Below are 72,089 nucleotides of genomic sequence, written 5' to 3' on the forward strand. Positions count from 1 at the left end.
CTTTTGTCTAGGTTCTCTACCGTCAAGGTCTCGGCTTTGAATCGGCGAAGATAATCCCTTACTGATTCCGCAGATCTTTGCCTAACATTGAACAAGGCAGCGATATCCACCACTCACCTTTTTTGGTGTATGAAATGGTCTATAAACGCCTGCTCCAACTCCTGAAAACTATTTATGCTCCTCGACGGCAGTCGATAATACCAGTCCGACGCTCCCCCTTTAAGGCTAGCTGGGAACATCATACATCGTAGCCCATCATACTGAGCCTTTTGCCAGAGAGGCATCTGTTGTTGTTTCGGCACCTCTGAGGCCCATATAACATCCACCAATGAGTTACGGTTCAGGCCAACCACCACCTGGCTATCCGCTCCCATTTGAGCTTTCGCCTGTTGAAGGTTCACCTCTCGGTCGTTGTTTATCATCTTCTGAACTTGCTCCATCGTGAGGCTGGTCACCGGGTTCTCAACGAGGTCCGGACCCTCTTCTTCATTATAAAATTCCTCACTTGCTTCTCCTATTGCATCAGCCGTGTCTCTTCTGAAGTTGAACCAGCGGCTGTCTCTTCTCCTTGATCTTCCTCTTCATCGCTTACTACCTCCGCCTTAGGCTCCTGCACCACCACCTCGGTTTGCCTACCCATCTCTTCTCTACTATTGCCATCTTTGTGTTGCTTTGATCTCTCGGTCCCCACAGACGACGCTAAATGTGGTATCACTTACTACAACCCTCTCTACTCTCTCTATTTCTCTAGGTCTAGCCCTCCCCCTCCTCTCTCTCTCTTTATCTTTCCTCTTTATACCACACTCCACTCTTCTCCTAGCCGTCCACCTAGCACTCCATCTTTCAGTCTTATTCTCTCCACGTGTAGGGTTTTCCTGCCGTACCTACGAGTCCGTAGTACGATCCTGTACACCACACTTTCATATCGTATGTGACTTCGGGCTTATCCCACCACTGATCTCCCATGCTGCGGATCCTACCACTACACATTTCATCATCCATAAAACCACACAGTTACCTAGAAAACCCAATGAACTTAATGACCATCATCATCCTCACCCTTCTTCACATTTGTCTCTCAAAAAGTAATTACCTTTTGCATTTCATTCTTGCCTAGTGAATCTCCAATCATAACACAAGATCGGCAAGCGCGTGATGCCAGCATAGCACGGACTCTTGACGGGCAGATTGAATCTAGACTGTCCATTTTGCAACTACTCATCATTGTGCACTCCCCTTGGCTGTCAGAAAGGTTGGAAATAAGCTCCTTGACGTCTATTCAAAGTGAAGCAAATTATTCCTCAAAAATTCATCTATTTCATTGCATCTTTACTCGAGAATGAAAATATATAAATGACCATATCTGGAGGTTATGACCAAGTTCCTGTCACAGCCCGAATTTCTAAACAATAACAAAGTGAATATTTGAAATATAAATATCTTTAAAAACCCAGACTATGACGGAGGATACTACACATACAAAACCCTAACAGCCATGTCATAAAAGAAACAACTTAAATTAAAATAATCCCAATAATTATCCGCCATCACTTTATTAAAATATCATCCGTCCAAATAAAACATCAACCAAACTCTCAAAATAAAATTCCTCACTACCAAGTTCTCATGCCATGCAAAAGGTAAACTATGTTATTACATCCTTCCAATAAGAATCAGACCTAAAAGAAAACTAACGGACTGCTCCAGGCACGAATCCCAATCACACGCCGCGGTTCCACTGCCTTCCACCTATGTTCCCAAGAACACACCCACGTTGCCAAAACAAAGCAAACATGGGTCAGCAAAATGGAATTTGTTGGTATGAGTAGACTAACCACATATAAACATTTAAATCTTTTCTTATCCAACTAACACTTTAACTCTATCATAACCTAATCATTCTCAGCTGGGAAGAAAGGTAGTTCCGTCATCTCAACCGGCATAGTTTCTTCCCAAGCAAAACTTCCATTATATTAACTCATTTTAATAACTCATTTTAATATCTAAATACTTGAATTAATACTTACCAATATCCATTGCTGTATAAGGGTAGGACCGCGTCCCTGCACAAAATATTATTAAGTCCTACCCTCCTGCAAAAGAAAGTTAGAACTTGTATATAACATATGTAGATATCCTATATGTATTAGCAAAACTTCCATTATATTAACTCATTTTAATAACTCGTTTTAATATCTAAATACTTGAATTAATACTTACCAATATCTATTGCTGTATAAGGGTAGGACCGCGTCCCTGCACAAAATATTATTAAGTCCTACCCTCCTGCAAAAGAAAGTTAGAACTTGTATATAACATATGTAGATATCCTATATGTATTCAAAAGTAAACCCAACCACGCTCGCATAATCAAATCAATTTTTCTTATCAATTAATCAATTACTTTTCTTATACACCCACCCTTTAGTACCTACTCCACGATTTGCACTCCACACATTTGCCAAATCACACATTCCTGTGTGTCTCTCTCCCACCAAATACCACAATATCATAGCCACCTCTGGGCTTTCATACACATATTTCACAGCCTCTTTGGGCACAAAACTCAGGTCATTCATGGCACATTCAATGAATACCTTAGGTCATTCCCGCCACATTCAATGAATACCTATCATATCACCAACGGGCCATTCATGGCACATTCAATGAATGCCCTGGGTCATTCCCGCCACATTCAAGGAATACCCAGCCCTACATTCCCGTACACTCAAGGAATACAACTAACCCGCAAGGTGAATACCTTAGTTCCTCTTTAGGGCAGTCCAAACAATTTGGTCATTCATGGCACATTCAATGAATACCCTTATATAACGCTAACGGGCCATTTATGGCACATTCAATAAATGCCCACCTAACATATGACATCATCAGTCATAAAACTAAATTCCAAAACTTGAGGCTTGGAGAGTTCAAAAAGGGTGCGGTAAGTTTTGTTTACGCATTATTGAACTTTATTGTATATATTATTTCAGAGAACGAAGTAAAATCTTGATTCAATTATTTTTGGTTTACGCGTTATTAATTTCATGGATGTATAAGTGTCATAACGTGGTGTATCGTAAAAGACTTAAAAAATCACAACACAATAATTACACGTACACAAGTATATTTAGAAAGGTCTTAGCCTAAGTCAAACATGCTAATAGTCCTAGACTCATCCTAATAGACCGAATCATAATTTTAGGAAAAAGTCAAATTTTGGGTCAACTAGTCAAAGTCAACCCTGGTCAAAAGTCAACAGTCAACTCGGTCAACAGTCAACATTGGTCAACCCACCCTAAACTCCTCTAACCCAAAAGCCCAAAGCCTAAGGCCCATAGTCTAAACTTAAGCCAAAAATAAAATCCAAAAGTTAAAACATATGAGCCCACCACGATTTGGCCCAAGCCCAAATCGAAAATGCACTGTTCATCTCCTTCCTCACTAAACTTCCACCAGCGCCTCCACCACCGATGCAGCCACCACCGGCCATCTATGACTAAAAAGAACCCAGTGGTTTTCATCCCCACAAAAACCCCCACCTACCTATACCATCAAATCATGATTCTATTATACTGAAAAAAATCGCGACCTACGCCATTAACACTTTGTAAAGCTCCAATTGTCCCCTCTCCATCACCCAATCCACCACCAACACATCCACCTCAACCCAACAACAATTTCTCAACAAAAAATCATACACAACCAACATTCAAACAATATAAAAAATCAGGACGGTTTGGGGTCTTGGTTGAACGCCATTAATGGCTGTTTCAAAGCTTCCCCTCACCCAATCAACCCAAACACCAATTCAATACCCAACTCTTCACTACCACAACCAAACATCATCAATAAAAATTCAAATTTAACAGTTCAACATCACCACAAATCAAATAAAAACATACTTCAAACACACAAAAAAAAAAAACGGTTTGGTGCTGATGGCGACGCCATTGACCACCGGTGTCCAGAGTTCAACAGCTCAAATGCTAAAATTCGTCCTAGTTTTATTTACTGTAGTGTTTCAAAACTTTGTGTATCTAACAGCCGACAGAGTTGACAATCTCGCAAAAATGGAAAACGGCATTACTGATATGATTAATAGAAACAAATAAAAGAAATATAAACATATTATGACTACTCACTATTTATAAACCGAACAGCGAGAAAAACCCGAAAGCCTGAAGTCGACTGTTGCGCGAAACGACAATCTTTCTCGTTCAAAACCTTTTCTTCTTTTAGTAACTCTTTTTTTCTAAAACTCTCGCTGTGTTTTTCCCCCAGAAACTCTCGTGAGAAAACTCTATTTTCTAGTTTTTAAAAAAACTTCACCGAAAAATTAAGGATAACTCTTATCTAGTTACTTACGGGCTTTTATCCGTAACTACTGGATATCCTATCTCTATTTTATCTATTACATTATTATTATTATTATTTGGAAAAAAAATAAAATAAAAGACGGGGTGTTATAGTTCCACTACTCTATTAGCAGTGCACATGTTCGTCAGTTAAACAGTACTTTCAACATGCTATTCCAAATGATCTTTACCCATGAACTGCAAACAAGGTCAACATTATATCCCCACCTTTCTGAACTTCTAAGTTCTAACTACTTTGTAATTCTTATAGAGCAAGTTGCAGTACCACATGTACGTGTTTATTTCCGTCCAACGGTTTTTTTTAAGAAGAAAGTACCAAATGTGTGTTTAAATGAAATCTGAGCCGTACAACACTAACCATTGAATGATCTACGGCTAATATTTCACCAACCAACCCCGATGACAGAATGGTACGAACAAATCAAAGTCAATGGAGAGGTAAATACTAACAAAGTTATTAGATGATGAAAGAAATAAGCATATGCATCATAGGTGCTTTATGGAGTGATTCTAGTTGAAGTGAGCACAAATATTGAAAGAGACGTGGAGGCTCTATAAGGATATGAGTACCTTCTTCTCCAAAAGCAATGCTCTTACTAAAGGGGACGACTTTTAATTTAAAACGTTGGCCAGGAGTAAGGGTGGAATTCGAGCTAAACAAGCCGAGCTTTATCGTGCTCAAGCTCGAGCCGAGTTTAAACGAGCCAAGCCCAAGCCGAGCCCGAGCCTCTCGGTGTTTTTACACTATAAATATGCTATTTGAGCTAAACGAGCCGAGCTTCATCAAGCTCATTTGTTACACGAGCTTTAATTTAAGCTCGAGCTCAGCTCATAGTTAAATGAGCGAGCTCGAGCCGAACTTAAATGAGCCAAGCCCAAGCCGAGCTCCGAGCCCTCGGCTCAAATTCCACCCTTAGCCAGGAGGAGCATCCAACTCATCAACCAAAGTAAAATCATTTTTTCTAGTTACAAGCCTGAAGAATAAATATTAGGGTTAACTAGTATTACCCTCCTACTAGATGAGTCAATTAGGATTTCTCCCAACTAGATGGAGAAGTTATGGAGACCCTAATTTCTCCATCTAGTTAGGAGAAATCCTAATTAGCTCATCTAGTAGGGGGTAATACTAAAAGATCCTAAATATTATCAACAAAAAGGGTTAAATAGTCCACTCTAAAATTCAAATAACAATAACTAAAGCATATATCCGGCAAAACCAATAATAAACAATCGTCGGGGATTGGATGTATGTGGAGATAGAACGTACGGTCTCATTATATATAACAATATAACTTTTTTTTTTGGTTGGTAAACTAAGTTTTTAGAGAAGTCCTCTACCCCTTTTCATTAATAATAAAAAGATTTGTCATTACATTCATATTGCATCTTCATATGCAATTTTTTTTACATCCTCAGCAAATTAACCAGGTATAATATCTAGGAAAGTCACAGTAGGTTAATTTCCTGCCAGTGCCTATGCTCTTTTTTTTATTTTCCTTATACACATGTGCTAAGGAGAAACAAACATTCTCATTTAATGGGCCTGTTTCTGGCCCAATACTCCTAAGACTGATTTCCTCCGCCACTGTGCCTCCTACAGAATCTATCACTGATGAGATTGATGGTATTTAACAACCTTCAGTGTTGTCTGGGTCACCTAGTGAACCTGAGCAAACATCGCCACTTGACCCTCTTCCTTTGTTCCTTCTTGTATTAGGACTCGAGTCCCTTCCAGTAATTCCCCTTGGACTAGTGTTTCGGTCCTTGCCATAAGTTGAGTTTCTCTGTTCCTTTCCAGCAGAAGGTACTCTCATGTCCTCTCTAGGTATCGGGCCCTCTTTAGCATAGTCTCTCAGATCAACTACTAACCTTGTAGGTGCGCCCCCATCAGATGAAATAGGGGGCGCACACCCTTTGTGTTGTGTGTGGCCGCACTCCCCTCCTTCACAGTACTTTCCATATCAGGAGTTCCAGTTTCCTTTCACTCGGGAAAGTCCACCTTTGAGTTTAGTACATTCTGGCTTTGTCTTGGCCTACACCTGTGTTTCTTGCTTGGTGACTGCCACCCATCCTCTTCTTGGACAGTATGCACTTCTTGTACTTCGCTTGCGAGCTCTTTATTCGGCACTGACTGCACATTTGTTTCCCCCTCCATTCTCGCACTTTTCATGTCTTTTTTAACCCATACTTTTTCCTTACCTACTTTCGTCTCTAGTGCACCCTTAAGACATGTTTGATCAGAGTGCCCAAATACCTCACATATTGCACACATCGAAGGCTTCCAGTTGTATTCAAAAGACATTGTACATTCTCTCTGCTGATCTAGCACAACTGGAATGCTCTCTGGATAATGGCATTCAGTGTTAACTTCCACGCATACTCGTGCATATGAAGTTCTAGTCATATTCTCGGTTAATTGATCCGTGAACATAGGAATTCCCACTGCACTTGCTACTTGGCTAAAGCCAGCCTTGTTCCACATCTCCATTGGCATTCCCTTGATAATAATCCAAAGGGGTAGCGTCTTTAGCTCACGAGTCTCATCTTCAAAAAACAGCTTCCATGGTCGCACAACAAATAACTTGCTGGATATATGAAAAGAACCCATGTCCAGTACTACCCTTCATCTTCTTTTTCGAACTGGAAAGTGTACATTGTGTCTCCGTATGGTTTCATAATAAACCTCTTTGGTTCCCCATGTTCTTGCCACACTATCCTTAACAAAATTATAATTCAATCTCTTCCCAACAACGATCCCACCAATAGGTTCTCAAATTTCTTATTAAATTTAGAGAATTGTGAACTCTGAACATGGATGATCTGCTTACCATTCTCCACTGTTGGGGCAATATAAGAGAGTTCTTCTTTGCCCAATGACTTCTTGCCAATGATGTCTGCCCACGACCTCTTGCACGATGGATGTTCTGTTTCCTTTGCAGCAACCGGTGTTGTTGAGCTCCATGTGTTCTTCTCTGTTTGAGAACAAGTTATTTTATTTGCTGCATTTGCACATATCTCTGTTTCATTCCCCACTCGAGTTTGCACCACTCAATATTCAAATTCTTCATCTTTCCTTGATTACTTAACCAAGCTTGTGCCTGCTGATGTGTTCGTAGTGGCTAATGGCAGATTTGGCTATTTCAAGTTCTGGTCGTCCCCGATTGGGGTCGTCTGATTCACTATAGAACAACTTTGTTGCACATCTTGTTGAACAAATAAATCTTCTTCCACTTCTGATGGATATACTGCCTTCAAAGCTTCGTCCACTTCTAATGCTTTCTTTTCACCCTCTCTACCTTCATAATACCTCAAAATAATTTGTTGAACAGTTAAAGCTTCTTCCTTTTTTGAATCTACTTCCTTCAAAGCATCTTCCTTTTCTGACGAATCTACTTCCTTTTTCTCACCCACCTTATCCTCATAATTTGATAGAAGATCCAAGGCCTCCTCTTTGATCTCGCGACCTTCGTGATTTTCCCAATTCGCATTAGATCCACTTTCAATAAGATCAAGCCTTCTCCTAAATTTCTCCAGCGAACCCACTCCATACTTCTTATAAGAACAGACTTAACAAACTCCACATCATCATCCTCACTTGTTGGTGTTTTACTCGCACTCTCACCACCCTCATCGCACCCACTTACTGGTGTTCTAGGGCTGGCGGCTTCAAGATCCCTAAATTCACTTAAATTTGGCATGTTTTTCTAATTTTTTTGGTAAATGACTGAAATACCTCTAAAGCTTAAAATCGCCCCTTAAAGTTCCCCATTGATTATATAAAAAAACACTTAACATCACATACAATGTGCTTGGGGCATCAACATCGTGTTTTAGAAAACACGAAATTCAAAACCATCTCCCTAAAGCAAGGATCACCAAGGAAAAAGTGCTTCATAATCTTTAATGGAAATTTACAACAACCTTGGCCTCTCCACTGTTGCAAAAGGATCCTCCGAAAATAACAAATAGATCCACAGGTGTAACATACTAAATGGGAGGACCGCGTGAAAAGCTCACATATGTCTTCAGAAGTGCAAATATGATTTTCACAATTCACAGGTGGATCAGCGACCAGAATTTGGGAGCTGGTCCTCCACTACCTTATACATTTTTTGTTAGAAAGACCAAGATAAGTAGAATATAATAGGCAATCAGTGGATATCTGCCTCTTTGAAAAATTAGTAAGTGTCATATTAGTACAATACCAGGAAACCGATGGATCTTGTAAAGTAGGATACGTTAATCAGAACAAAAAATATACATAAGCATGCCAACCTTTATAAGTATATTATAAAACAATCTGGTTCTTATAGCTAAGAAAGAGTGTGGTACAAGTGAAACCGGAAATAGCAGGCACAGATTTATTTGGAAAACTTTTTCTTCACAAACATTTTTTCTCCTAAACTCTTCAGAAAAGACATGACATAGTCCCGACACTTCCTAAGACATGATCTTGTTATCTTATTAGCTACTATTACCTTCATTTGAATATAATCATTTGAATATAAACTTGGTTATGCTCTTGTTTTAAACTTTACCAGTAAGGTGCTAAACATACTATATTTTTACGTTACAATATCTTGGTATAACTATTATATTAATGCACAACCAAATACATACTTACTACACTTTTTTTTTGGTGTTGTTCAATTATGGTTTAACCTTGAACCATTAGCCAATGGTGTTTTCCTCTTTTATCGTGTTGTTTTTGTAAACTCCACAGACGATTCCCTTCTCAACTATATTTTCTGGAATGTAAATCATTTCAAGTGTTTTCAGTTTTACTGGCTTCGTTTAGCATAATTGGCAATTTTCAGAAGCAATAGACGTGACATTAAGTTCCATTCATATATTGCAAGTACTTTGGCCAGAGTTTCTTTAACATTTGTTCCTCTCATAACCAAAAAACAAATTTTGGCATACATTGCTTAGAATTCTATAAGTTGGTACTTTACTAATTTTGTATATTTTGTGTAGGTGCTGGAATTACTCATAGCTGGAAGGAAGAGTGCACACGTACATGTGCTTGTTGATGAGTTCATGCCCGTTAAAGAAGATTTGCTTGATGCTATTGTGGCCCAAAAACTTCTTGTTCTTAAAAGTTGGCTAAAGGTATCTAACACCCACATACACGCTGTGCAGTTAAATCATTACTCGCTTAAAGAGCGAGTAGCGAGTAGGTGTAATCGGTCGGGGATTAATCGGACAATTTTTCATAACACTATATTTCTTTACAAATAATTATTAAATATATTTAATTTTGAAATACCAACATAATGAAGCCAATTAAAAACCCAGTCAATCAATAAACAATTAAAACACTCAATCAACTAAAATAAATATGATTAAAGTATAGAACTTTACAGAATCGAGGGTTGGTCAAATCGGCGAAATGTCGAGTTCAATGTTTAACATTGAAATAGTTGAAATAGTGAACACAATTATTCGGATAATCGGCCGAGTGGGGAGTTTTTGAGCCCGATTGTGATTGGGGATTAAATTGTTAGTCGGGTCGGCTAAGCAGCAGAGTAGCGAGTACTCAACGATTTAATAGCCCAACATACACATATTTTCTTGTATCTTTCATATACATTCCTATACTAGGGATTAGAAGAAGTTGCTTCCTTTTCTTCAGTTGGTAATAAGTTAATTCATATTTAATGGTTCATTAGTTTAGGGTGTTGTTTTTCTCGTGTTTAACGAAATTCTTTCAATTATTGAACCACAATTTTTTTTTTAAAGTTTTTAATAGAAATCTTCCACTACTAAACTCAAATCTCTCAAAGGATTCAATTCCAGAGAAAAAGAAAGAAAATGACATTTAATTGGAAATTGGTCCCTTTCCAACCAGAGACTTTTTTTTTTTTTTTTTTTTTTTTTTTAGGTTGTTAACGGGGACCCCTACCCCTATTATTAATCATAAAAAATTGTGTTTACAATCACTTCCTCACATACTCTCTTCCTATAGCATCATCATGTGCTATTTTGATTACATTTTCTGCTAATGTGCTAATTACAATTTCATGATAACTAACATTTGGGCAATTTGCCGCTATTGCATCTGCTAACATGTTTGTTTCCCTGTAGATATGTTCTATAACGAAATATTCCACTCCTGCTAGCATATCATGGATATTCTTTATCTGCCTTCTCGCTCTCCATGGGTATTTCCTGGTCTTTATAAATGCAACCACATTTTCTGAATCCGTTTGGGCTTCTATTCTTCCTATATTCTGGCCCATAGCTAACCTGATTCCATGTTCTAATCCTTGTAATTCCACCAAAGCTATATTCTGGAATTCCGATACACCATCTTGGCCGCTTTCACCACTACGCCCTCTTCATCTCAGATATCGCTTCCCCATTGTCCTCTCAAACCTTTCACACTTCCATCCGTGTTTAAGGTGTAATTCCCTCGCCACCGCCTTCTTCCATTTGCATTTCAAGCTTGTATGCTCCACCACCTCTACCCCCTGCTGTTCGGTCCTCTTCAAACTTCTGCCTCTCGGGTCCTTCCTCCATTGTTATCTTCATCGGCGTGTACCTTCACTTTCACCTCTCTCATTATCGCTTCCACCACCTGCTGCTCACTACTACTCGCTTTGTGTTCAAAAATCCTCGAGTTTCTTTCCCCCGCCAAACCCAATATATGAATCCTATAAATATCGGTTTGAGCATCTTGCTTTCCCCTTCCCCTTACTGCTCAGAATCCAATTCAATTCTTCCCGCCAAGTTTGCTCTCTTGTCTTGTGATAGCCTTTGCTCTCATCAAGAATCCCTCCCATACCACTTTCGCATATCTGCACGGGAAGAAGAGGTGCTCTTCTGTTTCGACTCGATATTACACAATACACACGACTTCGGATTTGACTACATCCCATTCTTTTTAACCTCTGAATGTCTTTAGCCCATTTTTCAATTACCGACCAACTTATAAATGAGTACCTTGGTATTCGATTAGTGAACCACACCAACCCGACCGGTTTACTCTTTGCTTTTTGTGTCGAGTCCCTCATATGTGTCTTTCATGGTGTAATTTCCTTCCACCTTCCGCAATCAAACTATCTCATCATTCCCCTTATGCACCTTGACTTCTCTCTCTATGTCTTGTACTAATTACGTACCTTTGCACCCTCGAACCTTTGTGAATCTCGCCGCTTAACCCATCTTCTATTAGACATGCAACCTTACTATTCTTGTGGCATTCTCGTGTATAGCGAGCATTAGGAAACTTATCTTTCAATATGCCCTGAGGATGCCATGGATCACTCCATAGCCTTGTTTCTTCCCCATCCCCAATCAAATGCAGTACCATCCCTTTCGCTCTCGACCTTTCCTTTAAGATGTTTCTCCAACTCCATGAACAGTCGTTTGGAATTTTAATATCCCATATATTCCTCCCTTTAATCTTATTCCTCTGTATCCATCTCACCCACAGTGTATTCTTCTTACTTATTACATTCCAGAGATGTCGTATGTTTGCTGCATGATTCGTAGTTTCCAAACATCTTATCCCAATCCCTCCCTCACTATATGGTAAACATGAGTCCTTCCAGCTGATCAAAGCATGAGATGTGTCCCCATCAGTCCCTGTCCATAGAAAGTTCCTACATAATCTATTGATTTCATCTATTGCCCTTTGAGGCAAGACAAACGATGATAACCAATACACGCTCAAGTTATTGAGCACTGCTTTCAACAATTGCAATCTCCCTGCATAAGACAAGAATTTACTCCTCCATCCTTGAATTCTATTTGTTACCTTTGTGATGAGAGGCATACAATCTGTAAATGTGAGTCTTGTGGTGATGAGCGGCATTCCCAAGTACTTCATTGGCAGCACCCCTTCAGAGAATTGTAATGTCTGTGTTGCTTCCTCAATGTTTCTTTCATCCATTCCTGTAAAGAATACTTGGCTTTTCTGTACATTTACTTCTAATCCCGAGCACCTTTTAAAAACCTCAAGTGTGGCCTTGAGTGTGTTTGCTGTTCCCAAATCTCCATGCATGAATGCTATCAAGCCATCTGCGAAGGATAAATGGGTTATCATAGGATCATGACATTTATAATGAAGTTTGTAATCTCCCCTAACCACACTTTGCATCATAAGTTCTGAGAACAACTCCATGACCATAACAAATAAATATGGTGACATTGGATCCCCTTGCCTTATTCCTCTCTTGCCTAAAAAATATCCATAAGGCGCTCCATTCAGCATAATAGAGAAGTACGGTGTCTGAATACATGCCATAACCCATCCAATGAATCTAGCTGGGAATCCAAACCTTGTCAATGCAAACTCGACTGTTTCCCATCTCACTGAATCATATGCCTTTTTCAGATCAATCTTTGCTGCCATTCTCGAAGGTTCCTCATCTCTATGATAATTATGTAATAACTCATGAGACAATAAAATATTATCTTGGATGCTCCTTCCTGAGATGAACGCTGATTGATTTGGAGATACTACATTATGCATAATATTCCTCATTCTGCTAGTGGATTGGTCATCTTTCTGATAGCTTAGTTTTATTTCGCAACCTAGTCCCTCAAAATTGAGGGTACTACCTTTCTATAAATGAGCTATAAAATGAATAGAAATGTATCTTAAGTCTTTATTTAGCCACTTTTTTATATTTTTCTTTGCTTCTCTAGTGCAACTACACTTTATGTATAATTACTTCTGTAACCATAATTTATGACACTCGGGTGATTGTAGAGAAAAAAATTCTGACTGAAATTTCAGGATGTGACACTAGCAGTAAAACACTGAACAATGTGCCAACGCTCTGTTGTCGTAAAAGGCATCCATCAAAGTTTTCCATTGGCCATGTTTACTGCAACTTGCCACATATATTTTTCTTTTTAATGCCCTTGCATGTTCTTAACATGCATAACGATTGGACTTGTAGGTTTATAAGATGTTGGGATGCTAGGCTTGCACAAGAGAAATACAGGATAACGATTAGACTTGGAGGGTAGGGTAGTGTGCCTGAACTTTGTGTATGGTCACTGCTTTTCTTAAGGTAAAACCATTAGTTTCTGGTTTGCCTTTACTAATTTTAATAGCCTATGCCCAAAGCTTTTTCCAGAAAGTAGTACTTTTTTTTCCAGGATAATAGAATCCAGTTATTTATACCCAAGCAAAAGGGATTGTGACCAATGCACAATTGTTGAGTGGGATGAACACATGGAGAGGGCCTCATAAGTTCATGGAGTCCTAGGTTAACCAAGATATGTCGTTGGTGCAGAACGGGTCAGGACTATGCCTTCGGTTAACCAAGCTATAAGTAGTTGATATGGTACCTTAAGTCACTATCATGCCATTTTTTTTTCGTTGTTGGCATCTTCTTATAATAACTTATTGGGTTAGTTAGACTTACCCCCCATTAATAGTTGCAATTAATATTATCCCCCCATTTTTAAAAATATTAGTGATACCCCCCCAATTGCAAGATTCAACGGCTACGAGATGATTTTTTTTTTCAGATGAAAAAATCTGACCGTTGGATCTTACAAATGGGGGTATCACTAATATTTTTGAAAAATGGGGTAAGTCTATGTAACCCTAACTTATTACTTGCATGTTTTGATATTTGAAGCATATAGCTGAGCGAAAATATACCTTCTGGTTACTTGTGTAACAATGTGGAGTGACTTTGTTGTTTACTCAATTTGAGCTAATTTGATTCATAACTATTCATATATTGCATTTTGGAGGTAGTTAGAGTGAACCCACTTTTGTTGTATTTTCTATGTATATATCTTTCTTCTAATACATTTCACTGAGGTCATGGGTGACATCCTTTGCTAACGTGATAAGATATGGTAGAACCAGAGTTATTTACTGCTAACCTATACTGTTCTTATCGAATTTTTTTTTCTTACTTGTGTAATATACTGTACCTTTCTTGATTCACTTGCTCTTTAATTTTGTATAGTCATAGTGGAATGAGCACTTCGTGATGCGGATGCAGATGAATAGATGGCAGCTAGGTTTTTTGGTGTTGGAAGTGCACACAACAAGCTAAGATATAGCTGGGATAACATTAGCATCATATAATTATTTTTTTATTGTTTTATTGTGATTCTTTTGGTATTGGAATGACTTATTTTGTTGGGAGTCAAAATAGACGATAAATACTTGGTTTGATTGATGAAATCAATAAAAGTTAATTCTTTTGAATGTTTTCTCTTTTTTCCCGAGTGGATGTTTCCATCATAAAGCAGGTTAATGTGATTTTGGTTGTGATGTTTTGATAATGTGGATGTTGTTTATGTCATAAAGCAAGTTAATGAGATTTTGGTTACGATGTACAAGATGCAGGTTGAGAAATGAATTTATATAATCGAATACAAAAATGAAATTTAAAAAAAAAAATGTACATTAGTGTCGTTTTTGGGAAAAGTGACATAGTATTTGTTAAAAGTAACACAACTGACCACTCTTATGTGTCACTTTCTTTTTCATACGAGTTACATGTAGTTGATTCCCAAAAGTGACACAAGAAGTGGGGGGCTTTTGTGTCGCTTTTGACATACTTATGTCACGCTCTGGTCCAAAAGTGACACAACTAGTGTGTCGCTTTTGACGTACTTATGTCTCGCTCTTGTTCAAAAGTGACACAACTAGTATACTTAATATGTCGCTTTTGACGTATTTATGTCTCGCTATGGTCCAAAAGTGACACAATTAGTATACTTAATGTGTCACTTTGAATGAAATTATGTTCCATTCTGGTCCAAAAGGGATACAACTAGTGTCACTTTTGACCATAGTTATCAGACCCAGCTCGAACACTGACCCCGCAAAGGAACTGGGTCACTGGTTCGACCAGTGGGTCAATATTTAAGTTGAAAATATTATATAATTCACTTACTACATACATTTTCACAATTTCATTAGTGGCCCAGGTGGCCTTAGAGCCATTTCATTTTCCAATAAACTAAAGTTCGAGTCTATACAGGTTATGTTTTTAAAAATTAAAATATTTCTTTACTAAGTTTACTATTAGATGTTATTTATATTTCTTATATAGTTAATAACTAGGAAGAAAAGCTGTTGTGGTGTAATTGTAGAGATCCTAGCTTGTTTAATAGTCACCTAAGGTTTGAGTCTTAGTACTCGGGTTTGGCCTGGGTCAACTGCTTAAACGATTTACTATGTGACCCAATCCGGTTTGGTGACCGGGTGGCCGGTTCACCGAGTCAAACCGCAGTGTCGGGCCGGGTCTAATAACACTGCTTTTGACAAGCCATGTGGCACTCGTTCTTAAAAGTGACACAAGAGGCTATTCTTAAGTGTCATTTTATTAACAAAAAGTGACACATTTAGTAAGATTTTTGTGTCATTTTTGGTTGAACTTTATGTGTCGGGAGCTGTTAGGTCACTTCAGAATTAATTTCAAAAGTAACACAAGTGACTTATTGTATCACTTTTTAAGTGACACAAAAAGCCCTTACTTTAGTAGTGCAATAAGTGTTTACTTTTTAAAAACAGACAAGAAAACAAGTTTCTTGTGCACTAATATATTCAATAATTAAACCTCGTAAACATTAGGAAGTCCACTTTAAGAATTGTTGCCTTCAAAAACAAGAGTTCAAGTTTCGGGATTTAAGAGATTTGGTAAACCATGCTAAACAATAATAAAAAAGACTTGCTTAAAAAATAAGATAAAAAAGGAATAGTTTGCTCATAAATATCTACCATTGAACATGCTACCATACACCACGTGATAATAACTACCCTCCCAAAACTCTTGTAAACCTAGCACTCTAAAAGTTTCAGTCTTTTTTTTTTTTTTTTTTTGAATACCATATATATTACTAATACCATCAAACCAGAACAGGGATTAACTTGTCTTGTAGGATACAAAGAGGAAGCTGGTCCATTTGCTGCTTATGGAAAGCCCATTGTGCAAGCAAATGTGCCTTTCCATTAGACCTCCTAGTGATCCACTTAAACTTACAGAAAGCAAAATTAGAGCTTAACTTTACTACATAGTCTCTCAAACTCTCAAACTTCCAAGAACATGTTTGGCCATTAAGAGCCTTAGTGACCTCTAAGCAGTCCCCTTCTATATACACAACAGTCCACCCATGAAGCAACGCAAGTCCTAGTGCCACCTCAGCAGCCACCATCTCTGCTTCCTCTACAGACTTTGCTCGGAATCTCCTAGTACCTGCCCCTACTACTTTGCCTTCTGAATCCCAAGCTATAGTACCAGCAGCTGCTTCCCCTGACATAACCTGAAAGGCAGCATCATATCTTATATTAATACACTCATTAGGAATAACAGGGAACAAAGAATCTAACTCAAAAAAGTTTTGGTTAAAGTAATTTTCAGAGGGGATAGAGTTCTCATTCTGCATTCTGGTAGTAGCAAAACCCTTGTAGCAGTTGCATGCCTCCATCTCACTTCTTCTGAGAATTCTTTCCCTATTAGGGAGCCTCTGTTCAAACCTGGCTTCATTCCTAGCTTTCCAGATGTTGTATAGGAGATAACAAGCCTGAACTCCTACCTGAGCTATATGTTGGCTCTTATTATTGCTCCAACTTATGAATTTGGAGATCCAATCCTTAGTGTTGTTTCTACCCTGAATCTCCATTCTTAATCCCAAACTTGAACTGAACCACAATTTTCTGGTCCAATCACATTCAAAAAAACAGATGGTTTTCTGGTTCCAAACTGGTATTACATAAGGGGCAAAAAAAGTCCCCCTCCATCTTCCAAGAAGCCAACCTATCTCCCATAGGTAAGGCATTCATATAGGCTTTCCATATGAACATTTGAATGTTGGCTGGTATTTTGGTTTTCCAAAGGAGCTTTACTGTTTTGGTATTGAAACTAGAGCTCTGTCCTTCACCACTATCTTTGGCTAGGTACTTGTGGACAGATTTCACAGTCAATCTCCCAGCCTTCTCTCCACTCCATTTCAGCCTATCCTTGCCAAGACCCAGAGGTATGATCATAATATCTTTGATTCTTGCCACAAGGAAAGGCTGAAAGAAGCCTTGCAGCTTGGCCTCATCCCATCCAGTTCTATCCTCCAGAAAAAAGTCAGCCACATGAAGGCCTTCTAGTCTGGGATCCTCCACCCCTAACTCTCTCAGAGTTTGAGGTTTTCCATTGCAGATCACCCAAGGGTCATCTAAAACTGAGTTGGAGTTACCACTGTGAATACCCCAGACTATCCCTCCACTTATGATATTGAAAGTGTTATGGATACCTTTCAAAAAGTAAGAGGCATACCCAGGAGGTTTCCAGACATCCCCTATCCAGTTTTTACTATATATACTAGCAAGAGTTTTTGTCCAAACAGATTCAGTATCTGTAGCAGCTTTCCAAGGGAGCTTGGCTAACATTGCTACATTTATATCCCTCATCTTTCTAAACCCCAACCCTCCTTCAGGTTTGGTTTTACACAACTTGTCCCACCCAATGGTATGGACACTGTTAGAATTTTCAGCACCATGCCAAAAAAAATCTCTGCATGCTTTGTCTATCTTGTTGCAAGTAGACATGGGGAGCATATAGGTAGACATAGCATAGAGAGGAGTAGCTTGTACCACAAATTGGATCAGGGTAGCCCTTCCAGCCTGTGAAAGGACTTTAGCCTTCCAACCTTTTATTTTCTTATGGATCTTATCAACTAAATAGTCAAAATCCTCAGCCTTTTTTTTGGATAGCATGATAGGTATACCCAAGTATTTGTCTTTTGGATCAAAAACCTCATTTTCCAAAACTTCTTTAGCTTTATTTTATTGCGAAACTTGATGTTTCTGCTAAAAAACATGCTAGATTTATCAAAATTTATCAACCCACCGAAGCAACCTGATAGTCTTGGAGGATATCTTTAAGATGACCCCCATCCTCAAGATTTCCCTCCGGTGAATGGGATCAGTCATCTGCATCTGAAGATGGGAGATGGGAGGAGAAGCCCTCCCATCTTAATCCCATGGACTTTCTCCTCAAATTTCGGCTTTTTGCAATCATCCTAGAAAGGGCCTCAGACATGATGATAAAGAGATATGGTGATAGGGGATCCCCCTGTCTGAGGCCTCTTTCGGGGATTATCTTATTTAGAGGATTCCCATTAAGAAGCACTTGAAAAGATACAGTGGATATACACTGCTTTATTAGAGTCCTCCACTTCTGGCTAAAATCCAGTCTATCAAAGATGTTGTCCACCAGGGACCACTCAACTCTATCATAGGCTTTTGCCATATCCATCTTCAAAGCTACCCAGCCATGGTTTTTATCTTTCATGTTTTTCATGTGATGGAAGAGCTCACAAGCTAACCCAGTGTTATCTCCTATATTTCTACCTTTGATGAAAGCCCCTTGGAAGGGAGAAATGATTTTATTCAGATGCTGCTTGAGCCTATTGGCAAGGATTTTAGAGATGACTTTATAACAAAAATTGCAGAGACTTATAGGCCTAAATTGTGCCACAATCTCTGGATTATTTATCTTAGGAATGAGAGCAATATAAATTTCATTAAAAACAGGGTTCAGCTCCCCCTTATGGAAAAAATCCTTCACAAAAGCCACAATACTGCTCCCCACAACCTCCCAAGTGTTTTGGTAGAAGCACCCTTGGAACCCATCAGGCCCAGGAGCCTTCAAGCTTCCCATCTTATTAACAACTCTCCAAATATCCTCAGAAGATGGGATGACAGTAAGCATCTCATTTTCCTTATCCGTGATACAAGGAGTGAACAGATTGAGAATGCTATCATTTTGATAGGGTTGATCAGATTTGAAGAGAGCTTGGAAGTAGGAGTTAATGTTATCTCCCACTTCAGCTCTTCCCCCCCACCCTCTGCAGCCTCTCAATGCTGTTTTTTCTTCTTCTAAAAATGGTGGAGAGATGGAAAAACCTAGTATTTTTTCCCCCATCCTTCAACCAGTGAATAGTGGATTTCTGTTTCCAGAAACTTTCCTCCTTAACCAACCATTCAAGCAACTCAGATTTAAGTCCTTTTGCTCTCTCATAGTTGGCTAGGGAGAAAGGTTTAGTGAGGACAGCTTCTAGCTCCTTGTTAACTTTTTTCAGATTTGTAAAGATGTTGCCAAACACCTTCTTATTCCATATAGTAAGATGTTGTTGTGTTAACTTGTGTTTTAGGATCACATTAATGTCAGGCAAATCATGAAATATAGAGTTCCAGGCAGTTTTAATAACAGACATGCATGCATTATCAGAGAGCCACATATTGTAAAACCGAAAGGGTTTTTCATGCGTGGTTCTATTCTCCTCCTTTTCTTTGAGATTTATCATAATAGACAGATGATCAGAGCTAGCATTAACAACATTGTACACATGCATGTTAGGAAAAAGGACAACCCAGGCATCAGTAGCCAGAGCTCTATCAAGTCTCTCTAAGATATGACTGTTGGGGGCTCTGTTATTACTCCAGGTATACATAGGTCCTTTAAATCCTAGGTCAATCAGCCCAAGGTTATTTATCAACCCATTGAAATCAATCATACTGTTATTAAACATACTTCTTCCCCCTATTTTTTCATTTAGCGAGGTAATGACATTGAAGTCCCCAAACAGACACCAAGGTCCTGGGATCAGGGTAGCCACATCCCTGAGCTCAGCCCAGACCCGATGTCTATTACAAGCAACAGGTTCACCATATACAAAAGAGAAAAACCAGGTTTCAGTGCAAAAAAAATTATTTAGTTTACCTGTCACTTGGTTCCTAGTAGCTCCCAAGATTTCCAGGTCCACCCCTTCTTTCCATAGAATTGCTAACCCCCCACTCCGACCAACTGCTGGAACACAAAAGCAACCCCTATACTTGACCATTCTACTAATACCTTTCATCCTATCTACACCAACCTTTGTTTCAGACAGACATATAATATCAGGATCGAACTTCCCTATTAAGTCCTTTAGATTTTGAATTGCCGCGGAGGAACCTATTCCTCGGCAATTCCAGGCTTGTATCATGGCTGGCGAGGCGACTGTTGTGGGATAGCTGCCGCGAACCCTGGAGGAGAGAACAAACCCCCACTGTTTCCAGACTCAGCCCTACCACTACTATATCCACCACCTGTGCTACAACCCCCCCTCCTTACCATGTGGCTGCCTTGAACTTTCCCCTTTATACTGTTGTTTAATCTTAACAGATCTCTTGTGCACCACTGAGGAGTCATCAACCGCTAAAGGCTTTGGTTGTGGAATCATCGCCTTCGAGATGCTCTCCTCTGATACATACCCATCTCCTTCCAAGCTGCCTTGAGCAAGATCCCCAGGCACATTTCCAATAGACACTTCCTCTGGCCTCTCCTCATGCTGAAAACCTATCTCATTTCCAACCTCTATATCTTGATAATCTTCCCCCCATTATGTAAACGCATCTGAAGGAATCTGATCTTCTGGGAATGAGTGTCCCGAGAAATCAGATGGGTTGGTATAATCTAGAGATCTACCCGAGTTAGATGGCTCAGTTGAGACGATAGAATCACTTGAGATGCTAATCACTGGAGCTTCTTCTGGGATGAGCAAGTGTCCTAGGCCTCTGGCCCGTAAAGCATCTGCCTCTCTTTTGGCTCGTTTTGATTCTCTTGCTACCTTCCTCAGACAATACTCTGTCCATTCTTTATCATCCATGGTTTCTGCCTTACTTCCAGATCTTGAGCTACTCTTCCTTTTTTTACCCACTTCAGCCCCTCTTACTAACTCTACTCTTTGTTTGGCTGATCCTTGACGCCTTCCTTGAGAAACCACCGTCTTAAAACCCCTTCCACGTGTAGGTAACCCAGAGAATTTGAAAAAAGGTGGAGCTTTTCCAGCTGTTAGAGTGGATTGATAGAACTCATCTCTGTTGGTCTTCTCAGTGTTTGGTATGATTGTGTTGGAGAGTGGTAAGATAGATAGTGGCAAAGTCTGCTCATCTCCAGCTCTATTCCCTGTTTCCAAGGAGTTCTCTCTCAGAGCTAGAGGATCTAGGTCTCTCGTGGAGGCTTCCAGGTATGCCAATCCAACCCCTTGGGCCTTATCCAATCCATCCTCCTTAGACCTCTTCATATTATCCAGGTCCATCTCCATAGAGGCCAAACCCCAGACAATTAAGGCTTGTTCCTTATGGTCCAGCCCTTGTCCTGATCCCCAACTGCTTTCTTGGGCTTCTATCCTCTCGAACTGTTGGGCTTGGGCTTCTGTCATATCGATCTTTTGGGCTTGGTCCGATTCTTCCATCATCTGGATTTCTCCAGCTTGGCCTGCCATGTCTGCATCCCCAACGACTACTGACTCTGCCTTCCCCATTTCTGATTCAACCGTTCTGACTTCTGTCAATTCAGACCGTTGCTCCTCTGCCTCCTTAGTCCTAGTCAGCACCCCAGCCCCCTCCTTCGCTGCTCTTGGCGGTGTAGCAAGGATCCCCGCCCCTTGCCATGAGCGTCTACCCAGTGAGCCCCTATCCTTAGCTGGTATCTGATCAGCTCGAGGCTTTTTTGGCGTCCCCGAAATGGTAATAATTGCCGGAAAAGAGGCAGCTAAGCCATTAAAGAACATATTGGCCCTTTGGAGGAAGGAGAAATTATTTTTGATATCCCTAGGGGATCCCCCCAAACTTCTCATCTCTACACAGAGTTTCTCTCTTAAATTGCAATAGTACAAATCATGCCCTATACATCCGTAGAAATAACAAAAAATGTCCAATTTTTCATACTTGAACGTCACTGGAATAATTTCCCCCAGCTCCGTGCATAAATCTATTCCCTTAAGTAAGCGTTCCTTGATATCCATACTCACTCTTACCCTGGCCACTGGATTTTTAAACTCAGGTGAACAGCCAGTATCAACTCCTTTCACTTTGCCTAGATGCATCCCAATGGTGTTGATATTCTCCTCGTTTATCCGATCTCTTGGAAGTCCATATATCTGGATCCAGAAGTCCACTTTGTCAAACTTCCGATCATCTTCCAGGAGGTCTACATATTTTCCTTTTTTGATAGACAGAATGAAACCTTGTATCAACCAAGGCCCATTCTGTCTAACATAGTTGTATTCATCTCCGTTTTCAAACACCATCTTGTACATACCTTTTGCAATCATCTCTATACTCGTATGACCTTTTGTTTACCAGTTTCTATGTACCTCATCCGCAAACACTTGCAAAGGAATGTGTTTACCCCCAAACAGCTTCCCTATCAGGGTTGTGTGCTCTTTTAAGTCTACCTCTAAATTCTTACATCCTATCGCAACCACTTTTTTTTTCTTTTGAACAGGTTTTTCATATCAGCTTGGAGTTTTTCTATTTTTTGTTTTGTTTTTTCCTGATTTTCTTCTTCATTCTCCTTCAGCCCATCACCTTGTATCACTTCCATCTCCTACCAAACCTAGACTCCCAGAAATCCCAGAGATGTATGAGTGATAGGGAGAGCAGTATACAAGAAGGTGAAGGAAAGAGCAGGAAAAGAAAGAATGACAAGAAAGAAAGTAGGAAGGAGATGCACCAAGGGAAACTAAAAATACTAACTGTAGGATTTTCTACCTAGCAACTTTGTCTTATCATTCAAAATTCAAAAAGAAAAGAGGGGGAAAAGAGAGTAGGTCATTCAGATAGAGAGAAAACTGCTTTCAGCCGCAGGAGAGCTTTCTTAAAAATTAAAAAAAGTTTCAGTCGATACTTTAAAATTAAAAAAATTGGTGAATTCCTTGGGGCAGACCCGGGCATCAAATATATATATTCCAGAGACTCTGACTACTGAAAACAAGGCCTCGTCTAAGACAGATTTCTAGCCAAGGGACATGCATATAATCGTCTAAGATAGGAGGTTTAGTCCATAAATATAGCATGTCAAAAGAAACCCAGCAGCCCGTAACAGAAAAAGTTGTTCAGCATCAAGGAGTCACATATTACAATCATAAAATGTAATTTAAACAAAGAATAGAACTGTAAAGATGTTTTCCATCAAGTCACAGAGAAAAATGTTGATGCGTCGCCCTCCTCACCATCAGCAATAGTGATATTCAATGCATGCCTTAAGAGCAGAAGTGCCATTAACTACAACGGAACAAGTAAGATGAACCCCCAATTATTTTCGAAGACCAGACCACGAGACAAGAACAACAAACACAAATGAAATAGCATTATTTTGAACTCATATAATTCCTAAATGGTTATGTAAAACAAAATGATAAACTTTCCTTAGGCATCAATTCAATGAACTAGTTCCGCTGCCAAGCAATTCATTCTCGGGGCATTTTATAAACCGATAAACTGATGATGTCTAAAATCTTTATATAATTTACTGAGTATAACTGTCACTTTACCAGCATGCTTTTCCGCATCACAATATTTTTAATATTCTATATTCTTTCTAATTAAAATACCTAACTAAAGTCAAGATTCAGCTCGTAAAACCTTTTATTCTTTTTACTAGTGTCTGAAATATTATAACATAGTAATACTTACAATTAGGGTAGTGGAGCGACAAAAAGCAGCTCCACTGGCATTCGTAGCTTCATACTCATCATAGTCGGCCTCCATAAAATGGCGCTCCGCTGCTGCCACTGCCAAGAGTCAGGGCCGGCTCAAGGCTGGATGTGGCCTTAGGCGACGATCCAAAGTGAGGCCTTTTTTCTCAATCACAAAGGAACAATAACAATTAGCAAATTGATGTACTAATTTTCATCTATAGTACTTGAAACCTCTTAGATGCATATTGATCCTCTAAAGTCTGCACCTGTAAAGAATTCATTAGCAGCAAAGAAAATGGACAAATACATAAGCAAGGTGGATATGGAATCAAAGAGTAGTAGGCTCACTTAGTACATAACCCTTGATGCTTTGTAACAAGTATAATGTTTCTACTTCAACTAATAAATTCACCTTTTGGGAGTTTTGATTTTCAATTAATATCTGATTTAGTATAGTCATTCACTCATTCATGATCTATTTAGTATCAGGATCCATCTGGAGGTTCAGTCGCAAGAGGGACCTCAGTGAATAGGAGATTGAGATAGCTTAAACTTTTTAAGAAAGATTGCCTATTTCCTACACAATAGAAATTTACATAATGCAATTTGATGCTATGCTTCGTAGAGATGTGTAAGAATCATAGCATCAACTAGTGTAAGAATCATAGCATCTACATGTCTACATTCTGTTTTCAAAGATATATTACACACTTAACACGAATCGACAACATGAAGAACCAATCAATACCTCATGCCCCGACACCCCACTCGCGCAAATCCAATAAAAAACCATCATTCCCTTTAGTACCTCATAGCTAGTTTCAAATAACATATCTTCAATAAACTAATGCATAGTTACACATACGTAGCATCCAAAATTGTGTAAAGATCATCTTTTAACTATACTTTTCTATAAAAAACAAACGAAATATATTGAAAACACATAATTGAATCAAACCAACTTAGATCTAACTTAAAATTTTAACTTGGACATTTAAGAAAATCAATAAACAATCAAAATTTATTTATATTACCTCAGGAGAGAGTTTTTGACAGTGACCACACCAAGGAGCATAGAAATAAACGAATATGAAATCAAAAGTTGAGATTTATTAATACGTACTACTTGTTGGCGTTATCGCTCACATGAAGAGAGAAAATGAATTGATTTTTGCTTGGAGAAGTTTGAGCATGACCCGCGCTCAGATTGGTCTGGACGCAAGCGCACCCCGTGCCCAAGCGCTTGGACATCGTCCAAGGCAAAAGCACGCCACGCGCCCATTCCAGCACAATTCCGAGCGCGACCTGCGCCATTCATATTTTGGCAGGATTCTATTTTTCCGGAACCGCGAGTTTTGGTTATATATTTGGGTTTTTGGCAAAACCAAGTACACGAGAGGCAGCATAAAAGTCAGAGAAAACTCAATCTTAGAAGCTATCAAGATTGAGAGATAACCTTTACAGATAGATAACTCTATAAAGAGATAAGAGTGATCTAGTAAGGTGAGAGATTGAAAAGAGAGATTGTAATATTCCTTCCCACTTTATAAAGAACTAGCTCTTGTGGAAGTAGGCACCATTGGCCGAACCACGATATATCTTTGTGTTGTGGTATGCGTTTAATTCTGCTTTACATTATTATATGTTGTTAATAGTTGTTTAGCCAGTTGGGCATGCTAGTATAGGTTATAGTTGATATTTAGAATTTGTCTGGAGTTGGATCGTGTTCAAATACAAATTATCTATGTAATGGGGGAATCAATTGGTATTGGTATAAACCGCAACACTATTTGGTATAAGAAGTAAAGTACTAATTATAGAACCTCATTTCACTCACAATTGAAGTGAAAATCTAAATTTATAGAACCTCATTTCACCACAATTGAAATGAAAATCTAAATTTGAAGAAGTTTATGTTTTCCTTCATTATATTGTAAATGGGGTACACATGCATGATATACCAAACTATCTTAAAAGATGATGGACCAAGGATCAAGTTGACGAGGCCTTTTAGAATCTCTTAAATTATTAGCTGAACTCAAAATGGTCTAGTGATGCGTTTATAAAACAGAAGGTAATGTTTATCTGATTAAAATCAAGTTCAGTTTGGCACAAAGGAAATGGCATTCTTAGGTGGAATCCATTTAACCGATCTAATTAAGAATAAATAATAATAATAATAAAAAAAAGAAAAAGAAAAAGAGATGCATGTGCATCACGTACGTTTGATAGTCAATTAATAGTTTAGTACCGTACTTATTAAAAGGGCTAAATGTTTCCTCGTATGAAAAATATTTAACTGGTAGGTTAAGAAAACAGAAATGAAAGGAAACGATAACAGAACAGGAAACCCCCTCCATATTTCAATATTTTAGCGCGCTGCAACAGAAACCAAAGATCTTGTGAGAAACTAAGATTGTGAGTTGTGATTACAATTGTTTGTAAACGAGTTACTCAAATTATCTAGTTGGTACTTGGTTTCAATTTTTGATGACTTGGAAGCATTGTTTACAATACGAAGTTACCAAATTTACACATAACTTGGTAACATTGTTTACGCTACGAAAATACCAAATTTACACAACTTCAATTCTACTATCTATTACCACCACAAAACTAGTCTACTCCTCAAAAACACTCCACATTCCACCACCATGTCAACTACTTTTCATCTTTCCTTCCTACTTTTACTAGTCTCATTTGCTACTGCTCTTACTACTAACCAAACTGAAACTGAGATTCAAGCCTTACTCTCGTTCAAACAAAACCTCCATGACCCACTTGATTCACTAGATGGTTGGGACTCAACCACACCTTTTGCACCATGTGACTTTCGTGGTATTTCATGTTACAATACTCAAGTCCATGAACTTCGTTTACCTCATCTTCAACTTTCAGCCCCCTCACTCCTCACCTCTCCAAACTCACAAACTTACGTAAACTTTCTCTCTGTTCAAATTTACTCAACGGTACTATCCCATACTCCTTGTCAAAATGCCGTCATCTTCGCGCAATCTTTTTACAATATAACTCATTCTCTAGGAACTTCCCACAAGAGATACTCACTAATTTGACAGATATTCAGGTTGTGAACATAGCCAATAATATGTTTTCCGGTACCATTTCCACAAACATTCCATCCAGTTTAATATATCTACTTGCATTTATTAAATTTCATGAATTCTAAGCAAGAAAATCTGGAAAAAACAAATAGCAAGAAAACACTCACCCAACATAACATGCACAAAAAAATTAAGCACAAAATGCATGTGACTCTTAGAATACTAATTACAACATATAATTTGCAACAAAATCTACTGAACACACTTATACATACAATCTATAACTGCCCAAACACCTAATGAAAAAACCCATTTCTTCCATGGACGATGGAGTTCCATCCAATCTTCCATGCTCCTCCACATTCAAAACCATGAAGACAAAAATGGAATTGAAAGTTTAAACTTTAGTGCGGAACCATATAGCCTTCCATATGCAAATATCATATTATGGTCTTCTATATAGTCTAATGTCTTTTTTTAATTATATTATTGTTATTCTTCCAATGACATTAAGCTAATCCTCTCATTAGAGGAAGTGATTATAAAGCCTAATGAGGAATAAATTGTTGAGTAAAATTATTTAATTGTGTATATGTTTCAATGAGTTTAATTTAATGTGTGATTTACAAAATAAACATATACTAAATTAAACTAGGGATTCTTATGATTAAATCGAGAGATTTAGTTGTAATAATCCTACATGCTAGTAATAATGACTATACAAATGTAGGTTGTTGCTAGGAATGTGTACTTTGTGGCTCATTAAGCCCACAAATCCAGCCCAATACTAGGCCTAGTCCAGCAGTTAAGCTCACGTGCTTAACCCTAGCTCATCTAATAACTGATCTATTTATGAATATGTCTAGGTTCATTATGGTAGAAGATAAAGATAGAAGTTCAATAAGATAACCATTCTGGTGACACAAACAAGACAAGTCCTCAAAAGACTCTACTTTCTCTACCAATTCATAGAAAAAATCATTCTCTCTCATAACAAGGAATTACATGGAAACTTAATCCCTGGAAAATCAAATCTTGGGTACGTAGGCAACCATTCTTGGTTTAGTCTCATCTCTCCCAACCTTCAATTTCCCTCTATGTTCTACAATTTTTTCATCAAATTGCTCTCGTTGTGTTGAAGCAGATTATTGATGAAACATAATTGGCACTGTCTGTGGGGATTTTAGAATCCATTATCACGTGAATCAATCAAGATGGTAAGCACAAGATGTAGACCGAACAATCAACATATTCCTTCTGCCAATAGGAATTGCAACCCTCGAAATTCAAGTCGGCTAATGCAAGAACCGTTGAATAATCGAGTTGCGCCTAGTGGTAGGATTAATTCTCAACATCCAACTGTAGCACCACCGCCGCCACCGTCACTACAAAAGTTAGTACAAACGCCACTGCCACCACCCTTAACAGTCTTGTAACAAGAAAACCTACAAGTTAATAATCCTCCACGTGGTCCGCCGTCCATCCATGTCGATCCTTCAGTTGACATGGATATGGACGTGGACATTACTCTCACACCAACTAACGGAAAAAGTGATTGTATCAACCAATACACCCTAATATGGTTGAGCGTGAGTTATGACGAGTCAAAAATTTAAATAGGAACTTGAGAAGGAAGTTGGCAAAGAGACAGAGGCCGGTGGACGATGTTGCTAATTCCACTATGTCAAGGCGACCACGTAGGGAAGCAGGTTGTTCCAGTGTATGGGACCGTCTTGAAAATCCACTTCATCGTTCTCAACAATGAACTACTTCTCAAGCATAGTCAAACAGTGCACGCTCTAAAAGTCCTATTACCCAAAATTATGGGGAGAATCGGATTGGTCGAAATAATTACTATCCTAGACATGTCCGATCTCACAGGGAAGATTTATCTCCGAGAAGAAATTTCAGGGAAGACCGCCATTCGAGATATATAAGACATGACGAGGAAGGCAGACATCATATAAAGGAGCGACACAACATGGAGGAGCGGTATATTAATACCGGCCATCATGCCAAAGGTGACTACCGGCTTAGACATGCTGGTTACAGGGAAAGAGAAAGACAATCACTGATAAGACCTAATCGTGCTTATCGCCAAAGATCTCTACCTCCAATAAGAGACAATGGAAGGTATCCTTTTCCATATGGGCGTGATCAAGGAAATCCAAATTGCTCGAGCAAATACTTCAAGTCCGTCCGAAACAAACAACAAATAAAGAGTTGATTGCAAAATAACTTAACGATAGAGTCAAGGGATGCTAGAATGAAAAACTTGACGGTAAAGGAAGGGTACTTGATAAGTTAAAAAAAAATGTCATCATATCCTAGACAGGTTTGACCGGACAGGGAAGATCAAGATCCTAGATAGGTCCAACCTAACAAGGAAGGCTGACCTCGCTGATTTGAAGAAAATCGCCATCCCAGACAGGTCCGACCTGACAAGAAAAAAAAAACATTATAGAAGAAACTATATACTATATAGAAAGCCCCCATCCCAGACAAAGCTGTCCTAATAGGAAAGGCCGACCTCGTAGATTTGAGAAAAACTACCATCCCAGATAGGGAAAGAAAGTGTCACATAAGAAACTATAAAGGAGATTGTCATCCCAGATCGGACCGATTTGACAGGGAAGGGCAACCTTGTTAATCTGAGGAAAATTGCCATCCCAGATAGGTCTGATCCGATAGGGAAGGAAGGTGTCACAGAAGCAACTAGAGGGAAGACCATAATCTCAGACAACCTACCGGCCTGGATAAGCTGGTTACTCGCAAAGACAAAGACAATCTCCAGTCGGACCCAAACGTGTGTACTACCTAAAATCTCCAACTCTTGTAAGAGATAATGGCAGGTGTCATCCTCCACATATGCTCAATTGGGGCATCTATCTGTTTAAATCTTCTGGATGAAATAGATTTCACCCCGCTTAACACAAAATCCCTTTGATGTATGATAACATGCAATTAATGGATTGATGAACAGTAATGTGAAGATGCTTGAACAGTAGATTTAGATGTGAAAACAGTGATTTAGATACTCTAAAATATCATGAGATAAATAGGAGTAGTTGTGTTCGATCCACTCTTGATTGCATGTACTTGAATACCTATCTAGACTAACTAAACTACTTCACTAATGAGAGTAATATGATATCAAAACAGTACTTTTAAGATGCTAAACAATGTTTTGGATGATGAGAGAAGATATTAGAGAGGGGAAATTCCACCACGCGATTCGATTGGCTATTAGCTTAGTTATCGAATCGCTTGTTTAATCCCTAGTGAATACCAAGTCATCACTGATCAAGGTTTTATTAGCATGAGAGATCAGCACCTCCATAAATCTCTTTGATGGGGTTTCTAATCTCTAGTTCTCCGTTATGAGTTCTATCTCTAGAAACTCACAACGAAGAACTTGGAACTCTAATTGCAAAAACAATAAGTAAACTAATTACCAATCATCTTCACATGACTTCATAAACCCCCTCTAATGGAGGTTTAGCTTTGTGTCATTGAATTCATACTAACTAAACAATCAATAGAAGACATAAGAATGAGAAGAGAATTGAAATTGAATTGCATAATAACTAAGCTTTTATTGAAAAGGTTCAAATGGAGGCTACACTACAAAACCCTAATTACTTAACTAACAACTAAACTAAAACTAATCTATATTATGCTAATTTGAGGAGGAGAAGAGTTTAGCCTTAATCCTCTTTATATAGGAGAGGGTTAGGGTTACATTTTCGTGCATGGACCTGGAAGGGGGACTTTGGGTCTCTAATATGAGTCCAAAGTCCATTAGGTTAAGTCTAAATTGGTCACTAATGTAGGAAATTATTTCAATACCTTTTTGGTCCACTTTTATAGCTCTGATTGGGCTAAGGCCAGTTCCATTGGAAATCTGGTTTCGAGCCAGTCGTTTGACATAAAGTAGGCCCAATTCCAAGAACTGAGTCCAAAGATAAGCCCATTTGAAGTTCTGATAGTTTTTTTTTATCCTTTTTCTTCTCGAATTGGCTTTGACTTCCTAGCTTTGATTGGGATTGAAAAGGCTTTTCCTTTTTGATTCTTGGGCTTTAAACATAGAACTTCCTTAGCAATCATCTTGACTCGTTTTTCATGCAAAAATGGTGTTTTTTTTTTTTTTTATTGGCAAGCCTGTTTTAAATGAGATCAGTAACTTTTTGATGCTGGCGGGGCTTGACCCCCCAGACCTCTGGTATCATCACCCAAAGATTTTGCCGACTTTGCTAGTCAGCACCTGCAAAATATGTGGGCAAGCCTGTTTTTAAAAAGATTAATAAATCAATAGTATATAGTGGAGTTCGAACCCCAGACCTCTGGCATCATCACCCAAAGGTTTTACTAACTAAGCTAGAAGGCATTTTCTCATTTCTTTTGAGTAGTGTTTCTCTATGGAGTGATTTATATTTTTATTTGCTTTATTCTTTTATTTTCAAAAATCATTTTCATAAAAATTAAAAAAACTCTAAAACCTATAAATATTAGATAGTCTAGGGAATCTGACTTTAAAAGATCCACATTTTCACCACAACAAAATTCTTTCATCTTATTCAAAAATTTTATTTTCACCACTTACTATCACACCAAATTAATTCTAAATGAGTTAGAGGTCTTTATTAGGTGATATGCAGCTTAGGTGGTGGTTTAAGAATAAAAGAAATGGACATGCAAATAAACAAGTCTGAGATAATAGGGTCTTCAATTACATTTACTAGAGAAAACCTTGTTCTTACTTTGCTTATTCTACACTTAGTTTTCATCCTTCGCCTTTTTGTTTTGGCTATTGACTCCTTTGATTATGTTTTTTTTTTGGAGTTCTAACTTTTTATTTTATTTCTATTTTATGTTTCATTTCTTTGGATGGAAACTTCTTTTCTTTTTTCTATTTTTCTTTTCTGAAGCAACTAACTAATTTTGGTTTTACACAAGTCTTTCTCTTTATATTCTTTACTTCATCCTATTTCTCAGACTCATTCAAGATGGCTAGGTTTATTTTTATTTTTATTGGTTTTAAAGATGGGTAAATGATTTATGGTTGCGAAAAGGCTAATGAAACGGCTCAGTGGGGCGACTAGTGGATAATTACTTATATGTATGAATTTTTAGCTATATCGATCCAAATATGGCCTAAATTCTCGGTTAGGATATAGTATGGTGATCAAGCAAGTGGATGTGTGATTTATCTAGTCAGATTTTACTTCTCTTTTGTGTGATCACTCAGATATTCACTCATATGAGGCTTTTAGGCTAGATTCTCACAGGATATATAGAATTAAATAGTCTAACCTAGGTCTCAGAAAAATACTACCAAGTACACTCATACATGCTCATGCAAGATGTTAATGAAAAAATGCAATGACTATTTACCTACATATTAACCTAAGTTTCTAAGAACTACATTTAATTCTATTGCTACTTGAGATTTATAGACTAATATCATTATGGAAAAGGAAATAATACCATTATCCTAAGTGCATAGTATAAACTATTTTTATGCTTTTAATACTTTTCTACTTTTATACGACAAATAATACGTAATATATAACCTAATATGTGCTTAAACATTTACAACATATTTCTATACCACCCCCAAATAGAATCATGCTTTGTCCCCAAAGTATGGAATGAAAATGAAAGATAGAGAGTACCATAGAAACATGCTTGTAAATGGGAGCACCTGTAAAAGAAAGTTAAACGATACAAATATAAAAAAATAAAATGCAGACGGAACTCCTATATTAGTTCCATCAATTATGGAGATAATAAGAATTAAATATCGATTTGGACATAAACGGACTCTAACAGGAAATTATAATTATTACCATATATAGTTGCGCTAATCAGGCATTATCCTCCCTTTGTTCCTCACTTGTGAAATGATGAAGGCTCCTTCAAGTCTTGGGAATCTATGACTATCTTCCATGCCTTCCCTATGTTGTCATCTACCATAGCTAACCTATTTAATGCAATTTAGTCGGACGGGGTATATGGGGCTATTAGGTGAGGTTGGATGCGCCAGCCAGGCCAAACCATAACACGTAGAGAACGGACTATAGCATTGGTCATGTGCATAGTGTCAACCTTAACCTAATCAATGAAACTTTGATAGAAATCAGGGAAGTAAAATAACATAATGCAGCAAACCATCATGGGCATAATAAGGAACTTATGCCTCAAGGTATGAACTCGTGCTAGATTATAAACAAGGGGTCTGGGGAAAATAAAAAAGCATACATCCCTCAGCTAAAGCTAGGAAGACGTTACAAGTGGCACTATTCATAGTAGAAAAATGCCATTCCCCTAAAATATTAAGCATTATAAAAAACATAGTAGTTCCTATGTTAAGGGACAGGCTACCTAGGGCTACATTATGTTGCCCTTGGTCCTCTAATCGAAAAATTCCCTCCCCATAAGTCTCATGGAAATATTCATAATTGTAAAAGAAGGCATTATCAGACATATATCCCCATGTTTCTTGGGGAGCAGGCATGGACAGTCCTATGGCAAATGCTTAAATCAGCTGATTCATTGTTAATTTTGATAGAGAACGCTTGTTCCCCATTTAGTCGATAGAAAAATTTACAGTTGTCATAGAAATAAGTAGTAAGTGCAGGAGAATAAGTTTCATCAGGATATACCAATAGAGGGTCCCATCCTAACTACACAATCATGTCTCAGAAGAAGAAACCATAAGTGTCACTCTCGAGCAATTCATGAAAGGACTGTTTAGGTATAATTTTTTGAGTATTCATAGCAACCAAGTAAAGAAAAGAACTACTGGAAGTGATAGAAGAAGAACCTGGAAGTCCAAGCCTGAAAGCTTGCAGTGAGGGTGTGGGTGCACTCTGAATATGTCTTTGGAGGGCGCGGGTCGCGCTTAAGAAAAGACTGATAAGATTTATATAAGGGCGGGTCATGCTCTGTTTGGTCTTGGGGAGGGCGTGGGCGTGCTCTGAGATGCAGTAATGTGTTTAAGGTTTTGAGTAATTAAACTACATGCTTAGGTCTTGTATTTATAGTGTTTGGTTGCTAAGTCTAAGGCCGGATGATTGCTAAATAAAAAGATGTGCAAAAACATATTTTTAGGAATAGTTTTCTACACATGAATTCTATTTCAGTTTTTGGAATTTCTATATATGATTAGCTTCCGAACTGCGAAATATTGATATTCCATGAAATATAAGGTTCCTAATTACATTATGGATCCTAATTTAAACAATTCAAACAAGGCCCATGGGTGATATATTGTGGGGTTTCTATATAAGATTAGCTTCTAAAATTCCATGAAATTTTGAATTCCTTGAAATGTCAGGTACCTAATTACATTATGAATCCCATGTGAATAAATCAAGGCCCAATGAGTCTTATATTTTGGCACAAAGACTTCTAAAAATGTGATTAAAGCATGCAATTTCATACGTGCACATACATTGTACTAAATTTAAATATACCACACCCAAACAATTTGAGAAGGGGGTTCATGAAATAGTTTAGTAAAATACCTAAACATGCTGATACACAAAAGAAACTATATGGTAAAGAATATGTGATTAATTATGCATTAAATTTAACGATACGTGCATAGTAGAGCAATTACATAAACAAATATTAACTACTTAACAACAACATGTAATGAACAAGAAATTAACTAGATTACTAAAATTAAAATAAGTACGGAAATTAAATAGTTATTACAAAACAAATATAAATCAAATGCATTTTCCTCACAACAAAACAAGAAGAAGGGATCTATCCTTGAGAAGTAAATGGTCCAAAACCATCATAAGAAGGACGACGACGACGCTCACGCCTGGAGTCAGAAGAAGGAGAGGAACCTATGAACTGGGGAAAACGTCTCAAGACCTATGCCTAAAATTCTGCCTGCGCATCCCAGTATTGTTGTTGTTCCTGTTCCATATTCTCCAGATTATTAAACATGTCAACCTGGTTGTCATCCAGGGTCTGGACGTTCTGCTCTAAGGTTTGGTGATGACGTTGAATGGAACCCTAACCCCTTTGAATCGATTCATAAAGCTCAGTTAGGGTTCTCTGGTTATCATAAACTGTACGCATCCCGCTATGGAGTAGTGAAAAATGTGCAAAGTTAGTAGGAGCACGATCCATAACATCCTTAGCAAAACAAGCATGATAGTCATCTTCTTCATCTTGCTCTACACCATTATCCTTCTTCATCCTGGTCTACACCATCAGCCTTCTCTTCAGGCATTGTCAAATTCCTTTGGACACACTCACTATATGCCTTGGCATTCGAGTGAAGCTTAATATGAGTCCTAGGTGACTCAGGCATGCAACCCCAAGATAATATAATCTTAGTTACTAAATAGGTAGGGGTGCAGTGGTTTGGCCTATAGCCATAAGCTCTTCACGTAGAAAATCAATGAGGCAAAAACCATACCTTCTATTATGCAGAATCCAATGGATGTGGATGAAGGACAAGTTGATGTCATTAGACTTTGTGGTGCCCTTGATGTTCTTCCCTAGCCACTGTGTCATAGCCAGCAAGTTGATCCTCAGTGACTGTTGTCTGGCACAGTGAGAACAACTGTTGTAGTGGCCCTCTAGCAGCATCTCCAGCAACAACTGATGCACTCATTCAAACTGGAATCCTTGTAAGGTCAAGGTGACCTATTTTGCGGCTGTCCCAATGATAGATGCTAGCAAGTCGTGCGTCACATCCATCTGAACTCTGTCCATGTTCACAAACAGCCTCCCTGTCGGCGTTGTCCTCTTAAATTGATAAAATTTCAAAACCAAATCCTCATGGTAGTACTAATGAGTAGAGTACCACATTCTATCCCACCCTCTAGCACGCATCTCAATACCATAGAATGGTTGGAATCTCTCCACATCGAATGTGAATTTCGGCATGATTTTTATAGGTCTAGCCATGGTTTGGTTGAAATTGGAATACGAGTAGGGGAATAATTAGGGGAGGATGAGGGGAAGGTACTGTAAAAAACTTGAAGAGTTTGGTTTTGATGAAGGGGCGGGTCGCGTTGTGTGTGATTTATGTCAGATCTGATTTTGTTTGGTGAAGAAGAAAGAAGAGGGGTGGGTCGTGTGGTAAAGTTGGATGATCGGTGGGGTGTAAATAATGTGGGTTTTGGTGAAAAGTAATTTTTGGCCCAACCACAAATCTTTCCTGAAATACTCATCATGTCCTGCTGCCTCGTAAACTTAAAACTAAGATTCCCGATTCGTTAGCGGTCTGATTTTTGCAACTAAGATATAAAAATGATCAGCATGAAGAATGCTATCTAAAGATCTAGGAAACACTCAAATCTACCCATGGGTGACATATCAGATGATGTATGAATGACTCGGAATGCGTAAATGGTATAAGTGATGTGGGCGATGGAAATCTAGATGACTAGATTGTGTCACATGAATCTATATAACTTAATGGCAGCATAAACAAAGATAAGAAATTGAGAGAACAAGGTGGGGTGGTTACCCACCCCCAAACAAAATTTTTGAATAGGATGAAAGAATTTTGTTTTGGTGAAAATGTTGGTCTTTTAAAGTTAGATTCCCTAGACTATCTAATCTATCTAATATTTATTGGTTTTAAAGTTTTTTAATTTTTATGAAAATGATTTTTGAAAATAAAAGAATATAGCAAATAAAAATATAAATCCCTCCATAGAGAAACACTACTCAAAAGAAATGAGAAAGTGCCTTCTAGCTTAGTTAGTAAAACCTTTGGGTGATGCTACCAGAGGTCTGGGGTTTGAACCCCGCTATATACTATTGAGTTATTGATATTTTTAAAACTAGGCTTGCCCACACATTTTAGCATGTGCTGACTAGCAAAGTCGGTAAAACCTTTGGGTGATGATACCAGAGGTCTGGGGCTCGAACCCCGCCAACATCAAAGAGTTACCGATCTCATTTAAAACATGCTTTCTAATAAATAAATAAATAAATATATATATATATATATATATATATATATATATATATATATATATATATATATATATATATATATATATATATAAAACGAGAAAAAGTGCAAGAGAGGAATGCGTGAATTACTTGAACGTGGACTAAGGATCCGGCACTTACAACACACAATCCGAAAGGAGTGTCCAATTATCTTAATGGAGCACTCCCAAAATATATAATATGGATAGGAAGCACACCAAGCATATATAGAGGGTTAGTCCTCATAAATAGGTTCTTGTATAATGGTTTTTTCAACAGCTGGCGACCGTAACTCTTGGAAATGTTTTAAGCGTTGGCCATTTACTTGAAAGGTACTGTTATCCTTGGGATTTACCAAGGTGATTGCCCCGTGAAGGGTGACATCAGTAACCAGAAAAGGGCCGGACCAAAGTGCTTTTAATTTCCCTGGAAAAATATGCAAACATGAGTTATATAGCTAAACGTTTTGGCCAAAATCAAACTCTTTATGCAAAATATGTTTATCATGAATATGTTTCATGTTAGCTTTGTAATCATTCGCTAGATCGTAATAATCACTTCGGATTTCTTCAAGCTCATTTAATTACAATTTGCGCTTGACACCAGTGGCATTAATATTGAAATTAAGACTTTTAATAGTCCACAGGGCATGGTATTCCAAGTTAACAGGCAAGTGACAAGGTTTACCAAAAACTAAGCGATAGGGTGACATACCAATAAGTGTTTTAAAAGTCATTCTATATGCCCATAAGATATCTGTTAGGCATCTAGACTAGTCTTTCCAATTAGGATTAACTGTCATTTTTAATATATTTTTTATTTCTCTATTGGACACCTCTACGGAGTCGCCACCTTATGGGTAACTCCATATTTCTTGACTAAAGCTTCAATAACTCTATTACAAAAATGTTTTCCCCCATCACTTATGATGGCCTTAGGGATTCCGAAACAGGAGAAAATATATTCCTTCATGAAAAATACTACAGTTTTATGGTCATTGCTACGATAAGCCATGGCTTCAATCCATTTATAAACGTAGTCTACTGCTACAAGAATATAAATAAAACCATTCAAGACTGGAAACGGACCCATGAAATCTATACCCCAGACATCAAAATAGACCCAATCAGTGTGCATGAGCATCATTAAAAAGACTAGGCCAATAAAAACTGTATTGAAGAACTTTGGCGGCAGTTTTCTTTCCACTAAAATGACCCCTACATGATTATTCATGGCAGAAGGATAGGACTTCATTGTGCTCCTACTGGGGAATGCAATAATGAATTATTTGATACGCATAATATTTAAAAAGGTAGGGTTCATCCCAGTAGTAAAATTTAACTTTGGCCAAAAATCTCTTGCGTTCGCTCTTGGACCATATATCAGAAATAATCTTGGACACTAAAAAACTAACAATGTCCGCATACCATGGTGCAGAAAAAGTTGAATAAAGCTGCTCATTCGGAAAAGAGTCAGATATCAAGTCGGAATCACTGTCATCCTCATTAGTTAACCTAGATAAATGATCTGCAACTACATTTTTAGCCCCTTTCTTATCCTTAAGCTCTAAGGTAAACTCCTGTAGGAGAAGAATCCAACGGATCAATCTCTGTTTAGCATCCATCTTCGCGAGAAGGTACCTAAGCGTTGCATGGTCTGCGTAGATGATGGTCGTGGAACAAACTAAGTAGGGACGAAACTTATCCAAGGCATAGACAACAGCTAGAAATTCCTTTTTAGTAGTAGTGTAATTACAGTGAGCATCATTTAAGGTTTTACTAGCGTAAAAAATTACAGTGGACTTACCATCTAACTTCTGTTTTAGCACAACACCAACAACATAATCACTAGCATCACACATAAGTTCAAAAGGCTTACACCAGTCTGGTGGTTGTATGATAGGGGTAGAGGTTAAAACGTCTTTCAAAGTTTCAAAAGCCTGTTTACAGTTTAGCTATTTTGGAGAAATCTTTTATGAAACGTGGTAAGCACCCAAATGTGTAGTTTAAACCCTTTAATAGTATTCTACTTGGGCCAATTATTTTTAGGCCATGCAGGTTTCTATAGACGTTTCATAAAAGATTTCTTCAAAATAGCTAAACTGTTAACAAATGTGCTCCTAAAAGATGATGTTTTTTATTTTAATCATGACTGTAAATAAACTTTTAAAACTTTGAAAACTTGTTTAACCTCTGCACCTATCATACAACCACCAGACTGGTCTAAACCTTTTGAACTTATGTGTGATGCTAGTGATTATGCTGTTGGTGCTGTGCGAGGACAGAAGTTAGATGATAAGTCCACTGTAATTTTTTATGCTAGTAAAACCTTAAATGATGCTCAACGTAATTACACTACTACTAAAAAAGAATTTCTAGCTATTGTCTATGCCTTAGATAAGTTTTGTCCCTACTTAGTTGGTTCTACAACCTTCATCTACACAGACCATGCAACACTTAGGTACCTTTTCGCGAAGAACGATGCTACACAGAGATTGATCTGTTAGATTCTTCTCCTGCAAGAGTTTACCTTAGAAATTAAGGATAAAAAATTGGCTAAAAATGTAGTTGCAGATCATTTATCTAGGTTAACTAATGAGGATGACAGTGATTCCGAATCGATATCTTACTCTTTTCCGGACATAGTTATACGGAGATAGTTAATTTCTTAGTGTTTGAGATTATTCCTGATATATTGTCAAAAAGTGAACGCAAGAGATTTTTGGCCAAAGTTAAATTTTACTACTGGGATGAACCTTACCTTTCCAAATATTGTGCGGATCAGATAATTAGTCGTTGCATTCCCCAGTGGGAACACAATGAAGTCTTATCCTTCTGCCATGAGACTAATCATGTGGGGGTCATTTTAGTGGAAAGAAAACTGTTGCCAAAGTTCTCCATTGCGGTTTTTATTGGCCTACTCTTTTTAATGATGCCCATGCACACTACAAAGAGTGTATTAGATGTCAACAACTTGGGCGTATTACTCAACATAATATAATGCCCCTAAATACCATTCTCATAGTAGAGATTTTTGATGTCTGGGGTATAGATTTCATGGGCTCATTTCTCATGTCGCATGGTTTATTTATATCCTGGTAGCTGTAGACTACGTTTCTAAATGGATTGAAGTCATGACTTGTCGTAGCAATGACCATAAGACCGTAGTATTTTTTATGAAGAAATATATTTTCTCCCGTTTTGGCATACCTAAGGCCATCATAAGTGATGAAGGAAAACATTTTTGTAATAGAGTTATTAAAGTTTTAGTAAAGAAATATAGAGTTATTCATAAAGTGGCGACTCCTTATCATCCTCAAACTAGTGGTCAAGTCGAGGTGTCCAACAGAGAAATAAAAAAGTTATTAGAAACGACAGTTAATCCTCATAGGAAAGACTAGTCTAGATGCGTTATGGGCATATAGAATGGCTTTTAAACACCTATTGGTATGTCACCCTACCGCTTAGTTCTTCGTAAACCTTGTTACTTGCCTGTTGAGTTGGAATACCGTGCTCTGTGGGTTATTAAAAGTCTTAATTTCAACATTAACGCCATTAGTATCAAGCACAAATTGCAATTAAATGAGCTTGAAGAAATCCATAGTGATTCTTACGATCTAGCGAAGGATTATAAAGATAACATGAAATGTATTCATGATATTTTGCGTAAAGAGTTTGATCTTGATGTGCTTCTTATCCATATTCTATATTTTGGGAGTATTCTATTAAGGTAACCGGACCTTCCTTTAGGAGTATGTGGTTGTAAGTGCTGGATCCTTGGTCTATGTTCATGTAATTCACGCATTCCTTTCTATCCCTTTTTCTCGTTTATTTTGAGTAGTGTTTCCCTATGGAGTGATTTACATTTTTACTTGCTTTATTATTTTAATTTCAAAAATTATTTTTGTAAAAACTAGAAAACTTTAAAACCCATAAATATTAGATAGATTAGAAAGTTTATGGGATCTGACTTTAAAAAACCCATATTTTCAACACAACAAAATTTTTCATCCTATTCCAAATTTTTTTTTGGGGGTGGGTAATCACCCTACCTTGTTCTCTCAATTTCCTATCTTTCTTTATGCTGCCATTAAGTCGTATAGATTTGTGTGACACAATCTAGTCATCTAGATTTCCATCGCCCACATAACTTATGCCATTTATGCATTTCTAGGCGTTCTTCCATATTCCTATATGTCACCCACAGTTAGATTTGAGTGTTTCCTAGATCTTTAGATGGCATTCTTCATGTTGATCATTTTCATAGCTCATTCGCAAAAATCGGTCCGCTAACGAATTAGGAATCTTAGTTTAAGTTTACGAGGCAACAAGACATGATGGGTATTTCAGAAAAGATTTAGGCTTGGACCAAAAATTCATTTTCCACAAAAACCCATGATATTTACACCCCACCGACCATCCCATTTTACCTCGTGCCCCGGCCCATTTTCTTCATCTTCACCAACAAAATTAGACCTAACCTAAATCGCACATAGCGCGACCTGCGCTCTTCATAGCCTAAATCCAAGTGCGGCCCGCACCTTTATCACCACCAACCTTTTCAAGGTTTTTACATAACCTTCCCCTCATCCTCCCCTACTTATTTCTCTACTTGTATTCCAATTTCATCCACACCATGGCTAGACTAGTAAAAATCATGTCGGAATTCGCATTCCACGTAGAGATATTCCAGCCATTCTATGATACTGAGATGTAAGCTATAGGGTGGGATAGAATGTGGCACTCTACTGAGGAGTACTACCATGAGGATTTGATTTTAAAATTTTATTTGTTTAAGAGGACAACTCCATCAGGGAGGCTATTTGTGAACTTGGACGGAGTTGAGATGAATGTGATGCACGATTAACTTGCATCCATCATTGGGATAGCCGTGAAACAGGTCACCTTGACCTTACAAGGCTCCCAGTTCGAAGGAGTGCATCAGTTGATGTTGGAGACGCTACTAGAGGGCCGCTACAACAGTCGTTCTCACTATGCCAGACAACAGTCACTGAGGATCAACAAGCTGGATGTGACCCAGTGGCTAGGGAAGAACATCTGTGGCACCACAAAGCCCAGTGACATCAACTTGTCATTCCTACACATTTTTTGGATTCTACAGAATAGGAGGTATGGTTTTTGCTTCATTAATTTTATGCGTGAAGAGCTTATGGCTATAGGCCAGACCACTACACCACTACCTATTTTAGTTACTAAGATTATGTTATCTTGGGCTTGCGTGCCTGAGTCACCTAGGACTCATATTAAGCTTCACTCAAATGCCAAGGTGTATAGTGAATGTGTCCAAAGGAATTGGACACTGCCTGAAGAGAGGGCTGATGGTGTAGATCATCAGGATGAATAAGATGAATATCCTACTTGTTTTGCTGAGAATGCTATAGATTGTCCTTTTTTTAATTTTGCACATTTTTCACTACTCCATAGTGGGATGCGTATGCTTTATGATAGCCAGAGAACCCTACCTGAGCTCTGTGAATCTATTTAGAGGCGTCAGGGTTCCATTCAACGTCATCACCAAACCTTAGAGCAGAACATCCGAACCCTAGATGACAACCAGGCTGACATGCTTAATTATCTGGAGAATATGGAACTGGAACAACAGCAATACCGGGATGCACATGCTCAGTTTCAGGCCGAGGTCTTGAGATGTTTGCCCCAGCTCGGAGGTTCGTCTTCTTCTCCTGACTCTAGGCGTGAGCGTCTTTGTCGCCGTCCTCATGATGGTTTTGGACCATCTACTTCTCAGGGATAGATCATTTCTTCTTGTTTTGTTGTGATGCATTTGATTTAGATTTATCTTTGTATTGTAATTACTATTTAATTTCTGTACTTGTTTTAATTTTAGTACCTTATTTTAATTTTTGTTCATTACATGTTGTAGTTGAGTAGTTAGTATTTGTTTATGTGATTGCTCTACTATGCACGTAACGTTAAATTTAATGCATGATTAATCACATATTGTTTACAATATTGTTTCTTTTGTGTATCAGCATGTTTAGGTATTTTACTGAACTATTGCATGAACCCCCCCTCTCAAATTGTTTGGGGGTGGTATATTTAAATTTAGCACAATGTATGTGCACGTATGAAATTGCATTTTTAATCACATTTTTAGAAGTCTTTGGGCCAAAATATATGACTCCTTGGGACTTGATTTATTCACATGAGATCCATAACGTAATTAGGCACCTGATATTTCGAAGAATTTCAAAATTTTGTGGAATTTCAGAAGCTAATCTTATATAGAAATCCCACAATATATCACCCATGGGGCTTGTTGGTTTAAACTGGGATGCATAATGTAATTAGGAACCTTATATTTTGTGGCATATCAATATTTCACAAAATTTCAGAAGCTAATCATATATAGAAATTCCAAAAACTAAAATAGAATTCATGTGTAGGAAACTATTCCTAAAAATATGTTTTTACATATATTTTTATTTAGCAATCATCCGGCCTTAGACTTAGAAACCAAACACTATAAATACAGGACCTAAGCATGTACTTTCATTACTCAAAACCCTAAACACTCACTGCATCTCAGAGCGCCCGCGCCATCCCCAAGACCAAATGGAGCGTGATCCACCCTCATATAATACTTATCAGTCTTTTCTTAAGCGCGACCCGTGCCCTCCAAAGGTATATTGTGAGCATGCCCGAGCCCTCACTGCAAGCTTTAAGGCTTGGACTTTTAGGTTCTTCTTCTATCACTTCCAGTGGTTCTTTTCTTTACTTGGTTGCAATGAATACTCTAAAAATTATACCGGAACAATCTTTTGAGGATCTATTCCTTAATGACAACTATAGGGGATTTTCTGAGTATCCCCTGATCCTCCTCTGTGCCTTGTGATTCATAAGTTTTCTTGATCGAGAAGGGATGAGATGATTTAGTGTTTAGGGTTGAACCGACTAGTGGCTGCCTACATATCTCCTTGTTTATTTTGAAGAATCAAACCCAATCTTACGTAGTTCCTAAGAGCGAATTCCTATGGTTTATTTAGGAAGAGCCTTGAGAGTCCTAGGGTTAGGGTTAACATCACCGCTTGTGAGTTCCCTTTCCATCTTTGGACTCTGCCTTCCTATTAGGAATCCTCTCCCTATGGAAGTCTAAATCTAGACCGTATCTTATTAGAGGTAGGTTTCCTTGTTGGTCATAATATCCCATCGCATATGGGATGATTATATCTAAAAGGTAACTCCTAAAGATATGTCATTCTGATTCCTTCCTTATCATCAAAGATTGCCCTCTTCAATTTCTTTCTGTTTGGGAACTGTCTTTATCAGTTTCCTTCTGTTTAAAAACTGCCTTTATCAGTTCCTAACACCTAACAACTTGGAGAACTTGCATATTCATAGGTGGGTCGTCACGTGACTAACACATGCTTACGACACACTCGTGATAAACACAAGATAACTTATTCCCAGAACTAATCCGAAGGTTCTCGTCTTATTCCATGTATTTATAGTCCTAGGTCATTTCCCATGCACGTGGCATCTAATCAATGACGTGTCATTTCCCATAAATTCCTTTGTGAACCTCTCACATGACCTGTTCAGCGAGGGCTGGGGGAGACATCTTAGGTGAGGTCCCAGGAATAACTTTTGTATAGATCATCCCCAATAAAGGTGAATCTTGGTACCTTGGCAAGCAGGCGCGTGGCCGTGTTCCTATATTCTGGAAGTGTCCCGTCTTTGAGGTAAGACTTGTAGGGATCTAACTGTAGGAACCGTTATTTCAGAAAGCAAATTTCTACAAACCGTGAAAACCACGCGCAGCGGAATTAATGGTTCTCACGATTTTGGATTAGAAAACATACCTTTAAATCCGGCTAATCTAACTTTGAGAATCCAATAGCTATGAATCCGAATCAACAGTCAACCCTTTGATCTTCTGTTGTATTCCTTTCAATAGATTGGACGTTGTGTGGGCAACGATCTACCAGCCCCCTTCTTTCTCACAAAGCTAGATCCAATTTTGGATCTATCTTTTCTTGCCTCTCTTTTCAATCAATAATGAATAGTAAATTTCGACTAAGAAGAAAGGTTTCTATTTATAGGCTACAACAGGGACTATGAGGAGAAATTAGGGTTGGGCCTCCTGACGGGCTTGGGCTTCCCATGTTCGCCTAGAACACACGGCCCAAGTCCATCAACAAATGGCTTATTCCATTAAAGGCCATTGTTGCACTACCGCCCTAATCCCAAATTACGTGTCAGCGTTTATGGGCTCCATATTATATGCTCGTTGATCTCCCTATGTTTAAGATATCGAATGTCCATTGATTAAGTCAAGTTACTGACAACCACATTAATCAATTTCTTATGTCCTTGAGTAGAACCACTCAACCTCATTGTGATGTCGGATCAAATCCACCTGTAAGGTTTACATGACAATCCTTATGAGCTCCTCAAGGGGACATCATCAGCTCGACTTCTTGTGGGACACAGATTCCTTCTATAATCAACAGCACACCTTACATACAATGTCATTACCTAATCCATCGAGTTTGTTGATTCACAAATAAATCTCACTCATTGATGATTTAAAGCAATGTACAATGCACGTAAGTGCCCTTTATTATATCCGGATTAGGAGGATAAGCATCCATAATAACAGAGGCGTTTGTTCTCTTATATAGTTAGAATAAAGAGAAACAACCTCACTTGGTCCTGTTTAATACACACAAAGTATACTAGTGTAATCCTATAGTCAAGATAGACTAATACCAGATTATACTACAACCGTACCAATGGTTTGTCCAAATCCATCTAGGTTGTGAAAGATTACTTATACTTTATAAGGTACTGATGATATGATCTTACGTGTTGTCCACACCATATCATCTACAACATAAAGTATTAGACACATGCATATAACTAATAACATATATAATATGCATAACATTTGCCCATATGATTCTCATTCAAAATATAAAGAATTAGAGTTAATACAAAAGTAATGCTTTTAGTATATAACCCTATCACCATCCAGTTTGATGTGTTGACTAGAATAATACAAACTGTTGTAACAGTGGGTGCATGGATGCTGGGTTTGTCCTGGAACTCTAAAGGGATGGAGCGAGACTCGTTGTTGCCCAACATTGAGGCAACATATGCCAGCGCATCTGAGTGTCAATTTTCTGACCGAGGCAACTGATAAAACTGAATATTCTCAAACTTACTCTGAACCAGTTCCAGGTATTTAGCCATCTGTTCATCTCTGGCCTCATAACCTCCATCAACTTGAAACACAACTAGCTATGAGTCACTAAAAACTGTGAGGTGTGTTAAGCCCAGGTTGAGAGCTATTGTAAGGCCAACAAGAGTCACCTCATACTCTGCTTCATTGTTGGAGGCATTCCACCTAACCGAATAGATTTCTCCAGTCGCATATTGTCATGAGTAACTAACATAGCTCCAACTCCTACATTTATGTCATTTGAAGATCCATCCACAAACAGTCGCCATCCGAAGCGTGGCTTCCAAAGGTCTGGATGCATACTTGGAGAATCCGTTGAGATACCATCATCTGAACAGGGGGTTCTTGAGTCGTACACAGTGTATGTCATTAGAAAATCTCCCAAGAATTCTGCTAGTGCCCTAATCTTTCTCTGAGATTCGTCGGACGTATATTATATCATACTCTGACAGTTGCACAGACCACTTAGCTAACCTTCCTGACCTATTCGATCTTTCCAAAACTGATCGTAACTCTGGTATTCTGAGATTAATCTGATAGTGTGAGACTGGAAATATGGTCATAATTTCTCTGCTGGAAAAACAAGGGCTAAAGCGACTCTTTCGAGTTTTTCAACCTTCTTTTTATCCACACGTATCAGTATAGAACTGATACCGTAGTCAGATGAAGAGAGATAAAGACCCAAAACTTCTCCCTCAATTGGTTTGGAAAGGATCAGTGGTGATCCCAGGTACCTTTTGAACTGATCGAATGCTTTTTGGCAGTCTTCTGTCCATGCAAATGAGGTATTTTTTCGTAGTAATTGGAACAAAGGTTTGCACTTTTTGGACCTTTTTCATGTTTTTAGGTGAAGGCATTTTTATAAGCGTTTGGATCTGATGAGACATCTGGGTTTGCTTCGATTCCTCGCTTAGTAACCAGATACCCTAAAAACTTCCCTGATGAGACAACAAAAGTGCATTTCGCGGGGTTGAGTTTCATGTGATACTTTTACAGAATGTCGATGCACGTTTCATGTAGGAGAGGTGATCTCCACGTCTTAAGCTCTTGATCAAGAGATCGTCTACATACACCTAAATGATATCGGCTATCAATCCCTCGAACATCTTGTTTACCAAACGTTGGTACATGGCACCCGCATTTTTTAGTCCAAACGGCATGACCTGATAGCAGTACAGGCCATCCTCGGTTGTGAAACTTGCATGCTTGTGGTCTTCCTCATGCGATAGGATCTGGTTGTAGCCAGATGACCCATCGGTGAAGGATAACAATTCATGTCTAGCCATTGCATCCACCAACTTGTCAATTTGTGTCAGAAGGTAGCTGTCTTTTGGATACACGTGGTTCAGATCTATGAAGTCGATACATATTCTCCATGAGCCATTCTTCTTACATACTGGGATAATGTTAGAAATCCAGGTAGGGAAATTGATTTCCCTGACAAAATTAGCTGCCTTCAGCTTTTCAACTTTGGCTTTCACTGCTTTGGATATGTCAGCACCTATTTTTCTTAGTTTCTGTTTGACTACCATTACATCACTGCAGACATGTAGCTGGTGACATGCCACATGGGGGTAAATTCCTGGCATTTCTTCGAATGACTAAGCAAATACGTCCTTGTGCTATTAGAGGAAGTGTATTAGATCTTGGCACTCTTTTGAACTCAGCAAGGTGCCGATGAAAGTGGTTTTGGGCGAGCTTCCTCCCACAATCTCCACTTCCTCTAACGACTCCAGTAAGGAGGGATCCTACCTCTCCCTTGGGACCAGGTCCGAGAGAGGGGGATCCATCTGTAATTGCTATTTGGCGGGTTTCCCGACCTCCATTAGTTCGAAAGGGAGTGGGGACTGCTTTGTCACCAGAGCGTAGCATGTTTTGGCAGCCACCTCATCTCTTCTGATTGTCTTGATTTTTCCATTATGTGGGAATTTTAGACATTGGTGATAGGTGCTAGGAACAGTGCAGAGTCTATGCAGCCAGGTGCTGCTCAGGATCATATGATAAGGTGTGTTAGCTTTTACCATAACAAAATTTATGATGAGGGTTACCAGACCGGTAGCTACGGGTAGCTGGACCTCCCCAATTGTTAGGGCTTTGTCTCTGCTGAATCCATATAGATTGGAGTTGGTGGCGACCATCTCTGAGTCAAGAATCTACATTTTTTTAATGCGTCATAGTATAACACATTTGCTAAACTTCCTAGATCAACCAATATGAGATGCAAATCGTAGTCTCCAAAAGGAAGTGTAAGAACCAGTGCGTCCTCATGAGGACCCTAGATACTAAGATAATCAACTTTAGTGAATAGAATGAGTGGATATTTTTAGGGTAATGCATTGACTTGAGCACAATTTGCACTCAATTCGTTGTTCATGATCCTTATTTGTTTGGCGACGCGCATCTGGTATCGCGCACCCTTTTCTGTAACATGTCCACTTTGCTTGCTTGCTTTTCCTGAAATCATGTTAATCTGGAGGCGGCCATTAAGTGGTCCAGTATTTGGGGGATCCTGAATTGATGTGTTGATCTCCTCAGGTTATACTACGTTCGTCTGCTCGTGTGCTATGAATTGCTTCTAGTACCCCCTCTCAATCAGATCCTATAGTTCATTTTTCAGGGTTCTACAGGCCCTAGTACTGTGACCTTTACTCTTGTGGAACTTATAGTAAGTCCGTTGGTCTCTGGTACCCAGGGAGCCTGGCTTGAGAGGAGCTGGCCATTTGAGGTAGCTCTGGTTCTTGATCGAATCCAGGACCTCATCGGACATTTTGTTCAGAGGACCAAAGTTCCTGTCCATCGTTGGAAGGGCTTCTTCAGCTCCTTCCATTTGTGGCTTCCTTTATGGTTTTTCATCTCCATTGCTAGCTAAATTTTGGTATTGCCCTCTTGGCATTCGTCCCTTTGATGGGGATTCAGCCCTTTGGCGACCACAATGGCGGTCTCTCTTTGGCTTTTGAGGTGAAGAGTTCCCGGTCCCCTCTCTTGGGACCAAAGGGGCTGCCCGATTAGTCTTATTTGCTTCCTGACATCTATTCAGGACATCCTCCTCCCACCTTGCATGAGTTTCAACCCTGTCTAGGAGTTCCTCCAAATCATGGGGCGGTTTCCTGGGGAGGGACCCGAATAAGGCATTATTTTCGTCTAACACTTGTTTCAAAGCTATTATAGCAGTCTACTCATCAGAAGACTCTATCTGAATCAAAATTCCCATAAACCGTTGCATGTAGGATCTCAATGCCTCTCTGTCCTTACCACTGAAGATACCGAATCTGACTTGCCACTGAAGATACTGAACTTCGGTTGTCTGTAACCGGGAGGGTAGGGCTTTCTCATTACTCGTGATGAGAAAGGAGATCTGCCTACCCCCATTATAGCTGATTGAACTAGAGAGTCTTGCATTTTCCTTCCTTTACTAGTCATCCTATGCATCTGACGGATCAAGTCATTTTTCTCTGTCTCCTATGCACTTTTGGTAGTAAGTCTCTTGTTTTGGATTCTTTTTCCATGTCAGGGGTTGACATCACGATCCTAGTCAGTTGACTCTAATTCTGATGTCGTATCTGAGTTCCCATCCGAATTACTATACTTTGATTCTGATGGTTCGCGTCGAACTGGATCCCCACGCCTTGGGTTCCTAGCTCGACCGCCAAGGTTATCTCCATTGAGATCGATGAGTGGCTCCTACCCTGTGTCAAATTGATACAAATGCCTCATCATTTGTACCTCTCGTTCAAGGTTGCTTATTTGCTGTTCTAGAGCCTGTACTGCTTGGCTAGCCTGAATAGACTCTGGGTTGGTAAGAATAACATTCTCACCATTTTGGCGTTCTACTTGAGCGTCATTTCCAGGGCCTGCACCGGGAGCAACTAGCCCGTTGGTGCTAGTTACCTGTCCTTGAGGAGGAGTACTCACATCATGACGATTGACATTCTCCCTTCCTTCAGGCATCTTGTGCTCTTCTTCTCTAACAGCGATGCTGCGGGTGGTAGTGCCACCCTTTGTTTTCTTAGTTCCTGCCATCATAATGGTAAGAGTTTTTAAACTAAAATTAGTCATTGAAACGAATGTTTACTTACTTTTGTCCCCACAGACGGTTCCAAAAGATGTAGGGGATTTTCTGAGTATCCCCTGATCCTCCTCTGTGCCTTGTGATTCATAAGTTTTCTTGATCGAGAAGGGATGAGATGATTTAGTGTTTAGGGTTGAACCACCTGGCAGCTGCCTACGTATCTCCTTGTTTATTTAGAAGAATCAAACCAAATCTTACGTAATTCCTGAGAGCAAATTCCTATGGTTTATATAGGAAGAGCCTTGAGAGTCCTAGGGTTAGGGTTAACATCACTGCTTGTTAGTTCCCCTTCCATCTTTGGACTCTGCCTTCATATTAGGAATCCTCTCCCTATGGAAGTCTGAATCTAGACCATATCTTATTAGAGGTACGTTTCCTTGTTGGTCATAATATCCCATCACATATGAGAAGATTATATCCAAAAGGTAACTCCTAAAGATATATCATTCTGATTCCTTCCTTATCATCAAAGATTGCCCTATTCAGTTTCCTTCTATTTAGGAACTGCCTTTATCAGTTTCCTTCTGTTCAGGAACTGCCTTTATCAGTTCCTAACGACTTGGAGAACTAGTATATTTAGAGGCAGGTCGTCACGTGACAAACACATGCTTATGACACACTCGTGATAATCACGAGATAACTTATTCCTAGAACTAATCCGAAGGTTCTCGTCTTATTCTTGGTATCCATAGTCCTAGGTCATTTCCCATACACGTGTCATCTAATCATTGATAGGAAATCCCCCTTACAACAACTATGGGTTCCACTTTAACGAGATGATGATGGAGCATGAATGGTCCACCCTACTGGTAAGACCTGATCAAACATATTCTCCTACACTTACTACATATTTTTATGAGTATTGTGTGTACATATTTTAACAGATAAATATGTGACATGTGGCAACATCTTCTTAAAGCTCGGATATAGTCTTGGTGTGGGTAGGAAGTTCCATAACACACTTTAAGTCCAAATCTTGACTAACTCACTTTCTAGGTTCGAAAGTAAAATAAGAAAAGGAAGTTTAGAATTGGTTGGAGTAGTAGGCTCGGAGAACTGGAGGTTCGTAACTGGTTGGAGTAGTAGGCTCGGAGAACTGGAGGTTCGTAACTGGTTGGAGTAGTAAGCTGGAGAACTGGAGGTTCGAAACTGGTTGGAGTAGTAGGCTCGAAGAACCAACTCCTGACTATGAACACTAAATCCGGTACTACTAAGTTCGGAACTCCAACTCCCAATCTGAACCTGAACATGTTTCCTTGTTGTTCAAGTCAATAAAGGAGACTTATTAACTTGGGAAACATGAGCTTCTAGAAGAGTCTGGATAAGACTTAACAAGAGATTGTTTCCTAGTTAAACACATAATTACTTAATTCACAAGTCATTATGGGAAACCTAATCAATTATTATAAATAGAATAGTTGAACTACGCTATGAGTTTGATTCCTCTTCACAGGATACGTAGACAGCCATTAAAGAATGTGGTTCAACTCATCATCTTCTAGATCTCTTATTCTCCTTGATCCAATACTTCTCATTGTTCTTTGATCATCAACAAAATATTTGTGTTTCTAGATTAGGAAAAATCATCACATAATTGGTGCCGTCTGTGGGGAATTACCATACATAATTGATTTGATTTCTTGGTCGATTTTTTTTTTTTCTGTTCTAGGTTCTCCTGCCCACCAATTTTTCTTGGGTGTTTTGTTCTTTAAATCTTCTTTTCTTCACTTTGATTTAAAATCATGGTTACTACAAGAGCCAACGCAAATCAAGGTAATGAGGGGAATAATGAGATCAATAACCCACATGTTACTGATCAAAGATAATTTGGACTTAGAGGAGATCGTCGTTTTAGGCAAGGGCATGAAGAAGATAAGCCTAACAGTGATACTTTCCAATCTGCCATAACCAACCAAGCCATCATGGATGTCGTGTTGGCCGAACGTGGTCGATAGGAGGCTCGTTTGCATTTTTTCCAAGACTACTACCGCACGAAGGAGGGGTTGTTCACCTCCAAGAGTGTTGCCTACTGATGGAAACTCTGGGGGGGGGGGGGGGGGTGGGGGTGGGGCAGTTTCATCCACCAAATCTCAACCATGGTGAGGGTGATGTCCTTGTGCCCTATATCCCTTACTTCGATGGGTACCATAGTGACCAACCAGATTCAGATTATAATCCGAAATTGGATCCAACCCGACACTCGAGTTCACACGGAACTAACTTCTCTTGGTATTCAAGTTCTCGAGGTATGGGGGATGGTCGTCCGAATGTGTTTGCCCAGAATCCAAAACTCTCAAGGTCACCCTCGGTATGAAGAAGACTTTCAGTTCCAAGGGAACCTTCATTGCCTCGGCATCCCTCAGTTCCCCGATCAAGTTTTGGAAACTCTTCCACTCGATTTTGGGAACCGGAACCACGTTATCGTCGAGATGAGAACTACGAGAGTCCAAGGCCGAGGTACAATAATGAGAGAACTCTAACTCATGAACCGACTACTCTTGCACAACTCAAGGCACAAATATTGGAGGAACTGCAAGGTTCGAAACCAATCAAGATGGATGAGTCAGTTGTTCAGTCAGCAATCGAGCGAGACATTGGAACTCCTTCTTCACGACATGTTATGATCGGATACATCCCCATGATTATAAACCACCGAATTTCTCTAAATTTAATGGCAAAGGAGATCCGGTCTCTCATGTGCTCGGTTATCGTCAAGCAATGGTGGGTTTTTCTAAGGAAGATCATTATTTATGCTGGTATTTTGCTTCAAGATTGACAAACTCGGCACTCATCTGGTACACGAAATTGCCCAGGGCCAGCATTCACGAGTTTAAGGAGCTATCCATCAATTTCATTGCGAAATTCAATTGCAACCAGCCCTACATTAAGACAGCTAATGCAATGTTTGACATGAAGATCTAGAAGGACGAGCGTATTAGGGATTTCACCAAAAGATTTAACGAGGTTCAATTACATGTTGACAATGTCGATGAGACCCTCGCCATTGTGGCCTTTAGAAAAGGATTAGATCCAATTTCTGGTCTATACACGCCCTTGAAGAAAAAGAAGCCTATGAACATAATAGAGTTGTAGGCTAGGATCGACAAGTATGCAGAACTAGAAAATGACCAATTGGATAGGGAATCTTCCCATAAAAGAGTGATAACTAGTGTCACCTCCGCTCCTACCGATAGGAGCTCTACTAATCATTATAATGTTAGGAAGTCCGAGGGACCACAGTCGAAGCAAAAGTCATTCGATAAGAATTCCTATAATGATAAATCCAAGAGACAGAAGACTAGTGACACGTTCGAAAGTGGTAAACCACCCCCATCGTATAGGGACTTTACCACTTTAACTCATCTTTATGAGGCCATCTTTGAAGTTAACTGGGAACAAGATGTTGATGAAAGATCCTCCAGTGGTGAAACCTGATGCTAGCATGTACTGTTTCCAAGTAATGTTACACTACTCCTAGCTTCTAAGAGACAAAATTTTCACAGATTTGGATCTGCTTCCACTACACTGGGGGCATTATCTATGCTAATTAATTTTCAATAAAACTTATATTTCTCTTTTCAGAGCATTGTTTCTTTTACGTTGGGTGAGAGATCCCATATGTTGGCCAAAGTTGTATCAGAACTTTTAGAAAACTTTCTTGGGATGATGAGTGAAAGATCTCATGAGTTATTCCCCATGTGATGGAGAAAGTTTAACTTATTAGCATGGATTCACTACTAAAAATATGATTTTTTGCCGTGGCCAGTTGTGGTGGCAAAAAGTCCAAAATTCGTGGCAACATGTGTTTTGCCACAAAAAAACTTTTTGCCTCGCTCGAGGCAAAAAATGGTGTGGAAAGAAGTTTGTTGCCACGACTTTTGCCACCACTGTAAGAGAATGAACATTTAGCCACGGTCATGTCGTGGCAAGACATTTTTTTTTTATTTGAATTAGTTTAATTGTCAAAATAAATGAATTTCTTTTTCTCACGGGCATGGTGGTTGCCAAAAGTATTTATTGCCACGGTCGTGGCAATAAATGTTTCTCCAGACATTATTTTTGATTCTTTTTTTGCAAAATGGCAAAAAAAAGTGTGTGTATATATATATATATATATATATATATATATATATATATATATATATATATATATATATATATATATATATATATATTTTGTACTCCATAAAGCTATGAATGAGAATCTAAACTGAAATTTTATTTCACATGGAAGCTACATAAACCAATTCCAATCACTACCAAAATAAGAGAAATAACAATCTATCTTTAGAGTATTTCGGTATCACACAAACAAAAGTATCAAAATATCTACACAAAAAATCCTTGTGATAGAAGTTCAAAATCCAGCAGTACGCATGCATAATAGTACCATATTCCGCCCATCAGCGCCAAAATCGCAAAAACCATGAAGTTTGGAATCAATCATGCATGTACAAGAAGCCATCGATGTGCATTTATTTTTTGCATAAACAAACAACAATTAACACAAGTTTATAATTTGCAAGAACTCATGTCATCTGAGTATCATGAAATGATTTTAAAAGTTCATAACACACATAAGAACAATAGACCAAAAAGTCTAATAGGCATGAGTCATCTACTATTGCTAAAGATTCAAATGATGATCACATGTTCATGTCACACTTGAAAGCTCAATGCATTTTAGGAATCCTACTGTTTCTAGATATCCCAAGACCATTGACAAATCAAGTTTTCAGTTTAGGAAGCCTAAGAGAGCTTTTCGTTAGTATTTTTTTCCTAAGTTTGACACCACAAGTGTTTAATGAAATATAAACTTCACATGACAAGGCAATGTTGTGGTGTTGACAATCACGTACATGACAAATTAGCCTTAGGTAAATTCTGGGTCATAACAATTACCTTAAGCGTGTTCCATAGCCATAACTTATGATCTGGATGCTCCCAATGCTTAGTCCAATCAAATCAATGCGATGACACCATCAATATTCCCATATATTTTCCAGCAATCTCTAGTCAACTCACATTTTGGGCATGCACTAACTCTACTCAATCCTAGGATACAATTAAGATGTTCACACAATTTAAATTGACATCCAAAAAATAAAAGATGAATTAATGTAAAGGTGCAGCATATAAAATACCTTGAAGACCCGCTCGACAAACCCACTTTGCATAGCGAAAGGCATTCCTCAAACAATAAGAGTTCCACCTGCCCTTGCTCTGAACAGTCACTCCAAGAATCACTAATGTAAACAAATAGATTACTTTTTCATCAAAGCACCTAAAAACAAATACACTACATAAGAATTTCATTCACCACTGGCCCAGAAACATTTTTCCAAGCTTCTCCATTTCTGAATTTTGGTATCCTACCTAATAACATTATTCATATATTAAACACTAAAATCAAATAATTAACACAAAAGGGCGTACTATTGAAAACATCAAGGTTTAAGTATCTAGTAGGCTACTTACCATCCAAACTATGCGACTTCCATCAAATTGCCGACCATTTAAGGTATAACATCATTAGCATCGTGCGGATCACTAAATTCATGTACATAAAATGTAAGAACAAGGAGAAACATATGAGAAGAAGCTTATTGTTGCGTATTGTTCTGCTTAGAGATGCTTGAAACACAACTACGGAGAGAGAGCAAAAACACTTACAATAAAGGTGAAATCGTGCTTCAAATACACATCGCGTACTTTGCGGAAACGGTTGCCAGAAATAGTAAGGCCATCATGACTTAAGTACCAAAAGGCTTTTGATACTTAGCCCTTCACAGAAGAACTAAACACCAAGGGCACTAGCAGCAGCATCAAGCACCAGCAACGACACCAGCAGCAGCAGGCACTAGTGACAGTAGCAACCCCCAGCAGCAGCAAACACCAGCATGTCCATGGCAGCAACAGCACCACCGGTAGTAACAACACAAAGCAGCAGCAAGCACCAGGCAGGTACCCAGCAACAACATCCAGGACACACTCCACCCAGTAGCAGCAGCACCCAGCACACAACACCACACTCAAAAAGAATGCCTGTTATAAATGAGTCATAGAATGTATGACCACCAGATTCGTGTAAAATTACAATAACGTACACAAGGTTTGTATTCTATGTTCCTTTTTGTAAGGGTAAATTGGGGAATTCTGATAACAAAATATTGTATAAGCAATTAGGCACAATGCAAAAAGGAATGGAATATGCGAAGATGCTGGTTAGTTTGTTCGGTTCTCTACACTTTCCACCTTCCACCTTCCACTTTCCATAGTATTATTGGCTACTGCCTAGTCTGCTAAGCTACTGTACGACAATTGAGTTCTTAAATTCGATTCTACCTTGGAAAAGCAAAGTTTATAGTAATAGCATCAAAGTACACTGCCACCAGTTGTGTCATCACACTATTGGGAATATGGGAAGAAAATATGCTGATAGATACCATTACCAATAGCAGGCCAGTGACTATGAGAGAATGCTATCACTAGTTTAGTTTAGCAAGTTTGGCTCTTGAACTCCTAATCACCTACCCACATTCCACAGTTCATTGCAATTTACAGTTTTTCAAGAATCCCATGAAAAATCAAGGAGTAGAGTTTCTTGGTGCCTATTCAAGAGTAAAGATAATTAAAGAATTAAGAAACATAGCACCATCTCGTAATCTTGTCATCTATACAAACCTCCTCCCTCCTATACAATTAATGAACAAGTTCTTAACTTTACCTCTAAACAAGAAGAAAGCTAAGGATTTAAATTTAAATTTCAAATCTTTTACCCCAAAAATCATATAGATTATATTAGAAACTCATAAATACTGAATCAATGTACAAACAAGAATTAAACACTCAAAAAAATGATACTTTTTAATTATAAACCGTAAAAAACAGAGATGTTAATTAAAGACCTTCGACAAGAAGGTGATTATCGGCAATAGCAGTGAAGAAACACTTGAGAAGCAGTCGAGTAGGAGGTAGATGTAGTGAGAGAAGGAGGCGGAACTGTAGAAGCAGTGAAATGGGTTTCAGTTTTCTTTTTCTTTTTTTTTCCTGTTGTTTGAGAAGATTCGACATTCAATTTTCACCAAATAAAATTGTGGGAAAGAATGAAAATACATGCGGGAAGTGATGTGTAATTCTCTGCCCTCTTTGAAAATAAATATGAAAATTTATAATTAGGCAAACCAATAACTTCTTGCCATTATTTGTTACATAACACACACTTAAAGCCGCGGCCAGAACTTGCTTGTTGCAAAAGCCGTAACTTAAAGCCACGGGCCAGAATAAAACTGATGCAAGACAAGTACCTTTTGCCAGAAAAGGAAAAGACTGAGGCAAAATGTATTTCTTGCCACAACTTCTGCATGTCGTGGAAAAAAGTGATATCTAGCCACCAAACCCTGGTTGCGGCAAAAACATTCGTGGCTAAAGTCACTTTTTTGGTAGTGATTTTATCCTCCTAAGAGCAGTTCTAATGCCTTATGTTTAGAAGTGTTAGTTTATGCATTAGATACCAGATCATTTAATGACTTCATAGGAAATAATATAGGGGCACACTCTACGTTCCTACAAAGCCTTATTTCTTAACAAAACTAAAGGTATTTACAGGAATTGACACAGGGGCAAACCCTATTTTCCTACAAAACCTTGTTTTTCTAAGATTTGCAATACGAATTTGTATAAAATATAATTCGACACTTTTGTCATTTTTTCTCTACGATCGAATGTGCGAGCATCGGAGAGAAAATAGGGGCATATGTGTATACATATTTATGCAAATAGGAAGTAGACATGTGACAAAACTATTTATGTAAATATGGAGTAGACTCGTGACAACACTTCCATAGTAATTGGTTAACGTGTAAGTATAGGTAAGAAGTACCAGAACATACTTTGAGCTCACTTCCAGATCAATACACTTCCTATGGAATGGAAGTAGAACTACAAGAGGAGTTGCTAGATCTTCGGAACTGACTAGTATACTACCAAAAAAGTGACTTTTAGCCTCAGACATTTTGCCGTGGCCAGGGGTTTGGTGGCTATATCTTACTTGTTGTCACGACTAACTAAATATGTGGCAAGAAGTACTTTTTGCCTCGTGTTTATCCTTTCATAGCAAAAGGTGCATTTTTTGCAATCGTTTCAATGTCGTGGTGGCTTTAAGTTACACCTTTCGTAGCGAACAAGTTTTGGGCGTGGCTTAAGTAAGTGTTTGGCATCGATGGGGCAAAAAGGCTATTTTAAACATTAAATAATTATTTTCATTAGAAAAAAAGGCAGAAAATAGATGTTAGTGTTCCCGCGGGCTATTTCCCTCGTTTATTTTAGTGAAAATTGAATCTCAAATAACAAAAAGAAAAAGAAGAAATAGAAAACCCAAATATTTTCACCGGTTGCCGCACTAGTTGCTGATTTCTTCTTCACCCTAAATATTTTTCACTGGCTGACGCACCAGTTGCTGCCTTCTTCTTCACCGGTTGCCGCCTTCTTCTTCACTACTTCTGCCTCCTTCTCCACTGCTTGCTTTACCTTCAGGTAATCCATCATCTTCTTCCCCGACGTTTTATGTTGGAGATTTGTTTAAGAAATCATATATTTTTTTGTGATTTAAAGCCGTTCTTTATTTTATTTAAATCTAAATATCGTAAGGATATTTGATCAATTGATCAAGATTGCCTAAAAATATAAATACACGCCAAAGGTCACAATCAGTATCACCTCAAAGATCAAGATTGCCTGGTTCATTTAAGAAAGGTAGTAGTAGTAGTGGCGGTGCTATTGCAACTGGGGTAGCATGGAAAAGGTGGTCCTCATCTTTCAGGCATTCATCGCCGTTATAGAAAGGGAGCAGAATTAGCGATACATTAAGCCCCGGAGGAAGCGCTGGACAGGATGCTGTGAGTTTCAGTGATAGATAGTACTGGAATATATTGCAGTCTATGGGTCAATCAGTTCATATTTTCGATCTTAGTGGTCGGATTCTTTATTGGTGAGTTTTTAAATTGGTTTTGATTGTTGAATTAGCTGTTTTACTACTAGTATTGAGTATATGCATTGATATTGATACTATGGTTTTTTGTTATATTGTCTACTTAAGTGGATTATTGGAGAAAAGACTGATGCTTTATACATTAATGTTATTAGGTAGTAGTATTAAGGTGAAGTTTCCACGTTTAACACATTGAAGGAATGCTTGATTTTATCAGGAATCGGACAGCTGAGAATCTATATGGTTATTCTACATCAGAAGCTCTTGGTCAAGATGCCACTGAGCTTCTTACGGATACCCTGGATTTTGATGTTGCAAATAGTATAATACAAAGGATAACTATGGGAGAAAGCTGGATTGGGAAATTTCCTGTGAAAAATAAGTTAGGAGAGCAGTTTGTAGCTGTCACGATTAATACTCCATTCTACGATGACGATGGTAGTTTGGTTGGCATAATGAGGCCTCAGGGTCTCGTCTTTCAATGTTAACAACACAAGTAGTGTGAGCAGTAGTGAAAGTACCAGTCGTAGTCATATCAATAAAGTTGATATGTAAACTGACTGCTTAGATTATGAAATATTGTGGGAGGACTTGACAATAGGAGAACAGATTGGGCAAGGTAATCATCACTATCCTTTAAAAATCAGACTTAATAGATGGTAAAAAGGACATTGTTTGCTTCTTCCTAATTGTACTTGATTTTCTGAATTCCATGAAGTCGTGAACTATTTGTAGAAAATCATCTCCAACTAGTATAGAAAAAGGTTTCCTATGATACACTGATGCCTCTTGGCAAATGATTTAGATATCTATTTTAGTAGTTACTTTTGCAGCTCAACATCTTCTGTATTGTGCACCCTGTTGCGTATGTCAAAATGGATCATACACCATTGTTTTATTGAAAATTTTGTGATTTTGCTGTGTCCTAGCTGTATCCATATATAATAAAATAAAATCAGGCTTTTTTTTTTATCATCCTTTATCAATGATAATTTGGAGTTTATAAATGACAGGTTATTGTGGAACTGTATATCATGCTCTGTGGTATGGCTTGGTATGCTCTTTCCCTTCTTGTATGCTTCTGGAAAATTCTGTCTGGTATCTTGATGTAATTTGAAATGATAACTCATGATATTTGATTAGTTCAACTAGTCTCTATTAGACTGCAACTGGGCAAAACATAATATAAAAAATGTTTGAAGTTCAAAGTTTGTGCACTCAAAATACATGGACTTTCTACTCTTTGTGGCTGTGTTTGGTGCACTGGTTAATGTTTCTAGAAAGTTACTTAATTTGTTTGTCTTTAATTGAATGAAAGTGAAGTAGTGGAAAATGCTTTCCCTATTTGCTTGCTTAAAAGGGACAGGTCACAAGAGAAAATAACATAGTACACTGGTTTAATAACATGAAAGATTAGAAAGAAGAGGGAGTGGTCATAACACGACTTTCTATGGATTCGATTCCAGAGACAGAACACAGCTTTTTTGTTGTTTCTTATCTTGTGCACTTAGAATTCCTACTTTTATTCCTAGTTGATGTAATGCATAATAACTGGTGATTTCATATGGGTTTAAATGCTACACATGTCTCTACAAGATGTTGCAGTCAAGGTATTTTGACTATTTTCCAAGCAAGAATATTCAAATGATGTGATTCTCAACTTCAGACGAGAGGTAAATTTCTTGAGCAAGTTTTACAGTGTTCTATAAAATATTAAAATGTCTAAGAAAAGAGATACTATGAATTTTTATTAAATTGAATAATAGGAAGCACACACACAATACACAGTACACTGAAGTCATCTCAAAACTTTTAGACTTGTATTGAACTGTATAGTGGAGCATACAAAAATGTTAAAGTTGTGAGCATGTATTTTTCAGTTATAAGTGACTAGATCCGAACAAAAATGTGTAGTGGAGAAGAGCATATTGAAATATAAATATCTAGTAGTTAAGGTTTTCTTTCTAGTGAGGTAGGTCTATTGCATCCTTCAAGTTCTACATACTTAGGCTATTATATTTCAGTCCCGCTCTCTATGTAGCATGGTAACACCAAGAACACTCAAGTAACTTTGGCATTATCTGTTCGTTTGTTTTAGATCTCTGGCTTTCCACAATGTTTTCCCTATAATAGAAATATATGTCAAACTAGATTTCAATTTTCTTTCAATCTAATATGGTCATTTGTGGTGGCAATTTGCATATAAAATTCCAGTTCTTCCCTTGCTTCAGTAAATTATACTTTTATAAACATCAATGGATTTTTTTTGTAGTGGATAAAATCTTGGTAATTGCTAGAGATTTTAGGGAGAGTGGAATTGCTCTGTTCTTGTCCCTTTATGATTTAGAGGGTTACGTACATAGTATCATTTTTGGTGGAAAGATTGTGCTCTTTCAAAAGAATATTAATATACAAAATATTTTGGTGGAGAATGATCAAAATGATGGTAAAATTGTTGAAACACCCTTAATGATTTAAGAAATGTAACTTTATTTGTATGTAATTAAGCACATCTCTAATGGGGCTCTACAAAGTTGATGAGCCACCTCAATCAAAATAGTTAGTTATGTGTATGCAAGCTCCAAAGCTACTTAACAAATTGGATTGATTTGTTATTGTCTAGGGGGGAGTTTAGAAGTACCAGAGTTGGAAAGAACAGGGAAGTGGCTAGGCTAGTGGTGGGGTGGGTGGGGGGGTAATATGTTACTACTTCAGAGAAGCTTTTTCATGGAGCTGTTGTCATTGCTGTGTACATGAACGACCCTTTCTTAGTTTTTGTATAACATTTTAGCAAAACCTTCAGGCCCATTGTAACATAACTAGTGATTACAAGACCACTCCTCGCCTTTTTCCTTTGTATAACTAGTGTTACTATGGGTCTTGAGTTTAGAAACAAAAGTAGTGATTACAAGCAAAATCCGCTAGGCAAATGATTACAAGTAGTGATCGGTCTTGACTTGTTCCTTTTTCCTTTGGGCAGGTGAGAAAAAAAGGTGGGGAGTGGTTATCATCCTTGGTCTTTCGGGCCTTAGGTATGAAATAGCTACAAAACTTATAGTGAACATTTTGGTTTATAGAGTCGACACTAATGAAGCATATGTTAAGCTTGGTAGATGACTAGGCACTGTTGGAGTGATAAACCTTTAATTATTGTCTTCGGTTTATGTCTTTCTTATTATTTCTAAACTTTTCTTGTTGTTTGTTTACACAGAAAATAAATGCACATTGATGGCTTCTTGTACATGCCTGATCGATTATGAACTTGGTGGTTTTTGCAATTTTGGCACTGATAGGCGGAATATGGTACTACTGCGCATGTGTACTGCTGGATTTTGAACTTCCATCACAAGGATTTTTTGTGTAGATATTTTGATACTTTTGTTTGTGTGATACCGAAATACTGATTGTTGTTTCTCTTATTTTTGGTAGTGATTGGAATTAGTTTATGTAGCTTCCATGTGAAATGAAATTTCAGTTTAGATTCTCATTCATAGCTCTATGTGGTTTTAGTACACAAATTATTATTATTATTATTATTATTATTATTATTATTATATATATATACAACACTTTTTGCCGCGGCCATTTGCTGTACAAAAAAACCCAAAAGTAATGTCTTGCTGCATCCATTTGCTGCAAAAAAAAACCCAAAAATAATGGCGGGAGAAACATTTATTGCCACGACTTGTGGCAATAAATACTTTTCGCAGCAGCCATGCTTGTGACAAAAAGAAATTAATTTATTTTGACAATTAAACTAATTCAAATAAAAAACAATGTCTTACCAGGACATGGTTGTGGCTAAATGTTCATTCTCTTGCAGCGGTGGCAAAAGTCGTGGCAACAAACTTCTTTCCACACCCTTTTTTGCCTCAAGCGAGGCTAAAAGTTTTTTTGTGGCAAAACACATGTTGCCACGAATTTCGGGCTTTTTGCCACCATAACTAACCGAAACACACTTCCTAGTCTAGAACTCCGAGTTCGGAAATACACGTTCAGAACTTGTCCAAGTTCAGAACTCCACTACTTTGTAGCTAGCAGGAACTCCACGTTCGGAACTTGTCCAAGTTTGGAACTCCACTTCCTAGCTAGTCATGAACTCCATATTCGAAACTTGTCTAAGTTTTCTCACTAGTTTGGAACTTGTCCAAGCTCGGAACTCCATTTCCTAACTAGTCTGGAAATCCACGTTTGAAACTTGTCCAAGTTCAGAACTCCACTTCCTCACTAGTTCAAAATTTTTCAAATTCGGAATTCCACTTCCTAGCAAGTCAGGAACTCCAAGCTCCGAACTCGACTTCCTCTATGAGAAGTTCAATTTCGGAACTCCACTCTAGCTAGTAAGGAATTCAACTTCCTCTATGGAAAGTCCAAGTTCGGAACTCTACTTCCTAGCTAGTTAGGAACTCCACGTTCGGAACTTGTCTAAGTTTGGAACTCCACTTCCTAGCTAGTCATGAACTCCACATTCATAACTTGTCCAAGTCCGGATCATCACAAGACATGGCAAGTCCGGATTTCACCAAGTTCCTAATATACAAAGTTCGGCCTAATATGCAAGGTTCTGGGCATGTTTATGGCATGTCCAGATTTACAATTCCTTGCACTAAAGTAATGAGAAATTTTTCCGATAAATTTTAAAAAGAAAAGAGAGGCACATTGCACTATTTTTTTATGCGTCTTCGTATGGTGGCGTGCACCTACACTTTTACCCTTTTTCCTCAAGGGTTTGAGTTACAGCCCATGAAGAAAAAAGAGGGGCATCTGTGTTTACATATTTTAACAAATAGATATGTGACATGTGGCAACATCTTCTTAAGGCTTGGATATGGTCTTTGTATAGGCAGGAAGTACCAGAACACACTTTAAGTCCAAATCCTTACTAACTCACTTTCTAGGTTCGAAAGTAAAATAAGAAAAGGAGGTTTGGAATTGGTTGGAGTAGTAGGCTCAGAGAACTGGATGGAGTAGTAGGCTCAGAGAACCAACTCTTGACTATGAACACTAAATCCAGTACTACTAAGTTCGGAACTCCAACTCCCAATCCGAACTTGAACATATTTCCTTGTTGTTCAAGTCAATAAAGGAGACTTATTGACTTGGGAAAAATGAGCTTCTAGAAGGGTCTGGATAAGACTTAACAGGAGATTGTTTCCTAGTTAAACATTAATTACTTAATTCACAAGTAATTATGGGAAACCTAATCTATTCTTATAAATAGAATAGTTGAACTACACTTTGAGTTTGATTCCTCTTCACAGGTTTCGTAGGTAGCCATTAAAGAATGTGGTTCAATTCATCATCTTCTAGATCTCTTCTTCTCAGTGATCCAATACTTCTCATTATTCTTTGATCATCAACAAAATATTTGTGTTTCTAGATTAGAAAAAATCATCACATGATAGTTAGTAAATTGATTCTTAATTATCTACAGATGAATATAATCAACTAATGATCAACTACCTTATCAATATTATTCCTACCGTCAATTCATTATGCAATATATAAAGAGTCAGGATTCATTCCACTCCTAAACTACCAAGACTAAATAGAATCCAATTAATCAAACACAAAGAAACAATGGTGAGAGTAATATTATGTTGAGAATTTATACTACGAGATAATACTATCAATTGATCCTATACTAATATTAACTAAAGTAATTATTTATAGGTAAATCAAATATGGAGAAAGCTAGAGAGAGATTGAAATCCTCTTTTAATTTCTTAACATGCTAGCATAGATTTGTATAGAAAACCCTAGTCTAGATATTCTCACACTAGATTAAAATATAAAGACTAGACCTTTAATGATCCCTAATTACTTTATACTATCTCTAGTCATAAACTAATTAACATGAAAGAAAGTTTGTTCCCATTCTCATGGCAAACTCACTATTATCTAGTTTAGGTTAAACTCTTCTTATCTCTAAGTCAAGAAAAACCTAAACTTAAAACCTTAACAACAAATCTATACTAACAAATCGAGTCCCCTCAAAGCTTCATTCAAACTCCCTCTAATGGGAGTTTAGTTTCGATTCATGGGACTATCATGAACATAATAATAAATAGAATAAGACATCATGAAAAACTACTTTATTAAAGATACTTAAATTGAATAAACTAAAGCTTTTATTAAAAGATTCTAATGGAGGTTACAAACTAAACTAATTAACTAAGCCTAACTTAAACTAAAAAAGGGAGAGAGAGAGAGAACCCTAATTTAAAACTAAACTAAATAGGGGAGTAGCCAAGTTTTGTTTAGCTTTAAACCTCTTTATATATGAGAGGGTTAGGTTTACAATTTCGTGCATGGGCTTTGGAGCCATATTTTGGGACATGAAATCAAGCCCAAAACCTAATTACATATGTCCAAAAAGGGTTTTTCTGTGCGAAATTACTTCAACACCCTTTGTGTCCACTTTTACTACTCTGATTGGGTCAAGGATTAGACCATTAGAAAGATCTTTCCTAGCCGGTCGTTTTAACATATAATAGGCCCAATTCCGAGGTCTGAGTCCAAAGATACGGCATGCGGAATTTCTGTTGACTTTTCTGCTATTTTTCTACCCGCGTTGACTTTGACTTTTCAGCTTTGACTAGGCTTTAAAAAGGCTTTTTCTCCTTGAAACTTGGGCTTTAACCATAGAACTTCTTAGCAACCAACCTTTGCTCCTTTCTCTTGCTAAAGTGACATATTTCTTCACATATTTGACTCCAAGACCTGAAATATACAAAAGCACGTAAACAATACTAACTCTTATTTATTATACACATAATTGGTCTAAATGTAATATTATTAAGGGGTTAAAACTCCATTTTTGGGCTCTTATCAAACCACCCCCAAACAGCATTTTGCTTGTCGTCAAGCAAATATGAGAAATTAAAATAAGTGACCAAAAATGTATTTTTAATTAGTCTCGTTTCGCTGAGTGCGACTGCATTGACCATATGTAATAAGGCCTTAAACCACTAAGAATTCACTAGTGGACGAGTTATAGCCTCGTGAGAGTTTTCTAGAGAAGGTACTCATAAACTTCATTTATACTACAATGATTAAGAAATAAAAGTAATTGTTCCCTAATTTTATCTCAGAATCTATACGTCTTACTAGTATTTAAACAAGGATGATCATTCTAAAACTTAAACTAATAAATGCATAATAATCAAATCATCTTAAGATAAACAAATATACAATGACTATGCTATGAAATGCAATGACAGGTCCGTTTCTAAAACTTTTGGGTAGCGTGCCTAAGTAGGTTCTCACAAGGGATGTGTCAAAACACATAACACTCTGATTTTTCCACTCAAGTTTGCTAACTCCAGTGTGCAGTGGGCACACATTTTCTCATAATCTCAATGACAATCCAAGGAAGACGAGGTCGATCAAACACATCTACCACTTACAATCACACCAACCTATTCCTAATTGAGTTATAAGTATTTATTAGATGTTACGGGGATTAGGTGATGGTTTAAGAAGGAAGGAAATGGATATTCAAAAAGGTAAGTTTGAGATAATGAGGTCTTCAAAATATGTAACTAGAGAAAACATTGTTCTTACTTTGCTTCTACACTTTGTTTTCATCCTTAGCCCTTATTTTGGCTTTTGACTCCTTTGATTTTGTTTTTTGGAGTTTTTATTTTATTTTTATTTTTATTTTTCTTTTCTTTTATTTTCTTTGGATGGAAACTTCTTTTCTTTTTCTTTTCTGAAGCAACTAACTAATTTTTGTTTACACAGGTTTTTCTCTTCTCTTTTCTTCACTCATCCTATTTCTCATACTTATCCAGATAGGTAGGCTGATTTTATTTTTTATTTTGTTTTATTGGGTAAAGGATTTTTGGTTTGTGAAAAGGCTAATGAAAGGCTCAGTGGGGCGACTAGTGGATAATAAATTTTATATAGGTGTGAATTTTTGGCTATATCGATCCAAAGAGGGCCTAAATTCTCACTTAGGATATGGTGTGGTGTTCAAGCAAGTGGATGTGCGATTTCTCTACTCATAATTTACTTCTCCCTTGTGTCATCACTCAGATATTTCACTCTTATAAGGCTTTTAGGCTAGATGCTCATAGGATATGTATTAAGTAATCTAACCTAGGTCTCAGAAAAATACTGCCAAGTACAATCAAAGATGCTCATGCAAGATGTTCATGAAAAAATGCAATAACTATTACCTATATATTAATCTATATTCCAAAAATTAAATCCTAATTCAAGTACTACGTGAGATTTCTAGACTAATATCATCATGGAGAAGGGAATAATACTATTACCACTTAGTGCCTAGTATAAACAATATTTATGATTTTTAATTTTTTATAAAGAAAAGTGCGTAATTTACATCCTAAAAGTGCCTAATATTTGCAAATGTTTCTATCCCACCCCCAAACAATCGAACATTTTGTCCTCAAAGTGTAAAGATATAAGGAAAGAATTTACCGTAGAAGCGTGGCAAAAATTGGCAGTACCTATAATAGAAATATTGTAAAGATGATATGATAACATGAAACACAATTAAACTGTTACGTACTAACTAACACAAACTCTACTGGAGTAAACATGACAGACAATGGGTGGCAAAACATTTTGAAATGAAATACCAAAATACACCACCCCCAAACAAAATTGGAAAACTCTTTTTAAGTTTGAAATTTTTTGTTTAGCCTATACTCCAGAAAAGTGGTATTGTACAAAAACCTGGGTCTTTTAAAGTCAGATTCCCTAGACTTAATGTGATATATATGTATTAACATGCAGTTTACCATATATCAATAATCTAAATAATTGTAGATCTTTCCATAAATAGTTAACATGGAAAGCACCATCAAACAAAATTAAGCACCAAGATTTCCTATGGCATGGCTTAGTAGAATGGGAGTGAATTCTGATGGATCTAGAACCTAATCGAGCATAAAGTTTCTTCTTTTTCTTTAAACAAAAAGGTGTCCAAGTGAATGATCGTGAGAAAATGGATGGTTGTGGAAGATATGCAGGGTATGCATAAGTTTTAGATTGAAGGAATGGAAAAAATGAGTGCGTGGTTTTAGCATAAAACTTATTGGTGGCATGGGTTGGTATTATCATACATCTAAAAATGAAGGTATCAGGTGGCTCTTTAGTAGTTCTTGAGAGGGTGGATCATCACAAGCTCTTAGAAACTCATCGAATTCCTCATCTAGGTTGTTCGCATCCATATACTTATGGTATTCATCTCCATCTTTGAGGAATTCATCTATCTCGTCTATTGTGAGGTTTACTCCATCTCTTGTAGGGTCGGAAGGCATGGTGGAAAATTATTTCGCTGGTTTAGTTATGTTCAAGGAGTCAAAATTATGATATTTGTCTTGTTCCATAAGAGGGGTATCTACTAGTGTAGGGACGAGATCGTCGGAAGCACTAATGTGATATACAAAACTCTCAATAGACTTAACTTCACCTTTTACAGGAAAACCTAGTTGTCTCTGCTTTTGTCTAAACATGTTAACTTCCACAAAAAGATTTCCAAAAGAAAGAGTCATTGAGCCATCCCGACAATTGATTTGGGCATTGGTGGTTGCCAAGAAAGGGCGCCCTAAAATGATGGGAATGGAATCATGAGCAACTTCTGTGTCGAGAATAACAAAGTCGGCTGGATAGTAAAAATCTTGAACTTTAATGAGAATGTTTTCAACTACGCCTTTGAGATACTTAATAGAACGATCGGCTAACTGCAAAGTCATTTTGGTTGATTGAAGTTTTGTTAGACCTAGTTGTTTATATAAATAAAAAGGGAGTAAGTTAACACTCGCCCCCAGGTCTAATAAAGTAGTTGTTATGAAGGTATCACCTAAGGTCCATTGTACGGTAGGACGACCAGGGTCCTTGTACTTAACAATTCCGTTATGTTCAGATAAAGAGGGATATTGTTCAGTTAAGAATGCTTCATGGGGTATGTTGGTTTTCCTCTTCTTGGTGCACAACTCTTTTAGAAACTTAACGTGTCTAGGTAGATTTTTTATAGCATCTAGAAAAGGTAGGTTTATAGTTAGATTTTTAAACACTTCCCTAATCTCATCAAAATTTTTGTCCTTTTTAGACACAATTAGTCTCTCGGGATATGGTGGTTTATCTTTATATTTAGCAGAAGGTTCCAAAGTATTATTAGTCTTTGTTTTATCTTTAGCCATTTTCCATCTAGGTGTCCATATTGGAACCTCTACAGGTATAGGATCATCAATTTCTATGACAGTATTCGATATAGTTTAATTTTCAGTTTCTGTTTGCGGGTGTTCTTTAGGCATAGTTACTTTGTTATCAACTACTCTCCTTGAATGAAGGGTAGTGACTGCCTGTAGGTCCCCTGGGGTTATATTACCATTACACTGAATACTTTTTATTTCAAATGCGGTGTTTGTTGAGTTAAGATTATTCACTGCTTGACCTGGAAACACGCCTGTTTGGTTATTATTTTGGTTAGGAGACATGTCAATAACCTTTTGGCACAAAGACTGCATCATTTGCATCGTTTGTTTCATCATATTAGAGTTTTGATCATGCTAATCTTTCATCAAGTTGGAGTTTTGTTGCATAATTTGATTTTGTTTCTTTAACAAGGTTACTATTATTTCGTTTGTAGATGGTTGAGCTGGAATTAAGGCTTGTTAAACATTCATGTCTTGATGTTGATAGTTATGGGTCATGGGTACTAAACCTCTATTCTGATTACCTAAGTTTCCTTGTCCTTGATTTTGAGTTAACTGGTTGATGTTTAATGGTTGTGGTGGTGGTTGTGCATAAACAAGAGGATAATAGAAGTCGGAATGCTCAAAACTAAAACAAACATTACAACGAGTAGATTTAATGTTCATGACTGGAGTGGGTTGTTGTTGAATAGAGATGGCATCTACCGTTCTAGTGAGGGCATCGATAAGAGTTTTAAGCTCGGAATCAGGTTTATCCTCAAAAGAAGAAGGAGTGGAGCGGGAAGAGTCGTTACTTCCCCAATTGTTGTTCCTCTTAGATTGATCTTCTAAGAATGTATAAGCCTCCAAGGCTCCTTTACTAAGAAAACTACTCCCAGTCATGATATCTAGAACCTCCTTATGACGATGTAAAAGCCCTTTGAAAAAGGCACGAACAAGCGTGTCCTTCACAAGATTATGATGCGGGCATTCAATGAGAAGATTAGTGAAACGATTCCAGGCCTCTGGAAAGGATTCATGAGGATTCTGGCGGAAGAAATGAATCTTTTGAAGAATTTTATCTGTCTTCAGTGGTGGGTAAAACTGTTCCATGAACAATTGAACAAGATTAGCCCATGAGTCCACAGAGTTTGGCGATTGGGCAGTTAACAAATAAACTTGATTAAACAAATATAACAAATAGTCTAAGAATCAACATGAATTAAAACTGAAATTACAACTAATGTAGAACAAAGATTATGAATAACTAATTATAAATTTAAGACAAACTAAATCTATGAATTCAATATTGAGTTAGAAACTAAAACTTGAAATACAAACTAATTATTGATTCTAAAAACTAAATCTTATTATAAACACTAATTTGATGCTAATTAACTAGATTTAAAACTAACTATCGGATCTAGACTAAGTAAAACTACTTAAAAACTAAGTAACTTAAGAGCTAAGCTTTTGTTTCTTGATATGGAGGAGACAAGATCCACAACTTCGTGCATGGGCTAAGGAGCCATGTTTTGGGCCGAAAAATCGAGCCCAAAACCTCATTACTTCAGTCCACAAAGGGGTTTTCAATTGGAAATGAATTCAACACCTTTTTTTTTTTCTACTTCTGCTTCTCTGATTGGGTCAAGACCTAGACCATTGGAAAGAACTTTCTAAGACGGCCATTTTGATATAAAATGGGCCTAATTCCGAGGCTTGAGTCTAAAGATATGGCCTTTTGAAGTTCTATTGACTTTTCTTCAACTCTCTAATCCGGTTTGACTTTCACTTAACAGTGTTGACTTGGCTTTTTAAGGGCTTTTTCTCCATTAAACTTGGGCTTTCTTCATGGAACTTGATAAGAGCCCAAAACTGTAGTTTTAACCCTGTAACAGTCATACTTTTAGACCAATTATGTGAGTAATAATTAAGAGTTAATACTGATTACGTGTTTTTATGCATTTCAGGCTTCAAAGTCTATTATGTGAAGAAATGTGCCACTTTAGCGAGATAAAGGAGCAAAGGTCGGTTGCTAAGGAGTTCTATGATTAAAGGCCAAGATTCAAGAAGACAAAGCCTTTCTAAAGCCCAGTCAAAAGCTGAAAAGTCGACGCGTAAAATGCAAAGACACAAAGTCGTGAGAACTTCGAAGGCGTATCTTTGGACTCAGACCTCGGAATTGGGCCTACCTTATGTCAAAACGACCAGCTCGGAAAGAGCTTCCAATGGTCTAAGCCTTGACCCAATCAGAGGAGCAGAAGTGGATGAAAAGTCTGTTGAAGCCAACTGCAGCTGAAGAGGCCTTTTTGGACTGAAAGAATTGGGTTTTGGGCCAGATTCAGAATCTGGCCCAAAACATGGCTCCAAGCCCATGCACGATTTTTGGATCTGAAAGTATAACAACAAGAGCTTGACTCTTTGTTAATGGTAGATAGTTAGACCTAGATTAGTTAGCCTCCATTAATTAGTTTGAGAATTTCAATTAGTTAATTAATTAGTTTTTCATATCTTGTTTTAGATCTAGTTTCATATTTAATTACTTTAGAACAAGTAGATTATTAATTTAGTATTTGAATAATTATTTTATTTTTCATTAGATTAATAAAATGGTGTTCTTGGTAATCTAGTTCATTTTCCATTTACTTATTTAGTTCAATTCTTAGATTCAATTGTTTGTCATTATTAGTTAAATTCAATTATTGCATGAGTAGTTTTGAATTGAGTTTAAACAAGCAAAGTTTCAATCTTTATATCATGTCTTGTTCGAATTCTATT

At 37.8% G+C, this 72,089-nt stretch overlaps 2 protein-coding genes and 2 long non-coding RNA genes across 5 annotated transcripts; 1 reads left to right on the top strand and 3 right to left on the bottom strand.

The window, feature by feature from the left end:
- Positions 1–16,214: 16,214 nt before the first annotated feature.
- LOC147482007 (uncharacterized) lies at positions 16,215–16,988 on the bottom strand. The gene has a single exon (XM_086579156.1). The coding sequence runs from the start codon at positions 16,986–16,988 to the stop codon at positions 16,215–16,217; it is 774 nt and encodes a 257-aa protein (XP_086435282.1).
- A 2,196-nt stretch (positions 16,989–19,184) lies between these two features.
- LOC147482008 (uncharacterized) lies at positions 19,185–20,201 on the bottom strand. Its single transcript, XM_086579157.1, has one exon. The coding sequence runs from the start codon at positions 20,199–20,201 to the stop codon at positions 19,185–19,187; it is 1,017 nt and encodes a 338-aa protein (XP_086435283.1).
- Positions 20,202–23,074: 2,873 nt separating this feature from the next.
- LOC147482009 (uncharacterized) lies at positions 23,075–24,995 on the bottom strand. 2 transcript variants are annotated; one of them, XR_015206975.1, is made up of 3 exons: positions 24,860–24,995; positions 23,821–23,981; positions 23,075–23,409 (listed from the first exon to the last, which is right to left on the bottom strand). It is a non-coding gene; the product is annotated as an uncharacterized LOC147482009 (long non-coding RNA). The 2 variants fall into 2 exon arrangements; XR_015206974.1 differs by lacking the exon at positions 24,860–24,995 and having other exon boundaries at positions 23,821–24,153.
- A 33,513-nt stretch (positions 24,996–58,508) lies between these two features.
- Positions 58,509–60,012, top strand: LOC147482010 (uncharacterized). Its single transcript, XR_015207008.1, has 3 exons — positions 58,509–58,688; positions 58,855–59,142; positions 59,360–60,012. It is a non-coding gene; the product is annotated as an uncharacterized LOC147482010 (long non-coding RNA).
- The last annotated feature ends 12,077 nt before the right edge of the window (positions 60,013–72,089 follow it).

Source organism: Coptis chinensis, chromosome 8 (genome assembly GCF_015680905.1).
Source record: "Coptis chinensis isolate HL-2020 chromosome 8, ASM1568090v1, whole genome shotgun sequence".
NCBI classification, from domain to species: domain Eukaryota; kingdom Viridiplantae; phylum Streptophyta; class Magnoliopsida; order Ranunculales; family Ranunculaceae; genus Coptis; species Coptis chinensis.

Excerpts from the sequence above, each read along its gene's own strand:
- LOC147482007 (XM_086579156.1), bottom strand. The coding sequence starts at position 16,988 with ATGGAGATTCAGGGTAGAAACAACACTAAGGATTGGATCTCCAAATTC.
- LOC147482008 (XM_086579157.1), bottom strand. The coding sequence starts at position 20,201 with ATGGTCAAGTATAGGGGTTGCTTTTGTGTTCCAGCAGTTGGTCGGAGT.